Here is a 72,089-nt window from a genome sequence, read left to right on the forward strand (position 1 = left end):
CAACACATTTTAACTCGAAAAGATTTGTTGTGGCGTGGATGTCTAAGTGTGTAGCCTCAAAGGAGAATGCACAGGAGAGTTTTCTTTCGAAAGAATATGTAAGAATACCATGTTACAAGGAAATACAGTGTTGTAAAGACAAATAAGTACGTATTAGAAACACTTAAACATTAAGAGAAGAAATAAAGCATCGTACAAAATTATCTTGTATTTCCTAAACAACACGTTGTAACTCGAAAAGATTTGGTGTTGCGTGTATGTCTAAGCATGTAGCCTCAAAAGAGAACGCACAGAAGAGATTTCTCTTGAAAAAATATGTCAGAATACCACGATTTAAGGAAATCCCGCATAGTGCGAAATTATCTTGTTTTTCTTAAACAACACATTGTAACTCAAAAAGCTTTGGTGTTGCGTGTATGTCTAAGAGTGTAGCCTCAAAAGAGAATGCACAGGAGAGTTTTCTCTCGAAAGAATATATAAGAATACCATGTTATAAGGAAATACATTGTTGCAGAGTAAAGACAAATACATATGTAAAGGATATACTTAAACTTTAGGAGAAGAAATAATGCATCATACAAAATTATATTTTATTTCCTAAACAAAATGTTGTAACTCGAAAAGATTTTGGTGTTGCATCTATGTCTAAGCATGTAGCCTCAAAAGAAATGCACTGGAGAGTTTTCTCTCGAAAAAATATGTCAGAATACCACCTTTTAAGGAAATCCCGCATCTTGCGAAATTATCTTGTTTTTCCTAAACAACAAGTTGAAACTTGAAAAGCTTTGGTGTTGCGTGTATGTCTAAGCATCTAGCCTAAAAAGCAAATGCACAGGAGTGTTTTCTCTCTAAAGAATATGTAAGAATCTCAGGGTTGTTTTGATTTGCATTTCCCTAATGACTAATGAAGTTGAGCATTTTTTAAGATGCTTCTCCGCCATCCGAAGTTCTTCAGGTGAGAATTCTTTGTTTAACTCTGTACCCCATTTTTTAATAGGGTTGTATGGTTTTCTGGAGTCTAACTTCTTGATTTCTTTATATATATTGGATATTAGCCCTCTATCTGATGTAGGATTGGTGAAGATCTTTTCCCAATGTGTTGGTTGCCGATTTGTCCTCTTGATGGTGTCCTTTGCCTTACAGAAACATTGTAATTTTATGAGGTCCCATTTGTCAATTCTTGCTCTTAGAGCATACGCTATTGGTGTTCTGTTCAGAAACTTTCTCCCTGTACTGATGTCCTCAAGGGTCTTCCCCAGTTTCTTTTCTATTAGCTTCAGAGTGTCTGGCTTTATGTGGAGGTCCTTGATCCATTAGGATTTGAGATTAGTACAAGGAGACAAGGATGGATCAATTCGCATTCTTCTGCATGCTGACCTCCAGTTGAACCAGCGCCATTTGTTGAAAAGGCTATTTTTTTTCCATTGGATGTTTTCAGCCTCTTTGTCGAGGATCAAGTGGCCATAGGTGTGTGGGTTCATTTCTGGATCTTCAATCCTGTTCCATTGATCCTCCTGCCTGTCACTCTACCAATACTATGCAGTTTTTAACACTATTGTTCTGTAGTATTGCTTGAGGTCAGTGATACTGATTCCCCCAGATTTTCTTTTGTTGCTGAGAATAGTTTTAGCTATCCTGGGTTTTTGTTGTTCCAGATAAATTTGATAATTGCTCTTTCTAACTCTGTGAAGAATTGAGTTGGGATTTTGATGGGTATTGCAATGAATCTGTATATTGCTTTTGGCAAAATGGCCATTTTAACTATATTGATTCTACCAATCCTTACACCAGTCAGAATGGCTAAGATTAAAAATTCAGGAGACAGCAGGTGTTGGAGAGTGTGTGGAGAAAGAGGAACACTCCTCCACTGCTGTTGGGGTTGCAAATTGGTACAACCACTCTGGAAAGCAATCTGGCGGTTCTTCCGAAAACTGGGCACCTCACTTCCAGAAGATCCTGCTATACCACTCCTGGGCATATACCCAGAGGATTCCCCACCATGTAATAAGGATACATGCTCTACTATGTTCATAGCAGCCCTATTTATAATTGCCAGATGCTGGAAAGAACCCAGGTATCCCTCAAGAGCAGAGTGGATGCAAAAAATGTGGTATATCTACACAATGGAGTACTATTCAGCCATTACAAACAATGAATTCATGAATTTCTTAGGCAAATGGATGGAGCTAGAGAACATCATACTAAGTGAGGTAACCCAGACTCAAAAGGTGAATCATGGTATGCACTCACTAATAAGTGGATATTAACCTAGAAAACTGGAATACCCAAAACATAATCCACTCATCAAATGAGATACAAGAAGAAAGGAGGAGTGGCCCCTGGTTCTGGAAAGACTCAGTGAAGCAGTATTCGACAAAACCAGAACTGGGAAGTGGGAAGGGGTGGGTGGGAGGACAGGGGAAGAGAAGGGGGCTTACGGGAATTTCGGGGAGTGGGGGGCTAGAAAAGGGGAAATAATTTGAAATGTAAATAAATTATATCGAAAAAAATTAAAAAAATAAATAAATAAAATTAATTACCAAAAAAAAAAGAATATGTAATAATACCACGTTATAAGGAAATACAGTGTTGCAGAGTAAAGACAAATACGAATGTATTAGAAATACTTAAACTTTAGGAGAAGAAATAACGCATCGTAAAAAATGATCTTGTATTTCCTAAACTACACGTTGTAACTAGAAAAGATTTGGTGTTTTGTGTATGTCTAAATGTGTAGCCTCAAAAGAGGACAAACAGGAGAATTTTCTCTCGAAAAAATATGTCAGAATACCACGTTTTAAGGAAATCCTGCATCATGTGAAATTATCTTGATTTTCCTAAACAACACGTTGTAACTCCAAAAGCTTTGGTGTAGCCTGTATGTCTCAGCGTTTAGCCTCACAAGAGAACACACAGGAGAGTTTTCCCTCAAAAAATATGTCTGAATACCACGTTTTAAGGAAATACTGCATCGTGCGAAATTATCTTTTTTTTCCTAAACAACTTGTTGTAACTCGAAAAGCTTTGGTGTTGCGTTTTTGTCTAAGCGTGCAGCCTCAAAAGAGCATGCACAGAATAGTTTTCTCTCAAAAGAATATGTAAGAATACCACGTTATAAGGAAATACAGTGTTGCAGATTAAAGACAAATATGGACAAATTGGAAATACTTAAAATTTACGAGAAGAAATACGCATTACGCAAAATTATCTTGTTTTCCTAAACAACACGTTGTAACTCAAAAAGATTTGGTGTTGCATGTATGTCTAAGCATGTAGCCTCAAAGGGAACGCCCAGGAGAGTTTTCTCTCGAAAAAATATGTCAGAATACCACCTTTTAAGAAAATCCAGTATCGTGCAAAAGTATCTTGTTTTTCCTCAACAACTTGTTGTAACTCGAAAAGCTTTGGTTTTGCGTTTTTGTCTAAGCGTGCAGCCTCAAAAGAGAACGCACAGGACAGTTTTCTCTCAAAACAATATGTAAGACTACCACGTTATATGGAAATACAGTGTTGCAGATTAAAGACAAATACATACATATTGGAAATACTTAAACTTTACAAGAAGAAATAACACATCGAGCAATATTATCCTGTTTTTCCTAAATAACATGTTGTAACTCGAAAAGATTTTGTGATGCGTGTATGTCTAAGCTTGTAGCCTCAAAAGAGAACGCCCAGGAGAGTTTTCTCTCCAAAAATATGTCAGAATACCACGTTTTAAGGAAATCCCGCATCTTGCCAAATTATGTTGTTTTTCCTAAACAACATGTTGTAACTAGAAAAGCTTTGGTGTTGCTTGTATGTCTCAGCGTGTAGCCTCAAAAGAGAATGCACAGGAGAGTTTTCTCTCGAAAAAAATATCTCAGAATACCACGTATTAAGGAAATCCTGCATCGTGCGAAATTATCTAGTTTTTCCTAAACAACATGTTTTAACTCGAATAGCTTTGGTGGTGCGTGTATGACTAAGTGTGTAGCCTCAAAAGAGAATGCACAGGAGAGCTTTCTCTCGCAAGAATATGTAAGAATACCATGTTGCAAGGAGATACAGTTTTTCAGCGTAAAGACAAATATGTACAAATTAGAAATACTTAAACTTTACGAGAAGAAATAACGCATCGTACAGAATTATCTAGTATTTCCTAAACAACACATTGTAACTCGAAAAGGTTTGGTGTGGCGTGTATATCTAAACGTGTAGCCTCAAAAGAGAACGCACAGGAGAGTTTTCTCTCGAAAGAATATGTAAGAATACTACGTTACAAGGAAATAGAGTGTTGTAGAGTAAAGACAAATAAGTATGTATTAGAAACACTTAAACATTAAGAGAAGAAATAAAGCGTTGTACAAAATTATCTTGTATTTCCTAAACAACACGTTGTAACTCGAAAAGCTTTGGTGTTGCGTGTATGTCTAAGCATGTAGCCTCAAAAGAGAACGCACAGGAGAGTTTTCTCTCTAAAGAATATGTAAGAATACCACGTTATAAGGAAAGAAAATGTGGCAGAGTAAAGACAAGTACGTACATATTAGAAATACTTAAACTTTATGAGAAGAAATAACGCATCGTATAAAATTATCTGGTATTTCCTAAACAACACGTTGTAACTCGAAAAGATTTGGTATTGTGTGTATGTCTAAATGTGTAGCCTCAAAAGAGAACACACAGGAGAATTTTCTCTCGAAAAAATATGTCTGGATACCACGTTGTAAGGAAACCCTGCATCGTGCGAAATTATCTTTTTTTTCCTAAACAACTTTTTGTAACTCCAAAATCTTTGGTGTTGCGTTTTTGTATAAGCGTGCAGCCCCAAAAGAGAATGCACAGGACAGTTTTCTCTAAAAAGAATATGTAAGAATACCACGTTATAAGGAAATACAGTATTTCAGATTAAAGACAAATACGTACAAATTGGAAATACTTAAACTTTACGAGAAGAAATAACCCATCGTGCAAAATTATCGTGTTTTTCTTAAACAACACATTGTAACTCGAAAAGATTTTGTGCTGCGTGTATGTCTAAGCGTGTAGCCTCAAAAGAGAACGCACAGGAGAGTTTTCTCTCGAAAAAATATGTCAGAATACCACGTTTTAAGAAAATCCAGTATCGTGCGAAAGCATCTTGTTTTTCCTAAACAACTTGTACCTCGAAAAGCTTTGGGGTTGCGTTTTTGTCTAAGCGTGCAGCCTCAGAAGAGAACGCACAGAAGAGCTTTCTCTCGAAAAAAATATGTCAGAATACCACGATTTAAGGAAATCACGCATCGTGCGAAATTATCTTGTTTTTCTTAAACAACACGTTGTAACTCGAAAAGCTTTGGTGTTGCGTGTATGTCTAAGTGTGTAGCCTCAAAAGTGTACGCACAGGAGAGTTTTCTCACGAAAGATATGTATGAATACCATGTTATAAGGAAATAGAGTATTGCAGAGTAAAGACAAGTACGTACGTATTGGAAATACTTAAACTTTACGAGAAGAAATACGCATCATGCAAAATTATCTTGTTTTCCTAAACAACACGTTGTAACTCGAAAAGATTTGGTGTTGCGTGTATGTCTAAGCATGTAGCCTCAAAGAGAACAACCAGGAGAGTTTTCTCTCCATAAAATATGTCACAATACCACGTTTTAAGGAAATCCTGTATCGTGCAAATTTATCTTGTTTTTCCTAAACAACACGATGAAACTCGAAAAGCTTTGGTGTTGTGTTTATGTCTAAGAATGTAGATTCAAAACAGAACACAAAGGAGAGTTTTCTCTCGAAAAAAATATGTCAGAATACCACCTTTTAAGAAAATCCAGTATCGTGCGAAAGTATCTTGTTTTTCCTAAACAACTTGTTGTAACTCGAAAAGCTTTGGTGTTGCGTTTTTGTCTAAGCGTGCAGCCTCTAAAGAGAACGCACAGGACAGTTTTCTCTCAAAACAATATGTAAGAATACCACGTTATAAGGAAATGCAGTGCTGCAGATTAAAGACAAATACATACATATTGGAAATACTTAAATTTTACAAGAAGAAATAACGCATCGTGCAATATTATCTTGTTTTTCCTAAATAACATGTCGTAACTCGAAAAGATTTTGTGATGCGTGTATGTCTAAGCTTGTAGCCTCAAACGAGAACGCCCAGAAGAGTTTTCTCTCCAAAAATATGTCAGAATACCACGTTTTAAGGAAATCCCGCATCTTGCAAAATTATGTTGTTTTTCCTAAACAACATGTTGTAACTAGAAAAGCTTTGGTGTTGCTTGTATGTCTCAGCGTGTAGCCTCAAAAAAGAATGCACAGGAGAGTTTTCTCTCGAAAAAATATCTCAGAATACCACGTTTTAAGGAAATCCTGCATCGTGCGAAATTATCTTGTTTTTCCTAAACAACATGTTTTAACTCGAAAAGCTTTGGTGTTGCATGCATGTCTAAGTGTGTAGCCTCAAAAGAGAATGCACAGGAGAGTTTTCTCTCCCAATAATATGTAAGAATACCACGTTACAAGGAAATACAGTTTTGCAGAGTAAAGACAAATACCTACATATTAGAAATAATTAAACTTTACGAGAAGAAATAACGCATCGTACAATATTATCTTGTATTTCCTAAACTACACGTTGTAACTAGAAATGATTTTTTGTGGCGTGTATACCTAAGAATTTTGCCTCAAAAGAGATCACACAGGAGAGTTTTCTGTCGAAAAAATATGTCAGAATCCCACGTTTTATGTAAATCCTACATCGTGCGAAATTACCTTGTTATTCCTAAACAACACATTGTAACTCGAAAAGGTTTGGTGTTGCTTGTATGTCTCAGCATGTAGCCTCAAAAGACCATGCACAGGAGAGTTTTCTCACGAAAAAATATGTCAGAATACCATGATTTAAGGAAATCCCTCATTGTGCGAAATTATCTTGTTTTTCTGAAACAACACGATCTAACGCGAAAAGCTTTGGTGTTGCATGTATGTCTAAGCGTGTAGCCTCAAAAGAGTACGCACAGGAGATTTTTCTCTCGAAAGAATATATAAGAATACCATGTTATATGGAAATACAGTGTTGCAGAATAAAGACAAATACGTATGTAAAGGAAATACTTAAACTTTACGAGAAGAAATAAACCATCATACAAAATTATCTTGTATTTCCTAAACAAGATGTTGTAACTCGAAAAGATTTTGTGTTGCATGTATGTCTAAGCATGTAGCCGCAAAAGAGAACGCACAAGAGAGTTTTCTTTCGAAAAAAATATGTCAGAATACCACATTTTAAGGAAATCCTGCATCGTGGGAAATTATCTTGTTTTTCATAAACAACACATTGTAACTCGCAAAGCTTTGGTGTAGCTTGTATGTCTCAGCGTGTAGCCTCAAAAGAGAACGCACAGGAGAGTTTTGTCTCGAAAGAATATGTAAGAATACCACGTTACAAGGAAAAACAGTTTTTCAAAGTAAAGACAAATACGTACATATTAGAAATACTTAAACTTACGAGAAGAAACATCACATCATAAAAAATTATCTAGTATTTCTTAAACAACACGTTGTAACTCGAAAAGATTTGGTGTGGCGTGTATGTCTAAGCGTGTAGCCTCAAAAGAGAATGCACAGGAGAGATTTCTCTCGAAAGAATATGTAAGAATACCACGTTACAAGGAAATACAGTGTTATAGAGTAAAGACAAATAAGTACGTATTAGATATACGTAAACATTAAGAGAAGAAATAAAGCATCGTACAAAATTATCTTGTATTTCCTAAACAACACGTTGTAACTCGAAAAGATTTGGTGTTGCGTGTATGTCTAAGCATGTAGCCTCAAAAGAGAACGCACAGGAGAGTTTTCTCTTGAAAAAATATGTCACAATATGACGATTTAAGGAAATACCGCATCGTGCGAAATCATCTTGTTTTTCTTAAACAACACGTTGCAACTCGAAAAGCTTTGGTGTTGCGTGTATGTCTAAGTGTGTAGCCTCAAAATAGAACACACAGGACAGTTTTATCTCGAAAGAATATTTAAGAATACCACATTATACGGAAATATAGTGTTGCAGAGTAAAGACAAATGCATACGTATTAGAAATACTGAAACTTACGAGAAGAAATAACGCATCCTGCAAAATTATCTTATTTTTCCTAAACAACACGTAACTCGAAAGGATTTGGTGTTTCGTGTATGTCTATGCATGTAGCCTCAAAAGAGAATGCACAGGAGAGTTTCCTCTCGAAAAAATGTCAGGATACCACGTTTTAAGAAATCCTGAATCATGCGAAATTATCTTGTTTTTCTTAATCAACATGTTTATCTCGAAAAGCTTTGGTGTTGCGTGTATGTCTAAGTGTGTAGCCTCAAAAGAGAATGCACAGGAGAGTTTTCTCTCGCAAGAATATGTAAGAATAACACGTTATAAGGAAATACAGTTTTGCAGAGTAAAGACAAATACATACATATTAGAAATACTTAAACTTTATGAGAAGAAATAACGCACCGTACAAAATTATCTTGTATTTCCTAAACTACAGGTTTTAACTCGAATAGGTTTGTTTTGGCTTGTATGTCTAAGCGTTTAGCCTCAAAAGAGAACCCACAGGAGAGTTTTCTGTAAATAAAATTTGTCAGAATACCACGTTTTAAGGATATCGCGCATCATGTGAAATTATCTTGTTTTTCTTAAACAACACATTGTAACTCGAAATGCTTTGATCTTCCGTGTATGTCTAAGCATGTAGCCTCAAAAGAGAATGCACAGGAGAGTTTGCTCTGGAAAGAATATGTAAGAATACCACGTTATAAGGAAATATAGTGTTGCAGAGTAAAGACATATACGTAGGTATTAGAAATACTTAAACTTTACGAGAAGAAATAACGCATCTAAAAATTATCTTGTATTTCCTAAACAACACGTTGTAACTCGAAAAGATTTGGTGTTGTGTGTATGTCTAAACATGTAACCGCAAAAGAGAACCCACAGGAGAATTTTCTCTCGAAAAAATATGTCAGAATACCACGTTTTAAGGAAATCCTGCATCGTGCGAAATTATCTTGTTTTTCCTAAACAACACGTTGTAACTCGAAAAGCTTTGGTGTTGCGTGTATGTCTAAGCGTGTAGCCTAAAATGAGAACGCACAGGAGAGTTTTCTCTCGAAAGAATGTGTAAAAATACCACGTTATAAAGAAATACAGTGTTGCAGAGTAAAAACAAATACGTAAGTATTGGAAATACTTAAACTTTACAAGAAGAAATAACGCATCGTGCAAAATTATCTTGTATTTCCTAAACAACAAGTGGTAACTCGAAAAGATTTGGTGTTGCGTGTATGTCTAATTGTGTAGCCTCAAAATAGACCGCACAGGAGAGTTTTCTCTCAAAAAAATATGTCAGAATACCACATTTTAAGGAAATCCAGCATCACGCGAAATTATCTTGTTTTTCCTAAACAACATGTTTTAACTCGAAAAGCTTTGGTGTTGCATGCATGTCTAAGTGTGAAGCCTCAAAAGAGAATGCACAGGAGAGTTTTCTCTGGCAAGAATTTGTAAGAATACCACATTACAAGTAAATACAGTTTTGCAGAGTAAAGACAAATACCTACATATTAGAAATACTTAAACTTTACGAGAAGAAATAACACATCGTACAATATTATCTTGTATTTCCTAAACTACACGTTGTAACTCGAAAAGATATTTTGTGGAGTGTATACCTAAGCATTTAGCCTCAAAAGAGATCACACAGGAGAGTTTTCTGTCGAAAAAATATGCCAGAATACCACATTTTATGTAAATCCTACATTGTGCGAAATTATCTTGTTATTCCTAAACAACACATTTTAACTTGAAAAGGTTTGGTGTTGCTTGTATGTCTCAGCATGTAGCCTCAAAAGACCATGCACAGGAGAGTTTTCTCACGAAAAAATATGTCAGAATACAACGTTTGAAGAAAATAAAGTGTTGCAGAGTAAATACAAATACGTATATATTGGAAATACTTAAACTTTACGAAAAAAAAATAACTCATCGTGCAAAATTATCTTGTTTTTTCTAAACAACATGTTTTTACTCGAAAAGCTTTGGTGTTGCATGTGTGTCTAAGCATGTAACATCTAAAGAGAATGCACCAGAGAGTATTATCTCGAAAGAAAATGTAAGAATACCACGTTATAAGGAAATACAGTGTTGCAGAGTAAAGGCACATATGTACTTATTAGAAATACTTAAACTTTATGAGAAGAAATAACGCATCATACAAATTTATCTTGTTTTTCCTAAAGAACACAATGTAACTTGAAAAGATTTGGTGTTGCGTGTATGTCTAAACGTGTAGCCTCAAAAGAGAACCCACAGGAGAATTTTCTCTCAAAAAAACATGTCTGAATACCACGTTTTAAGGAAATCCTGCATCGTGTGAAATTATCATGTTATTCCCAAACAACACGTTGTAACTCGAAAAGCTTTGGTTTTGCTTGTATGTCTCAGCGTGTAGCCTCATAAGAGAACGCACAGGAGAGTTATCTCTCAAAAAATATGGCAGAATACCACGTTTTAAGAAAATCCAGTATCTTGGAAAATTATCTTGTTTTTCCTAAACAACATGTTGTAACTCGAAAAGCTTTGGTGTTGCTTGTATGTCTCAGCGTGTAGCCTCAAAAGAGAACGCACAGGAGAATTTTCTCTCGAAAAAATATGTCAGAATACCACGTTTTAAGAAAATCCTGCATCGTGGGAAATTATCTTGTTTTTCCTAAACCATATGTTTTAACTCGAAAAGCTTTGGTGTTGCGTGTATGTCTATGTGTGTAGCCTCAAAAGAGAATGCACAAGAGAGTTTTATCTCGCAAGAATATGTAAGAATACCACGGTACAAGGAAATACAATTTTGCAGAGTAAAGACAAATAAGTACATATTAGAAATACTCAAACTTACGAGAAGAAATATAGCATCATACAATATTATCTAGTATTCCCTAAACAACACGTTTTAACTCGAAAAGATTTGGTGTGGCGTGAATGTCTAAGCGTGTAGCCTCAAAAGAGAACACGCAGAAGAGTTTTCTCTCAAAAGAACATGTAAGAATACCGCGTTACAAGGAAATACAGTGTTGTAGAGTAAAGACAAATAAGTAAGTATTAGAAACACTTAAACATTAAGAGAAGAAATAAAGCATCGTACAAAATTATCTTGTATTTCCTAAAGAACACGTTGTAACACGTAGTGATTTTTTGTTGCGTGTATGTCTAAGCATGTAGCCTCAAAAGAGAACCCACAGGAGAAATTTCTCTCGAAAAAACATGTCAGAACCACGTTTTAAGGAAATCCTGCATCGTGCGAAATTATCTTGTTTTTCCTAAACAACATGTTGAAATTCGAAAAGCTTTGGTGTTGCGTGTATGTATAAGCATGTAGCCTCAAAAGAGAACGCACAGGAGAGTTTTCTCTCAAAAAAATATATCAAAATACCACATTTTAAGAAAATCCTGCATCGTGGGAAATTACCTTGTTTTTTTCTAAACAACATGTTTTAACTCGAAAAGCTTTGGTGTTGCGTGTACATCTAAGCATGTAGCCTCAAAAGAGAACGCACAGGAGAGTTTTCTCTCGAAAAAATATTTCAGAATACCACGTTTGAAGAAAATCCCGCATCATGAGAATTTATCTTGATTTTCCTAAACAACACGATGTAACTCGAAAGGCTTTGGAGGTGCGTGTATGTCTAAGCATGTAGACTCAAAAGAGAATGCATAGGAGAGTTTTCTCTCGAAAAAATATGTCAGAATACCACGTTTTAAGAAAATCCAGTATCTTGCGAAATTATCTTGTTTTTTCTAAACAACGTGTTGTAACTCGAAAAGCATTGATGTTGCTTGTATGTCTCAGCGTGTAGCCTCAAAAGAGAAAACACAGGAGAGTTTTCTCTCGAAAAAATATGTCAGAATACCACGTTTTAAGGAAATCCTGCATCGTGGGAAATTATCTTGTTTTTCCTAAACAACATGTTTTAACTCAAAAAGCTTTGGTGTTGCGTTTTTGTCTAAGCATGCAGCCTCAAAAGAGAAAGCAAAGGACAGTTTTCTCTCAAAAAAATGTGTAAGAACACCACGTTATAAGGAAATACAGTGTTGCAGATGAAAGACAAATTCGTACATATTGGAAATAATTAAACTTTACGAGAAGAAATAACACATCGTGCAAAATTATCTTGTTTTTTGCTAAATAACATGATGTAACTCTAAAAGATTTAGTGTTGCTTGTATGTCTAAGCTTGTAGCCTCAAAAGGGAACGCCCAGGACAGTTTTATCTTCAAAAAATATGTCAGAATACCACGTTTTAAGGAAATCCCACATCGTGCGAAATTATCTTGTTTTTCCTAATCAACACGATGTAACTCGAAAATATGTGGTGTTGCGTGTATGTCTAAGCATGTAGCCTCAAAAGAGAACGCACAGGAGTGTTTTCTCTCAAAAGAATATGTAAGAAAACCACGTTACAAGGAAATACAGTGTTGTTGATTAAAGATAAATAAGTACGTATTAGAAACACTTAAACATTAAGAGAAGAAATAAAGCATCGTACAAAATTATCTTGTATTTCCTAAACAACACGTTGTAACTCGAAAAGATTTGGTGTGGTGTGTATGTCTAATCATGTAGCCTCAAAAGAGAACCCACAGAAGAGTTTTCTCTCGAAAAATTATTTCAGAATACCACGATTTAAGGAAATCCCGCATCGTGCGAAATTATCTTGTTTTTCTTAAACAACACATTGTAACACGAAAAGCTTTGGATTGCATGCATGTCTAAGCGTGTAGGCTCAAAAGATAACGCACAGGAGAGTTTTCTCTCTAAAGAATATATAAGATTACCATGTTAAAGTAAATACAGTGTTGTAGAATAAAGACAAATACATACGTAAAGGAAATACTTAAACTTTACGAGAAGAAATAACGCATCATACAAAATTATCTTGTATTTCCTAAACAACATGTTGTAACTCGAAAAGATTTTGTGTTGCGTGTATGTCTAAGCTTGTAGCCTCAAAAGAGAACGCCAAGGAGATTTTTCACTCCAAAAAATATGTCAGAATACCACGATTTAAGGAAATCCCGCATCGTGAGAAGTTTTCTTGTTTTTCTTAAACAAGATGTTGTAACTCGAAAAGCTTTGGTGTTGAGTGTATGTTTAAGCATGTAGCCTCAAAAGAGAACACACAGGAGAGTTTTCTCTCTAAAGAATATGTAAGAATACCATGTTATAAGGAAATACAGTATTGCAGAGTAAAGACAAATACGTACATATTGGAAAAACTTGAACTTTACAAGAAGAAATAACGCATCGTGCAAAATTATCTTTTTTTTCTAAACAACACGTGGTAACTCGAAAATATGTGGTGTTGCGTGTATGTCTAAGCATGTAGCCTCAAAAGAGAACGCACAGGAGAGTTTTCTCTCTAAAGAATATGTAAGAATACCAAGTTACAAGGAAATACAGTGTTGTAGAGTAAAGACAAATACTTAAATAATAGAAATACTTAAACATTACGAGAAGAAATAAAGCATCGTAAAAAATTATCTTGTTTTTCCTAAACAACACACTGTAATTCGAAAAGATTTGGTGTTGCATGTATGTCTAAGCTTGTAGCCTCAAAAGAGAACGCACAGGAGATTTTTCCCTCGAAAATATATGTCAGATTACCACGTTTTAAGGAAATCCTGCATCGTGCGATATTATCTTGTTTTTTCTAAACAACACGTTGTAACTCGAAAAGCTTTGGTGTAGCTTGTATGTCTCCGCGTGTAGCCTCAAAAGAGAACGCACAGGAGAGTTTTCTCTCGAAAGATTATATAATATTACCATGTTATAAGGAAATACAGTGTTGCAGAATAAAGACAAATACATACGTAAAGGTAATACTTAAACTTTACGAGAATAAATAAAGCATCATACAAAATTACCTTGTATTTCCGAAACAACATGTTGTAACTCGAAAAGCTTTGGTATTGCTTGTAGGTCTCAGCGTGTAGCGTCAAAAGAGAACGCACAGGAGAGTTTTCTCTCGAAAATATATGTCAGAATACCACGTTTTAAGGAAATCCTGCATCGTGGGAAATTATCTTGTTTTTCCTAAACAATATGTTTTAACTTGAAAAGCTTTGGTGTTGCTTGGATGTATAAGTGAGTAGCCTCAAAAAAGAATGCACAGGAGAGTTTTCTCTCGCAAGAAAATGTAAGAATACCACGTTACAAGGAAATAGAGTTTTGCAGAGTAAAGACAAATACGTTCAAATTAGAAATACTTAAACTTTATGAGAAGAAATAACGCATCGTAAAAAATTATCTAGTATTTCCTAAACAACACGTTGTAACTCGAAAAGATTTGGTGTGGCGTGTATGTCTAAGCGTGTAGCCTCAAAACAGAACGCACAGGAGTGTTTTCTTTCGAAAGAATATGTAAGAATACCACGTTACAAGGAAATACAGTGTTGTTGATTAAAGACAAATAAGTACGTATTACAAACTCTTAAACATTAAGAGAAGAAATAAAGCATTGTACAAAATTATCTTGTATTTCCTAAACAACACGTTGTAACTCGAAAAGATTTGGTGTTGCGTGTATGTATAAGAATGCAGCCTCAAAAGAGAACCCACAGAAGAGTTTTCTCTCGAAAAAATATGTCAGAATACCACGATTTAAGGAAATCCCGCATCGTGCAAAATTATCTTGTTTTTCTTAAACAACACATTGTAACACGAAAAGCTTTGGAGTTGCATGTATGTCTAAGCGTGTAGCCTCAAAAGAGAGCGCACAGGTGAGTTTTCTCTCTACAGAATATATAAGATTACCATGTTATAAGGAAATACAATGTTGTAGAATAAAGACACATACGTACGTAAAGGAAATACTTAAACTTTACAAGAAGAAATAACGCATCATACAAAATTATCTTGTATTCCCTAAACAACACGTTGTAACTAGAAAAGACTTGGTGTTGCATGTATGTCTAAGCATGCAGCCTCAAAAGAGAATGCACAGGTGAGTTTTCTCTCGAAAAAATATGTCAGAATACCACGTTTTAAGGAAATCCAGTATCGTGCGAAAGAATCTTGTTTTTCCTAAACGACTTATTGTAATTCGAAAAGCTTTGGTGTTGCGTTTTTGTCTAAGCGTGCAGCCTCAAAAGAGAATACACAGGACAGTTTTCTCTCAAAAGAATATGTAAGAATACCGCGTTATAAGGAAAAACAGTGTTGCAGATTAAAGAAAAATATGTACATATTGGAAATACTTAAACTTTACAAGAAGAAAAAACACATCGTGCAAAATTATCTTGTTTTTCCTAAACAACACGTTGTAACTCGAAAAGATTTTGTGTTGCGTGTATGTCTAAGCTTGTAGCCTCAAACGCCCAGGAGATTTTTCTCTCCAAAAAATATGTCAGAATACCACGATTTAAGGAAATCCCGCATCGTGAGAAGTTTTCTCGTTTTTCTTAAAAAGACGTTGTAACTCGAAAAGCTTTGGTGTTGCGTGTATGTCTAAGCATGTAGCCTCAAAAGAGAAAGTACAGGAGAGTTTTCTCTCTAAAGAATATGTAAGTATACCACGTTATAAGGAAATACAGTATTGCAGAGTAAAGACAAATACGTACATACTGGAAAAACTTGAACTTTACAAGAAGAAATAACTCATTGTGCAAAATTATCTTGTTTTTCCTAAACAACACGTGGTAACTCGAAATGATGTGGTGTTGCGTGTATGTCTTATCATGTAGCCTCAAAAGAGAATGCACAGGAGAGTTTTCTCTCGAAAGAATATGTAAGAATACCAAGTTACAAGGAAATACAGTGTTGCAGAGTAAAGACAAATACTTACATAATAGAAATACTTAAACATTCAGAGAAGAAATAAAGCATCCTAAAAAATTATCTTCTTTTTCCTAAACAGCACATTATATTTCAAAAAGAATTGGTGTTGCGTGTATGTCTAAGCTTGTAGCCTCAAAAGAGAACGCACAGGAGAGTTTTCCCTCGAAAACATATGTCAGATTACCACGTTTTAAGGAAATCCTGCATCGTGCGATATTATCTTGTTTTTTCTAAACAAAATGTTGTAACCCGAGAACCTTTGGTGTAGCTTGTATGTCTCCACGTGTAGCCTCAAAAGAGAACACACAGGAGAGTTTTCTCTCGAAAAAATATGTCAGAATACCACCTTTTAAGGAAATCCTGTATCGTGCAAAATTATCTTTTTTTTTCCTAAACAACATGTTTTAACTCAAAAAGCTTTGGTGTTGCGTCTATGTCTAAGTGTATAGCCTCAAAAGAGAATGCACAGGAGAGATTTCTCTCGCAAGAATAAGTAAGAATACCATGTTACAAGGAAATACAGTTTTGCAGAGTAAAAACAAATACGTACATATTAGAAATACTTAAACTTTACAAGAAGAAATAACACATCGTACAATATTATCTAGTATTTCCTAATCAACAAGTTGTAACTCGAAAAGATTTGGTGTGGCGTGTATGTCTAATCGTGTAGCCTCAAAAGAGAACCCATAGGAGAATTTTATCTCGAAAAAATATGTCAGAATACCACGTTTTAAGGAAATCCTGCATTGTGCGAAATTATCTTGTTTTTCCTAAACAACACGTTGTAATTCAAAAAACTTTGGTGTTGCGTGTATGTCTAAGCGGGTAGCCTCAAAAGAAAACGCACAGGAGTGTTTTCTCTTGAAAAATATGTCAGAATACCACGTTTTAAGAAAATCCAGTATTTTGCGAAAGTATCTAGTTTTTCCTAAACAACATGTTGTAACTCGAAAAGCTTTGATGTTGCTTGTATGTCTCAGCGTGTAGCCTCAAAAGAGAATGCACAGGAGAGTTTTCTCTCGAAAAAATATGTCAGAATACCACGTATTAAGGAAATCCTGCATCGTGGGAAATTATCTTGTTTTTCCTAAACAACATGTTTTAACTCGAAAAGCTTTGGTGTTGCTTGTAAGTATAAGTGAGTAGCCTCAAAAAAGAATGCACAGGAGAGTTTTCTCTCGCAAGAATATGTAAGAATACCACGTTACAAGGAAATACAGTTTTGCAGAGTAAAGACAAATACGTACCAATTAGAAATACTTAAACTTTACGAGAAGAAATAACGCATTGTAAAAAATTATCTAGTATTTCCTAAACAATACGTTGTAACTCGAAAAGATTTGGTGTGGCGTGCATGTCTAAGCATGTAGCCTCAAAAGAGAACGCACAGGAGAGTTTTCTCTTGAAAGAATATGTAAGAATACCACGTTACAAGGAAATACAGTGTTGATGATTAAAGACAAATAAGTACGTATTACAAACTCTTAAACATTAAGAGAAGAAATAAAGCATCGTACAAAATTATCTTGTTTTTCCTAAACAACACGTTGTAACTCGAAAAGCTTTGGTGTTGCGTGTATGTCTAAGCATGTAGCCTCAAAAGAGAAAGTACAGGAGAGTTTTCTCTCTAAAGAATATGTAAGTATACCACGTTATAAGGAAATACAGTATTGCAGAGTAAAGACAAATACGTACATACTGGAAAAACTTGAACTTTACAAGAAGAAATAACTCATTGTGCAAAATTATCTTGTTTTTCCTAAACAACACGTGGTAACTCGAAATGATGTGGTGTTGCGTGTATGTCTTATCATGTAGCCTCAAAAGAGAATGCACAGGAGAGTTTTCTCTCGAAAGAATATGTAAGAATACCAAGTTACAAGGAAATACAGTGTTGCAGAGTAAAGACAAATACTTACATAATAGAAATACTTAAACATTCAGAGAAGAAATAAAGCATCCTAAAAAATTATCTTCTTTTTCCTAAACAGCACATTATAATTCAAAAAGAATTGGTGTTGCGTGTATGTCTAAGCTTGTAGCCTCAAAAGAGAACGCACAGGAGAGTTTTCCCTCGAAAACATATGTCAGATTACCACGTTTTAAGGAAATCCTGCATCGTGCGATATTATCTTGTTTTTTCTAAACAAAATGTTGTAACCCGAGAACCTTTGGTGTAGCTTGTATGTCTCCACGTGTAGCCTCAAAAGAGAACACACAGCAGAGTTTTCTCTCGAAAAAATATGTCAGAATACCACCTTTTAAGGAAATCCTGTATCGTGCAAAATTATCTTTTTTTTTCCTAAACAACATGTTTTAACTCAAAAAGCTTTGGTGTTGCGTCTATGTCTAAGTGTATAGCCTCAAAAGAGAATGCACAGGAGAGATTTCTCTCGCAAGAATAAGTAAGAATACCATGTTACAAGGAAATACAGTTTTGCAGAGTAAAAACAAATACGTACATATTAGAAATACTTAAACTTTACAAGAAGAAATAACACATCGTACAATATTATCTAGTATTTCCTAATCAACAAGTTGTAACTCGAAAAGATATGGTGTGGCGTGTATGTCTAATCGTGTAGCCTCAAAAGAGAACCCATAGGAGAATTTTATCTCGAAAAAATATGTCAGAATACCACGTTTTAAGGAAATCCTGCATTGTGCGAAATTATCTTGTTTTTCCTAAACAACACGTTGTAATTCAAAAAACTTTGGTGTTGCGTGTATGTCTAAGCGGGTAGCCTCAAAAGAAAACGCACAGGAGTGTTTTCTCTTGAAAAATATGTCAGAATACCACGTTTTAAGAAAATCCAGTATTTTGCGAAAGTATCTAGTTTTTCCTAAACAACATGTTGTAACTCGAAAAGCTTTGATGTTGCTTGTATGTCTCAGCGTGTAGCCTCAAAAGAGAATGCACAGGAGAGTTTTCTCTCGAAAAAATATGTCAGAATACCACGTATTAAGGAAATCCTGCATCGTGGGAAATTATCTTGTTTTTCCTAAACAACATGTTTTAACTCGAAAAGCTTTGGTGTTGCTTGTAAGTATAAGTGAGTAGCCTCAAAAAAGAATGCACAGGAGAGTTTTCTCTCGCAAGAATATGTAAGAATACCACGTTACAAGGAAATACAGTTTTGCAGAGTAAAGACAAATACGTACCAATTAGAAATACTTAAACTTTACGAGAAGAAATAACGCATTGTAAAAAATTATCTAGTATTTCCTAAACAATACGTTGTAACTCGAAAAGATTTGGTGTGGCGTGCATGTCTAAGCATGTAGCCTCAAAAGAGAACGCACAGGAGAGTTTTCTCTTGAAAGAATATGTAAGAATACCACGTTACAAGGAAATACAGTGTTGATGATTAAAGACAAATAAGTACGTATTACAAACTCTTAAACATTAAGAGAAGAAATAAAGCATCGTACAAAATTATCTTGTTTTTCCTAAACAACACGTTGTAACTCGAAAAGATTTGGTGTTGCGTGTATGTCTAAGCATGTAGCCTCAAAAGAGAACCCACAGAAGAGTTTTCTCTCGAAAAAATATGTCAGAATACCACGTTTTAAGGAAATCCCGCATCGTGCGAAATTATCTTGTTTTTCTTAAACAACACATTGTAACACGAAAAGCTTTGGAGTTGCATGTATGTCTAAGCGTGTTGCCTCAAAAGAGAATGCACAGGAGAGTTTTCTCTCTAAAGAATATATAAGATTACCAAGTTATAAGGAAATACAGTGTTGGAGAATAAAGACAAATACATACGTAAAGGAAATACTTAAACTTTACGAGAAGAAATAACGCATCATACAAAATTATCTTGTATTTCCTAAACAACATGTTGTAACTCGAAAAGACTTGGTGTTGCATGTATGTCTAAGCATGTAGCCTCAAAAGAGAATGCACAGAAGAGTTTTCTCTCGAAAAAATATGTCAGAATACCACGTTTTAAGGAAATCCAGTATCGTGGAAAGTATCTTCTTTTTCCTAAACGACTTATTGTAACTCGAAAAGCTTTGGTGTTGCATTGTTGTCTAAGCGTGCAGCCTCAAAAGAGAACACACAGGAAAGTTTTCTCTCAAAAGAATATGTAAGAATACCGCGTTATAAGGAATAACAGAGTTGCAGATTAAAGAAAAATATGTACATATTGGAAATACTTAAACTTTACAAGAAGAAAAAACACATCGTGCAAAATTATCTTGTTTTTCCTAAGCAACACGTTGTAACTCGAAAAGATTTTGTGTTGTGTGTATGTCTAAGCTTGTAGCCTCAAACGCCCAGGAGATTTTTCTCTCCAAAAAATATGTCAGAATACCACGATTTAAGGAAATCCCGCATCGTGAGAAATTTTCTTGTTTTTCTTAAACAAGACGTTGTAACTCGAAAAGCTTTGGTGTTGCGTGTAAGTCTAAGCATGTAGCCTCAAAAGAGAACGTACAAGAGAGTTTTCTCTCTAAAGAATATGTAAGTATACCACGTTATAAGGAGATACAGTATTGCAGAGTAAAGACAAATACATACATATTGGAAAAACCTTAACTTTACAAGAAGAAATAACTCATTGTGCAAAATTATCTTGTTTTTCCTAAACAACACGTGGTAATTCGAAAAGATGTGGTGTTGCGTTTATGTCTAAGCATGTAGCCTCAAAAGAGAACGCACAGGAGAGGTTTCTCTCAAAAGAATATGTAAGAATACTAAGTTACAAGGAAATACAGTGTTGCAGAGTAAAGACAAATACGTACATAATAGAAATACCTAAACATTAAGAGAAGAAATAAAGCATCCTAAAAAATTATCTTCTTTTTCCTAAACAGCACATTGTAAATCGAAAAGAATTGGTGTTGCGAGTATGTCTAAGCTTGTAGCCTCAAAAGAGAACGCACAGGAGAGTTTTCCCTCGAAAACTTATGTCAGATTACCACGTTTTAAGGAAATCCTGCATGGTGCGATATTATCTTGTTTTTTCTAAACAAAACGTTGTAACCCGAGAAGCTTTGGTGTAGCTTGTATGTCTCCGAGTGTAGCCTCAAAAGAGAACACACAGGAGAGTTTTCTCTCGAAAAAATATGTCAGAATACCACCTTTTAAGGAAATCCTGTATCGTGCAAAATTATCTTTTTTTTCCTAAACAACATGTTTTAAATCAAAAAGCTTTGGTGTTGCGTGTATGTCTAAGTGTGTAGCCTCAAAAGAGAATGCACAGGAGAGATTTCTCTCGCAAGAATATGTAAGAATACCACTTTACAAGGAAATACAGTTTTGCAGAGTAAAAACAAATACGTACATATTAGAAATACTTAAACTTTACCAGAAGAAATAACACATCGTACAATATTATCTAGTATTTCCTAAACAACACGTTGTAACTCGAAAAGATTTGGTGTGGTGTGTATGTCTAATCATGTAGCCTCAAAAGAGAACCCACAGAAGAGTTTTCTCTCGAAAAATTATGTCAGAATACCACGATTTAAGGAAATCCCGCATCGTGCGAAATTATCTTGTTTTTCTTAAACAACACATTGTAACACGAAAAGCTTTGGAGTTGCATGCATGTCTAAGCGTGTAGGCTCAAAAGATAACGCACAGGAGAGTTTTCTCTCTAAAGAATATATAAGATTACCATGTTAAAGTAAATACAGTGTTGTAGAATAAAGACAAATACATACGTAAAGGAAATACTTAAACTTTACGAGAAGAAATAACGCATCATACAAAATTATCTTGTATTTCCTAAACAACATGTTGTAACTCGAAAAGATTTTGTGTTGCGTGTATGTCTAAGCTTGTAGCCTCAAAAGAGAACGCCAAGGAGATTTTTCACTCCAAAAAATATGTCAGAATACCACGATTTAAGGAAATCCCGCATCGTGAGACGTTTTCTTGTTTTTCTTAAACAAGATGTTGTAACTCGAAAAGCTTTGGTGTTGAGTGTATGTTTAAGCATGTAGCCTCAAAAGAGAACACACAGGAGAGTTTTCTCTCTAAAGAATATGTAAGAATACCATGTTATAAGGAAATACAGTATTGCAGAGTAAAGACAAATACGTACATATTGGAAAAACTTGAACTTTACAAGAAGAAATAACGCATCGTGCAAAATTATCTTTTTTTTTCTAAACAACACGTGGTAACTCGAAAATATGTGGTGTTGCGTGTATGTCTAAGCATGTAGCCTCAAAAGAGAACGCACAGGAGAGTTTTCTCTCTAAAGAATATGTAAGAATACCAAGTTACAAGGAAATACAGTGTTGTAGAGTAAAGACAAATACTTAAATAATAGAAATACTTAAACATTACGAGAAGAAATAAAGCATCGTAAAAAATTATCTTGTTTTTCCTAAACAACACACTGTAATTCGAAAAGATTTGGTGTTGCATGTATGTCTAAGCTTGTAGCCTCAAAAGAGAACGCACAGGAGATTTTTCCCTCGAAAATATATGTCAGATTACCACGTTTTAAGGAAATCCTGCATCGTGTGTTATTATCTTGTTTTTTCTAAACAACACGTTGTAACTCGAAAAGCTTTGGTGTAGCTTGTATGTCTCCGCGTGTAGCCTCAAAAGAGAACGCACAGGAGAGTTTTCTCTCGAAAGATTATATAATATTACCATGTTATAAGGAAATACAGTGTTGCAGAATAAAGACAAATACGTACGTAAAGGTAATACTTAAACTTTACGAGAATAAATAAAGCATCATACAAAATTACCTTGTATTTCCGAAACAACATGTTGTAACTCGAAAAGCTTTGGTATTGCTTGTAGGTCTCAGCGTGTAGCGTCAAAAGAGAACGCACAGGAGAGTTTTCTCTCGAAAATATATGTCAGAATACCACGTTTTAAGGAAATCCTGCATCGTGGGAAATTATCTTGTTTTTCCTAAACAATATGTTTTAACTTGAAAAGCTTTGGTGTTGCTTGGATGTATAAGTGAGTAGCCTCAAAAAAGAATGCACAGGAGAGTTTTCTCTCACAAGAAAATGTAAGAATACCACGTTACAAGGAAATAGAGTTTTGCAGAGTAAAGACAAATACGTTCAAATTAGAAATACTTAAACTTTATGAGAAGAAATAACGCATCGTAAAAAATTATCTAGTATTTCCTAAACAACACGTTGTAACTCGAAAAGATTTGGTGTGGCGTGTATGTCTAAGCGTGTAGCCTCAAAACAGAACGCACAGGAGTGTTTTCTTTCGAAAGAATATGTAAGAATACCACGTTACAAGGAAATACAGTGTTGTTGATTAAAGACAAATAAGTACGTATTACAAACTCTTAAACATTAAGAGAAGAAATAAAGCATTGTACAAAATTATCTTGTATTTCCTAAACAACACGTTGTAACTCGAAAAGATTTGGTGTTGCGTGTATGTATAAGAATGCAGCCTCAAAAGAGAACCCACAGAAGAGTTTTCTCTCAAAAAAATATGTCAGAATACCACGATTTAAGGAAATCCCGCATCGTGCGAAATTATCTTGTTTTTCTTAAACAACACATTGTAACACGAAAAGCTTTGGAGTTGCATGTATGTCTAAGCGTGTAGCCTCAAAAGAGAGCGCACAGGTGAGTTTTCTCTCTACAGAATATATAAGATTACCATGTTGTAAGGAAATACAATGTTGTAGAATAAAGATACATACGTACGTAAAGGAAATACTTAAACTTTACAAGAAGAAATAACGCATCATACAAAATTATCTTGTATTCCCTAAACAACACGTTGTAACTAGAAAAGACATGGTGTTGCATGTATGTCTAAGCATGCAGCCTCAAAAGAGAATGCACAGGTGAGTTTTCTCTCGAAAAAATATGTCAGAATACCACGTTTTAAGGAAATCCAGTATCGTGCGAAAGAATCTTGTTTTTCCTAAACGACTTATTGTAATTCGAAAAGCTTTGGTGTTGCGTTTTTGTCTAAGCGTGCAGCCTCAAAAGAGAATACACAGGACAGTTTTCTCTCAAAAGAATATGTAAGAATACCGCGTTATAAGGAAAAACAGTGTTGCAGATTAAAGAAAAATATGTACATATTGGAAATACTTAAACTTTACAAGAAGAAAAAACACATCGTGCAAAATTATCTTGTTTTTCCTAAACAACACGTTGTAACTCGAAAAGATTTTGTGTTGCGTGTATGTCTAAGCTTGTAGCCTCAAACGCCCAGGAGATTTTTCTCTCCAAAAAATATGTCAGAATACCACGATTTAAGGAAATCCCGCATCGTGAGAAATTTTCTCGTTTTTCTTAAAAAGACGTTGTAACTCGAAAAGCTTTGGTGTTGCGTGTATGTCTAAGCATGTAGCCTCAAAAGAGAAAGTACAGGAGAGTTTTCTCTCTAAAGAATATGTAAGTATACCACGTTATAAGGAAATACAGTATTGCAGAGTAAAGACAAATACGTACATACTGGAAAAACTTGAACTTTACAAGAAGAAATAACTCATTGTGCAAAATTATCTTGTTTTTCCTAAACAACACGTGGTAACTCGAAATGATGTGGTGTTGCGTGTATGTCTTATCATGTAGCCTCAAAAGAGAATGCACAGGAGAGTTTTCTCTCGAAAGAATATGTAAGAATACCAAGTTACAAGGAAATACAGTGTTGCAGACTAAAGACAAATACTTACATAATAGAAATACTTAAACATTCAGAGAAGAAATAAAGCATCCTATAAAATTATCTTCTTTTTCCTAAACAGCACATTATAATTCAAAAAGAATTGGTGTTGCGTGTATGTCTAAGCTTGTAACCTCAAAAGAGAACGCACAGGAGAGTTTTCCCTCGAAAACATATGTCAGATTACCACGTTTTAAGGAAATCCTGCATCGTGCGATATTATCTTGTTTTTTCTAAACAAAATGTTGTAACCCGAGAACCTTTGGTGTAGCTTGTATGTCTCCACGTGTAGCCTCAAAAGAGAACACACAGGAGAGTTTTCTCTCGAAAAAATATGTCAGAATACCACCTTTTAAGGAAATCCTGTATCGTGCAAAATTATCTTTTTTTTCCTAAACAACATGTTTTAACTCAAAAAGCTTTGGTGTTGCGTCTATGTCTAAGTGTATAGCCTCAAAAGAGAATGCACAGGATAGATTTCTCTCGCAAGAATAAGTAAGAATACCATGTTACAAGGAAATACAGTTTTGCAGAGTAAAAACAAATACGTACATATTACAAATACTTAAACTTTACAAGAAGAAATAACACATCGTACAATATTATCTAGTATTTCCTAATCAACAAGTTGTAACTCGAAAAGATTTGGTGTGGCGTGTATGTCTAATCGTGTAGCCTCAAAAGAGAACCCATAGGAGAATTTTATCTCGAAAAAATATGTCAGAATACCACGTTTTAAGGAAATCCTGCATTGTGCGAAATTATCTTGTTTTTCCTAAACAACACGTTGTAATTCAAAAAACTTTGGTGTTGCGTGTATGTCTAAGCGGGTAGCCTCAAAAGAAAACGCACAGGAGTGTTTTCTCTTGAAAAATATGTCAGAATACCACGTTTTAAGAAAATCCAGTATTTTGCGAAAGTATCTAGTTTTTCCTAAACAACATGTTGTAACTCGAAAAGCTTTGATGTTGCTTGTATGTCTCAGCGTGTAGCCTCAAAAGAGAATGCACAGGAGAGTTTTCTCTCGAAAAAATATGTCAGAATACCACGTATTAAGGAAATCCTGCATCGTGGGAAATTATCTTGTTTTTCCTAAACAACATGTTTTAACTCGAAAAGCTTTGGTGTTGCTTGTAAGTATAAGTGAATAGCCTCAAAAAAGAATGCACAGGAGAGTTTTCTCTCGCAAGAATATGTAAGAATACCATGTTACAAGGAAATACAGTTTTGCAGAGTAAAGACAAATACGTACCAATTAGAAATACTTAAACTTTACGAGAAGAAATAACGCATTGTAAAAAATTATCTAGTATTTCCTAAACAATACGTTGTAACTCGAAAAGATTTGGTGTGGCGTGCATGTCTTAGCATGTAGCCTCAAAAGAGAACGCACAGGAGAGTTTTCTCTTGAAAGAATATGTAAGAATACCACGTTACAAGGAAATACAGTGTTGATGATTAAAGACAAATAAGTACGTATTACAAACTCTTAAACATTAAGAGAAGAAATAAAGCATCGTACAAAATTATCTTGTTTTTCCTAAACAACACGTTGTAACTCGAAAAGATTTGGTGTTGCGTGTATGTCTAAGCATGTAGCCTCAAAAGAGAAACCACAGAAGAGTTTTCTCTCGAAAAAATATGTCAGAATACCACGTTTTAAGGAAATCCCGCATCGTGCGAAATTATCTTGTTTTTCTTAAACAACACATTGTAACACGAAAAGCTTTGGAGTTGCATGTATGTCTAAGCGTGTTGCCTCAAAAGAGAATGCACAGGAGAGTTTTCTCTCTAAAGAATATATAAGATTACCAAGTTATAAGGAAATACAGTGTTGGAGAATAAAGACAAATACATACGTAAAGGAAATACTTAAACTTTACGAGAAGAAATAACGCATCATACAAAATTATCTTGTATTTCCTAAACAACATGTTGTAACTCGAAAAGACTTGGTGTTGCATGTATGTCTAAGCATGTAGCCTCAAAAGAGAATGCACAGAAGAGTTTTCTCTCGAAAAAATATGTCAGAATACCACGTTTTAAGGAAATCCAGTATCGTGGAAAGTATCTTCTTTTTCCTAAACGACTTATTGTAACTCGAAAAGCTTTGGTGTTGCATTGTTGTCTAAGCGTGCAGCCTCAAAAGAGAACACACAGGAAAGTTTTCTCTCAAAAGAATATGTAAGAATACCGCGTTATAAGGAATAACAGAGTTGCAGATTAAAGAAAAATATGTACATATTGGAAATACTTAAACTTTACAAGAAGAAAAAACACATCGTGCAAAATTATCTTGTTTTTCCTAAGCAACACGTTGTAACTCGAAAAGATTTTGTGTTGTGTGTATGTCTAAGCTTGTAGCCTCAAACGCCCAGGAGATTTTTCTCTCCAAAAAATATGTCAGAATACCACGATTTAAGGAAATCCCGCATCGTGAGAAATTTTCTTGTTTTTCTTAAACAAGACGTTGTAACTCGAAAAGCTTTGGTGTTGCGTGTAAGTCTAAGCATGTAGCCTCAAAAGAGAACGTACAAGAGAGTTTTCTCTCTAAAGAATATGTAAGTATACCACGTTATAAGGAGATACAGTATTGCAGAGTAAAGACAAATACATACATATTGGAAAAACCTTAACTTTACAAGAAGAAATAACTCATTGTGCAAAATTATCTTGTTTTTCCTAAACAACACGTGGTAATTCGAAAAGATGTGGTGTTGCGTTTATGTCTAAGCATGTAGCCTCAAAAGAGAACGCACAGGAGAGGTTTCTCTCAAAAGAATATGTAAGAATACTAAGTTACAAGGAAATACAGTGTTGCAGAGTAAAGACAAATACGTACATAATAGAAATACTTAAACATTTAGAGAAGAAATAAAGCATCCTAAAAAATTATCTTCTTTTTCCTAAACAGCACATTGTAATTCGAAAAGAATTGGTGTTGTGTGTATGTCTAAGCTTGTAGCCTCAAAAGAGAACGCACAGGAGAGTTTTCCCTCGAAAACTTATGTCAGATTACCACGTTTTAAGGAAATCCTGCATGGTGCGATATTATCTTGTTTTTTCTAAACAAAACGTTGTAACCCGAGAAGCTTTGGTGTAGCTTGTATGTCTCCGCGTGTAGCCTCAAAAGAGAACACACAGGAGAGTTTTCTCTCGAAAAAATATGTCAGAATACCACCTTTTAAGGAAGTCCTGTATCGTGCAAAATTATCTTTTTTTTTCCTAAACAACATATTTTAACTCAAAAAGCTTTGGTGTTGCGTGTATGTCTAAGTGTGTAGCCTCAAAAGAGAATGCACAGGAGAGATTTCTCTCGCAAGAATATGTAAGAATACCACTTTACAAGGAAATACAGTTTTGCAGAGTAAAAACAAATACGTACATATTAGAAATACTTAAACTTTACAAGAAGAAATAACACATCGTACAATATAATCTAGTATTTCCTAAACAACACGTTGTAACTCGAAAAGATTTGGTGTGGTGTGTATGTCTAATCGTGTAGCCTTAAAATAGAACCCATAGGAGAATTTTCTCTCGAAAAAATATTTCAGAATACCACGTTTTAAGGAAATCCTTCTTCGTGCGAAATTATCTTGTTTTTCCTAAACAACACGTTGTAATTCAAAAAGCTTTGGTGCTGTGTGTATATCTAAGCGTGTAGCCTCTAAAGGGAACGCACAGGAGTGTTTTCTCTCAAAAAATATGTCAGAATAACACGTTATAAGGAAATCCCGCATCGTGCGAAATTATCTTGTTTTTCCTAAACAACATGTTGTAACTCGAAAAGCCTTGGTGTTACGTGTATGTCTAAGTGTGTAGCCTCAAAAGAGAATGCACAGGAGAGTTTTCTCTCCAAGGAATATGTAAGAATACCACGTTACAAGCAAATACAGTGTTGCAGGTAAAGACAAATACATACATATTAGAAATACTTAAACTTTACCAGAAGAAATAACGCAACATACAATATTATCTTGTTTTTCCTAAACAACACGTTGTAACTCGAAAGGATTTGGTGTTGTGTGTATGTCTAAGCCTGTAGCCTCAAAGGAGAACGCACAGGAGAGTTTTCTCTCGAAAAAATATGTCAGAATACCCGTTTTCAGGAAATCCCGCATTGTGCGGAATGATCTTGCTTTTCCTAAACGTTGTAACTCGAAAAGATTTAGTGTTGTGTGTATGTCTAAGCTTTTAGCCTCAAAAGAGAATGCACAGGAGGGTTTTCCCTCCAAAGAATATGTAAAAATACCATGTTACAAGGAAATACAGTGATGCAGGTAAAGACAAATATGTACGTATTAGAAATACTTAAACTTTACCCAAAGAAATAAAGCATCATACAATATTATCTTGTATTTCCTAAACAACACGTTGTAACTCGAAAAGATTTGATGTTGTGTGTATGTCTAAGCCTGTAGCCTCAAAAGAGATCGCACAGGAGAGTTTTCTCTCGAAAAAATATGTCAGAATACCACGTTTTTAGGAAATCCCACATCGTGCGAAATTATCTTGTTTTTCCTAAACAACATGGTATAACTTGAAAAGCTTTGGTGTTGCATGTATGTCTATGTGTGTAGCCTCAGAAGAGAATGCACATGAGAGTTTTCTCTCGAAAGAATATGTAAGAATACCCCGTTACAAGGAAATACAGTGTTGCATATTAAAGACATATATGTACATATTGGAAATACTCAAACTTTATGAGAAGAAATAACGCATCGTGCAAAATTATCTTGTTTTTCCTAAATAACACGTTGTAACTCAAAAGGATTTTGTGTTGCGTGTATGTCTAAGCTTCTAGCCTCAAAAGAGAACGCACAGGAGAGTTTTCTCTCGGAAAAACATGTCAGAATATCCCGTTTTAAGGAAATCGCTCATCGTGCGAAATTATCTTGTTTTTTCCTAAACAACAAGTTTAAACTCGAAAAGCTTTGGTGTTGCGTGTATGTCTAAGCATTTAGCCTCAAAGGAGAACACACAGGAGCGTTTTCTCTCGAAAGAATATGGAAGAATACCACGTTTAAAGGAAATCCAGCATTTTGCGAAATTATCTTGTTTTTCCTAAACAACACGTTTTAACTCAAAAAGTTTGTGTTGAGTGTATGTCTAAGTGGGTAGCCTCAGAAGACAATGCACAGGAGAGTTTTCTCTCGAAACAATATGTCAGAATATCATGTTACAAAGAAATACAGTGTTGCAGAGTAAAGACAAATAAGTACGTATTAGACATAGTTAAACTTTACGAGAATAAATAATGCTTCTTACAAAATTATCTTGTATTTCCTAAACAACAAGTTGAAATTCGAAAAGATTTGGAGTTGCGTGTATGTCTAAGCTTGTAGCCGCAAAAGAGAAGGCACAGGAGAGTTTTCTCTCGAAAAAATAAGTCAGAATACCACGTTATAAGGAAATACAGTGTTGCAGAGTAAAGACAAATACGTACGTATTGGAAATACTAAAACTTTACTGGAAGAAATAACGCATTGTGCAAAATTATCTTGTTTTTCCTAAACAACACGTTGTAATTCTAAAGGATTTGGTGTTATGTGTATGTCTAAGACGGTAGCCTCAAAAGAGAACGCACAGGAGTGTTTTCTCTCGATAAAATATGTCAGAATACCACGTTATAAGGAAATCCTGCATCGTGAGAAATTATCTTGTTTTTCCTAAACAACATGTTGTAACTCGAAAAGCATTGTTGATGCGTGTATGTCTAAGTGTTTAGCCTCAAAAGAGAACGCACAGGAGAGTTTTCTCTCCAAAGAATATGTAAGAATACCACGTTACAAGGAAATACAGTGTTGCATGTAAAGACAAATAAGTACATATTAGAAATACTTAAACTTTACCCGAAGAAATAACGCATCATACAATATTATCTTGTTTTTCCTAAACAACACGTTGTAACTCGAAAGGATTTGATGTTGCATGTATGTCTAAGCCTGTCGCTTCAAAAGGGAACGCACAGGAGTGTTTTCTCTCGAAAAACTATGTCAGAATACCCGTTTTTAGGAAATCCCGCATCGTGCGGAATTATCTTGTTTTTCCTAAACGTTGTAACTCGAAAAGATTTGGTGTTGCGTGTATGTCTAAGCTTTTAGCCTCAAAAGAGAACGCACAGGAAGGTTTTCCCTCCAAAGAATATGTAAGAATTCCATGTTACAAGGAAATACAGTGATGCAGGTAAAGATAAATACGTACGTATTAGAAATACTTAAACTTTACCCGAAGAAATAAAGCACCATAAAATATTATCTTGTATTTCCTAAACAACACGTTGTAACTCGAAAAGATTTGATGTTGTGGGTGTATCTAAGCCTGTAGCCTCAAAAGAGATCACACAGGAGAGTTTTCTCTTGAAAAAATATGTCAGAATACCACGTTTTTAGGAAATCCCGCATCGTGCGGAATTATCTTGCTTTTCCTAAACGTTGTAACCCAAAAAGATTTGGTGTTGCTTGTAGGTCTAAGCTTCTAGCCTCAAAAGAGAACGCACAGGAGAGTTTTCTCTCGAAAAAAAAAACATGTCAGAATACCCCGTTTTAAGGAAATCGCTCATCGTGCGAAATTATCTGGTTTTTCCTAAACAACATGGTGTAACTTGAAAATCTTTGGTGTTGCGTGTATGTCTAATTGTGTAGCCTCATGTGAGAACGCACAGGATAGTTTTCTCTCGAAAGAATATGTAAAAATACCCCGTTACATGGAAATAGAGTGTTGCATATTAAAGACATAAACGTACATATTGGAAATACTTAAACTTTATGAGAAGAAATAACGTATCGTGCAAAATTATCTTGTTTTTACTAAATAACACGTTGTAACTCGAAAAGCTTTGGTGTTGCGTGTATGTCTAAACTTCTAGCCTCAAAAGAGAATGCACAGGAGTGTTTTCTCTCAAAAAAATATGTCAGAATACCACGTTTTAAGGAAATCACTCATCGTGCGAAATTACCTTGTTTTCCCTAAACAACAAGTTTTAACTGGAAAATCTTTGGTGTTGCATGTATGTCTAAGCGTGTAGCCTCAAAAGAGAACGCACAGGAGCATTTTCTCTCGAAAGAATAAGTAAGAATACCACATTACATGCAAATACAGTGTTGCAGAGTAAAGACAAATACGTACGTATTAGAAATACTTGAACTTTATGAGTAGAAATAACGCATCATACAAAATTATCTTGTATATCCTAAACAACACATTGTAACATGAAAAGATTTGGTGTTGCTTGTAAGTATAAATGTGTAGCCTCAAAGGAGAACCCACAGGAGAATTTTCTCTCTCAAAAATATGTCAGAATACCACGTTTTTTGGAAATCCCGCATGGTGCGAAATTATCTTGTTTTTCCTAAACAACACGTTGTTACTCGAAAAGCTTTGGTGTTGCGTGTATGTCTAAGCGTGTAGCTTCAAAAGAGAACGAAGAGGAGAGTTTTCTCTCGAAAGAATATGTAAAAATACCACGTTATAAGGAAAAACATTGTTGCAGAGTAAAGACAAATAAGTACGTATTAGAAATACTTAAAATTTATGAGAAGAAATAATGCATCCTGCAAAATTATCTTGTTTTTCCTAAACAACACCTTGTAACTAGAAAAGATTAGGTGTTGCGTGTATGTCTAAATGTGTAGCCCCAAAAGAGAATCCACAGCAGAATTTTCTCTCAAAAAATATGTCAGAATACCACGTTTTAAGGAAATACTGCATCATGCGAAATTATCTTGTTTTTCCTTAACAACACGTTGTAATTCAAAAATCTTTATTGTTGCGTTTATGTCTAAGCATGTAGCCTCAAAAGGGAATGAACAGGAGAGTTTTCTCTCGAAAGAATATGTAAGAATTCCACGTCATAACGAAATACAGTGTTGCAGAGTAAAAACAAATAAGTACGTATTAGAAATACTTAAACTTTACGAGAAGAAATAACGCATCATGCAAAATTATCTTGTTTTTCCTAAACAACACGTTGTAACTTGAAAAGCTTTGGTGTTGCGTGTATGTCTAAGTGTGTAGCCTCAAAAGAGAACGCACAGGAGAGTTTTTCTCAAAAAATATGTCAGAATACTACGTTTTAAGGAAATCCAGCATTGTGCCATATTATCTTGTTTTTCCTAAACAACACGTTTTAACTCGAAAAGCTTTGTGTTGCATGTATGTCTAAGTGTGTAGCCTCAGAAGAGAATGCACAGGAGAGTTTTCCTCGAAACAATATGTCAGAATACCATGTTACAAGGAAATATAGTGTGGCAGAGTAAAGACAAATACGTACGTATTAGAAATAGTTAAACTTTACAAGAAGAAATAATGCTCCTTACAAAATTATCTTGTATTTCCTAAACAAGTTGAAATTCGAAAAGATTTGGAGTTGTTTGTATGTCTAAGCTTGTAGCCGCAAAAGAGAAGGCAAGGAAGAGTTTTCTCTCGAAAAAATATGTCAGAATACCACGTTATAAGGAAATACAGTGTTGCAGAATAAAGACAAATACGTACGTTTTGGAAATACTTAAATTTTTCAAGAAGAAATAACGCATCGTGCAAAATTATCTTGTTTTCCTATACAACACGTTGTAACTTGAAAAGATTTTGTGTTACATGGTTGTCTAAGCTTGCAGCCTCAAAAGAGAATGCACAGGAGAGTTTTCTCTCGAAAAATATGTCAGAATACCAAGTTTTAAGGAAATCTTGCATCGTGAGAAATTATCTTGTTTTTCCTAAACAACATGTTTTAATTCGAAAAGCTTAGGTGTTGCGTGTATGTCTAAGTGTGTAGCCTCAATAGAGAAGGCTCATGAGAGTTTTCTCTCGCAAGAATATGTAAGAATACCACGTTACAAGGAAATACAATTTTGCAGAGTGACGACAAATACGTACATATTAGAAATACTTAAACTTTATGAGAAGAAATAATGCATCATACAAAATTATCGTATATTTTTTAAACAACACGTTGTAACTCGAAAAGATTTGTTGTTGCGTGTATGACTAAGCATTTAGCCTCAAAAGAGAATGCACAGGAGAGTTTTCTCTCGAAAGAATATTTTAGAATACCATGTAATAAGGGAATACAGTGTTGCAGAGGAAAGACACATATATACGTATTAGAATTCTTAAACTTTATGAGAAGAAATAACGCATCGTAAAAAATTATGTTTTATTTCCTAAACAACACGTGGTAACTCGAAAAGATTCGGTGTTGTGTGTATGCCTAAATGTGTCCCCTCAAAAGAAAATGAACAGGAGAGTTTTTCTCGAAAAAATATGTCAGAATACCACGTTTCAAGGAAATCCTGCATCGTGCGAAATTATCTTGTTTTTCATAACGAACACGTTGTAACTCGAAAAGCTTTGGTGTAGCTTGTATATCTCAGTGTGTAGCCTCCAAGGAGAACACACAGGAGAGTTTTCTCTCGAAAAATATGTCAGAATACCACGTTTTAAGGAAATCCTGCATCGTGCGAAATTATCATTTTTTCTAAACAACTTGTATTAACTCGAAAAGCTTTGGTGTTGGGTTTTTGTCTAAGCGTGCAGCCTCTAAAGAAAACACACAGGACAGTTTTCTCTCAAAAGAATATGTAAGAATACCATGTTATAAGGAAATACAGTGTTGCAGATTAAAGACAAATACGTATATATTGGAAATACTTAAACTTACGAGAAGAAATAACACATCGTTCAAAATTAAATTTTTTTTCCTAATTAACACGTTGTAACTTGAAAGATTTTATGTTACGTGTATGTCTAAGCTGTAGCCTCAAAAGAGAACGCACAGGAGAGTTTTCTCTCGAAAAAATATGTCAGAATACCATGTTTTAAGGAAATCCCGCATCGTGCGAAATTATGTTGTTTTTCCTAAACAACACTTTGTAACTCGAAAAGCTTTAGTGTAGCTTGTATGTCTCAGCGTGTCGCCTCAGAAGAGAACGTACAGGAGAGTTTTCTATCGAAAGAATATGTAAGAATACCACATTATAAGGAAATACAGTGTTGCAGAATAAAGACAATTATGTACGTATTAGAAATACTTAAACTTTACTAGAAGAAATAATTCATCGTAAAAAATTATCTTGTATTTCCTAAACAACATGTTGTAACTCGAAAGGATTTGGTGTTGTGTGTATATCTAAATGTGCAGCCTCAAAAGAGAACCCACAGGAGAGTTTTCTCTCGAAAGAACATGTAGAATATAACGGTATAAGGAAATACAGTGTTGCAGAGAAAAGACAAATAGGTACGTATTGGAAACACTTTACGAGAAGAAATAATGCATCATACAAAATTAGCTTGTATCTCCTTAACAACACGTGGTAACTCGAAAGGATTTGGTGTGGCGTGTAAGTCTAAACGTGTAGCCTCAAAAGAGAACCCACAGGAGAATTTTCTTTCGTCAAAATATGTCAGAAAACCACGTTTTGAGGAAATCCCGCATCGTACGAAATTATCTTGTTTTTCATAAACAACACGTTGTAACTTGAAAAGCATTGGTGTTGCCTGTATGACTAAGTGTGTAGCCTCAAAAGGGAACGCACAGGATAGTTTTCTCTCGAAACAATATGTAAGAATACCCCGTTATAAGGAAATACAATGTTGCAGAGTAAAGACAAACACGTGCTTACAGGAAACACTTTACGAGAAAAATTAAGGCATTGTACAAAATTAGCTTGTATCTCCTAAACAACACGTTGTAACTCGAAAAGATTTGGTGTGGCGTGTAAGTCTAAACGTTTAGCCTCAAAAGAGAACCCATAGGAGAATTTTCTTTCATCAAAATTTTTCAGAAAACCACATTATAAGGAAATCCCGCATCGTGCGAAATCATCTTCTTTTTCCTAAACAACATGTTGTAACTCGAAAAGCTTTGGTGTTGCGTGTATGTGCACGCGTGGAGCCTCAAAAGTGAAGGCACAGGCGAGTTTTCTCTTGACAGAATATGTAAGAATGCCACGTTATAAGGAAGTACAATTTTGCAGAGTAAAGACAAATAAGTACATATTGGAAACACTTTACGAGGAGAAATAACGCATCGTACAAAATTAGCTTGTATCTCCTAAACAACACGTTGTAACTTGAGAAAATTTGGTGTGACGTGTACGTCTAAACGTGTAGCCTCAAAAGAGAACCCACAGGAGAATTTTCTTTCATCAAAATTTGTCAGAAACCACATTTTAAGGAAATCTTGCATCATGCAAAATTATCTTGTTTTTCCTAAACTACACGTTGTAACTCGAAAAGCTTTGGTGCTGCGTGTATGTCTAAGTTTGTAGCCTCAAAAGAGAACGCACTGGAGAGTTTTCTCTCGACAGAATATGTAAGAATACCACGTTATAAGGAAATACAGTGTTGCAGAGTAAAGACAAATACATGCATACTTGAAACACTTTAAGAGAAGAAATAAAGCATCGTACAAAATTAGCTCGTATCTCCTAAACAACACGTGGTAACTCGAAAGGATTTGGTGTGGCGTTTACGTCTTAACGTGTAGCCTCAAAAGAGAACCCATAGGAGAATTTATTTTCTTCAAAATTTGTCAGAAATCCACGTTTTAACGAAATCCCGCATCCTGCGAAATTATCTTGTTTTTCCTAAAGAACAAGTTGTAACTCTAAAAGCTTTGGTGTTGCGTGTAGGTGTAAGCATGGAGCCTCAAAAGAGAAGGCACAGGATAGTTTTCTCTCGAAAGAATATGTAATAATACCACGTTATAAGGAAATACAATTTTCACAGTAAAGACAAATAAATACATATTGGAAACACTGTACGAGAAGTAATAACACATCGTACAAAATTAACTTGTATCTCCTAAACAACACGTTGTAACTCGAAAAGATTTGGTGTGATGTGTATGTCTAAACGTGTAGCCTCAAAAGAGAACCCACAGGAGAATTTTCTCTCATCAAAATTTGTCAGAAACCACGTTTTAAGGAAATCTCGCATCGTGCAAAATTATCTTGTTTTTCCTAAACAACACGTTGTAACTCGAAAAGCTTTGGTGTTGCATGTATGTCTAAGCATGAAGCCTCAAAAGAGAATGCACAGGAGAGTTTGTTCTCGAAAGAATATGTAAGAATACCACGTTATAAGGAAATACTTTGTTGCAGAATAAAGACAAACACGTATGTATTGGAAACACTTTACGAGAAGAATTAACGCATAGTACAAAATTAGCTTGTATCTCCTAAACAACACCTTGTAACTCGAAAAGATTTGGTGTGGCTCATACCTCTACACGTGTAGCCTAAAAAGAGAACCCACAGGAGAACTTTATTTCTTCAAAATTTTTCAGAAAACCACCTTTTATGGAAATCTCGCATCGTGCGAAATTATCTTGCTTTTCCTAAACAACACGTTGTAACTCGAAAAGCTTTGGCGTTGCGTGTTTGTCTAAACGTGTAGCTTCAACAGAGAACACACAGGAGAGTTTTCCCTCGAAAGAATATGGAAGAATACCATGTTATAAGGAAATACAGTGTTGTAGATTAAAGACAAATAAGTACGAATTGGAAACACTTTACGAGCAAAAATAACGCAGAGAACAAAATTTGCTTCTATCTCCTAAACAACACGTTGTAACTTGAAAAGATTTGGTGTGGCTCGTACTTATGCACGTGTAACCTCAAAAGAGAACCCACAGGTGAACTTTCTTTCGTCAAAATTTTTCAGAAAACCACGTTTTAAGGAAATCCCGCATCGTGCAAAATTATCTTGTTTTTCCTAAACAACATGTTGTAACTCAAAAAGCTTTGGTGCTGCATGTATGTCTAAGCATGTAGCCTCTGAAGAGAAGGCACAGGAGAGTTTTCTCTCGAAAGAACATGTAAGAATACAACGTAATAAGGAAATACAGTGTTGCAGAGTAAAGACAAATAGGTACGTATTGGAAACACTTTAAAGAAGAAATAACTTATCGTACAAAATTAGCTTGTATCTCCTAAACAACACGTGGTAACTCGAAAGGATTTGGTGTGGCGTGTACGTCTAAACATGTAGCCTCAAAAGAGAACGCACAGGAGAATTTTCTTTCGTCAAAATATTTCAGAAAACCACGTTTTAAGGAAATCCCGCATCGTGCAAAATCATCTTCTTTTTCCTAAACAACATGTTGTAACTGAAAAGCTTTGGTGTTGCGTGTATGTGTAAGCGTGGAGCCTCAAAAGGGAAGGCACAGGAGAGTTTTCTCTCGAAAGAATATGTACGAATACCACGTAATAAGGAAATACAATTCTGCAGAGTAAAGACAAATAAGTACATATTGGAAACACTTTACGAGAAGAAATAACGCATTGTACAAAATTAGCTTGTATCTCCTAAACAACACGTTGTAACTCGAAAAGACTTGATGTGACATGTACATCTAAACGTGTAGCCTCAAAAGAGAACCCACAGGAGAATTTTCTTTCATCAAAATTTGTCAGAAACCACGTTCTAAGGAAATCTCGCATCGTGCGAAATTATCTAGTTTTACCTAAACTACACGTTGTAACTCGAAAAGCTTTGGTGCTGCATCTATGTCTAAGCTTGTAGCCTCAAAAGAGAATGCACAGGAGAGTTTTCTCTCGAATGAATATTTAATAATACCACGTTATAAGGAAATACAGTGTTGCAGAGTAAAGACAAATACGTACTTATAGGAAACACTTTAAGAGAAGAAATAACGCATCGTACAAAATTAGCTTGTGTCTCCTAAACAACACGTGGTAACTCGAAAGGATTTGGTGTGGCGTGTACGTCTAAACATATATCCTCAAAAGAGAACCAACAGGAGAATTTTCTTTCGTAAAAATTTGTCAGAAAACCACGTTTTAAGGAAATCCCGCATCGTGCGAAAATATCTTGTTTTTCATAAACAACACGTTGTAACTCGAAAAGCTTTGGTGTTGCCTGTATGTCTAAGTGTGTAGCCTCAAAGGGGAACGCACAGGATAGCTTTATCTTGAAAGAATATGTAAGAATACCACGTTATAAGGAAATACAGTGTTGCAGAGTAAAGACAAATAAGTACATATTGGAAACACTTTACAAGAAGAAATTACGCATCGTACAAAATTTGCTTGTATCTCCTAAACAACACATTGTAACTCGAAAAGATTTGGTGTGGCTCGTACGTCTACACGTGTAGCCTCAAAAGACAACCGACTGGAGAACTTTCTTTCGTCAAAATTTGTCAGGAAACCACGTTTCAAGGAAATCCCGCATCGTGCAAAATTATCATGTTTTTCCTAAACAACATGTTGTAACTCGAAAAGCTTTGGTCTTGCGTGTATGTCTGAGCATGTAGCCTCTAAAGAGAATGTACAGGAGAGTTTTCTCTCGAAAGAACATGCAAGAATACAACGTTATAAGGAAATACAGTGTTGCAGAGTAAAGACAAATACGTACTTATTGGAAACACTTTAGGAGAAGAAATAACGAATCATACAAAATCAGCTTGTATCTCCTAAACAACACGTGGTAACTCGAAAGGATTTGGTGTGGCGTGTACGTCTAAACGTGTAGCCTCAAAAGAGAACCCACAGGAGAATTTTCTTTCGTCAAAATATGTCAGAAAACCACGTTTTAAGGAAATCCCGCATCGTGCGAAATTATCTTGTTTTTCATAAACAACACGTTGTAACCCGAAAAGCTTTGGTGTTGCCTGTATGTCTAAGTTTGTAGCCTCAAAAGGGAACGCACAGGATAGTTTTCTCTTGAAACAATATGTAAGAATACCCCGTTATAAGGAAATACAATGTTGCAGAGTAAAGACAAACACGGACTTATTGGAAACACTTTACGAGAATAATTAACGCATCGTACAAAATTAGCTTGTATCTCCTAAACAACATGTTGTAACTCGAAAAGATTTGGTGTGGCGTGTACGTCTAAAAGTGTAGCCTCAAAAGAGAACTCATAGGAGAATTTTCTTTCGTCAAAATTTTTCAGAAAACCACGTTATAAGGAAACCCCGCATTGTGTGAAATCATCTTCTTTTTCCTAAACAACATGTTGTAACTCTAAAAGCTTTGGTGTTGCGTGTATGTGCAAGCGTGGAGTCTCAAAAGTGAAGGCACAGGAGAGTTTTCTCTCGACAGAATATGTAAGAATGCCACGTTATAAGGAAGTACAATTTTGCAGAGTAAAGACAAATAAGTACATATTGGAAACACTGTACGAGAAGAAATAACGCATCGTACAAAATTAGCTTGTATCTCCTAAACAACACGTTGTAACTCACGAAAATTTGGTGTGACGTGTACGTCTAAACGTGTAGCCTCAAAAGAGAACCCACAGGAGAATTTTCTTTCATCAAAATTTGTCAGAAACCACGTTTTAAGGAAATCTCGCATTGTGCAAAATTATCTTGTTTTTCCTAAACTACACGTTTTAACTCGAAAAGCTTTGGTGCTGCGTGTATGTCTAAGCTTGTAGCCTCAAAAGAGAATGCACTGGAGAGATTTCTCTCGAAAGAATATGTAAGAATACCACGTTATAAGGAAATACAGTGTTGCAGAGTAAAGACAAATACGTACGTACTGGAAACACTTTAAGAGAAGAAATAACGCATCGTACAAAATTAGCTTGTATCTTCTAAACAACACGTGGTAACTCGAAAGGATTTGGTGTGGCATGTACGTCTTAACGTGTAGCCTCAAAGAGAACCCAAGGGAGAATTTTCTTTCTTCAAAATTTGTCAGAAATCCACGTTTTAACGAAATCCCGCATCCTGCGAAATTATCTTGTTTTTCCTAAAGAACAAGTTGTAACTCTAAAAGCTTTGGTGTTGCGGGTATGTCTAAGTGTGTAGCCACAAAAGGGAATGCACAGGAGAGTTTTCTCTCGAAAGAATATGTAAGAATACCACGTTATAAGGAAATACAGTTTTGCAGAGTGAAGACTAATACGTACATATTGGAAACACTTTAAGAGAAGAAATAACACATCGTAAAAAATTAGCTTGTATCTCCTAAACAACACGTTGTAACTCGAAATGATTTGGTGTGATTTGTACGTCTAAACGTGTAGCCTCAAAAGAGAACCGACAGGAGAATTTTCTTTCATCAAAATTTGTCAGAAACCACGTTTTAAGTAAATCTCGCATCATGCAAAATTATCTTGTTTTTCCTAAACAACACGTTGTAACTCGAAAAGATTTGGTGTTGCGTCTATGTCTAAGCGTGTAGCCTCAAAAGAGAATGCACAGGAGAGTTTTCTCTAAAGAATATGTAAGAATACCACGTTATAAGAAAATACAGCGTTGCAGAGAAAGAAAAATACTTATGCATTGGAAACACTTTATGAGAAGAAATAACGCATCATACAAAATTAGCTTGTATCTCCTAAACAACAGGTTGTAACTTGAAAGGATTTGGTGTGGCGTGTACGTCTAAACGTGTAGCCCCAAAAGAGAACTGATAGGAGAATTTTCTATTGTCAAAATATGTGAGAAAAACACGTTTTAAGGAAATCCCTCATCGTGCAAAATTATCTTGTTTTTCTTAAACAACAAGTTGTAACTCGAAAAGCTTAGGTTTTGCGTGTATGTCTAAGCGAGTAGCCTCAAAAGAGAACGCAAAGGAGAGTTTTTTCTCGAAAGAATATGTAAGAATACCACGTTATAAGGAAATACAGTGTTGCAGAGTAAAGACAAATACGTACCTATTTGAAACACTTTACGAAATGAATTAACGCATTGTACAAAATTAGCTTGTTTCTCCTAACCAACACGTTGTAACTCGAAAAGATTCGGTGTGGCATGTATTTCTAAACGTTTACCCTCAAAAGAGAACCCACAGGGGAATTTTCTTTCGTTAAAAATTTTCAGAAAACCACGTTTTAAGGAAATCCCGCATCGTGCGGAATCATCTTCTTTTTCCTAAACAACATATTGTAACATGAAAAGCTTTAGTGTTGCGTGTATGTCTGAGCATGGAGCCTCAAAAGAGAAGGCACAGGAGTGTTTTCTCTCGAAAGAATATGTAAGAATACCACGTTATAAGGAAATACAATTTTGCAGATTAAAGACAAATAAGTACATATTGGAAACACTTTACAAGAAGAAATAACGCATCGTACAAAATTAGCTTGTATCTCCTAAACAACACGTTGGAACTCGAAAAGATTTGGTGTGATGTGTACTTCTAAACGTGTAGCCTCAAAAGAGAACCCACAGGAGAATTTTCTTTCATCAAAATTTGTCAGAAACCACGTTTTAAGGAAATCTGGCATCGTGCAAATTATCTTGTTTTTCCTAAACAACACGTTGTAACTTGAAAAGCTTTGGTATTGCATGTATGTCTATGCATGAAGCCTCAAAAGAGAATGCACAGGAGAGTTTTCTCTCGAAAGAATATGTAAGAATACCACATTATAAGGAAATACTGTGTTGCAGAGTAAAGACAAACACATATGTATTGGAAACACTTTATGAGAAGAATTATTGCATAGTACAAAATTAGCTTGTATCTCCTAAACAACACGTTGTAACTCGAAAAAATTTGATGTGGCTCGTACCTCTACACGTGTAGCCTAAAAAGAGAACCCACAGGAGAACTTTCTTTCTTCAAAATTTTTCAGAAAACCACGTTTTATGGAAATATCGCATCGTGCGAAATTATCTTATTTTTCCTAAACAACACGTTGTAACTCGAAAAGCTTTGGTGTTGCGTGTTTGTCTAAGTGTGTAGCCTCAAAAGAGAACAAGCAGGAGAGTTTTCCCTCGAAAGAATATGTAAGAATACCACGTTATAAGGAAATACAGTGTTGTAGAGTAAAGACAAATTAGTACGTATTGCAACACTTTACGAGAAGAAATAACGCAGAGTACAAAATTTGCTTCTATTTCCTAAACAACACGTCGTAACTTGAAAAGATTTGGTGTGACTCGTACCTATGCACGTGAAACCTCAAAAGAGAACCCACAGGAGAACTTTCCTTCGTCAAAATTTGTCAGAAAACCACGTTTTAAGGAAATCCCCCATCGTGCAAAATTATCTTGTTTTTCCTAAACAACAAGTTGTAACTCAAAACGCTTTGGTGTTGCGTGTATGTCTAAGCGTGTAGCCTCTAAAGAGAAGGCACAGGAGAGTTTTCTCACAAAAGAACATGTAAGAAGACAACGTTATAAGGAAATACAGTGTTGCAGAGTAAAAACAAATAGGTACGTATTGGAAACACTTTACAAGTAGAAATAACTCATCTTACAAAATTAGCTTGTATCTCCAAAACAACACGTGTTAACTCGAAAGGATTTGGTGTGGCGTGTACGTCTAAACGTGTAGCCTTCAATAGAGAACCCAAAGGAGAATTTTATTTCGTTAAAATTTTTCAGAAAACCACGTTTTAAGGAAATACCGCATCGTGCGAAATCATCTTCTTTTTCCTTAACAACATATTGTAACTCAAAAAGCTTTAGTGTTGCGTGTATGTCTGAGAATGGAGCCTCAAAAGGGAAGGCACAGGAGAGTTTTCTCTCGAAAGAATATGTAAGAATACCACGTAATAAGGAAGTACAATTTTGCAGAGTGAAGACAAATAAGTACATATTGGAAACATGTGTACTTCTAAACGTATAGCCTCAAAAGAGAACCCACAGGAGAATTTTCTTTCATCAAAATTTGTCAGAAACCTCATTTTAAGGAAATGTCGAATTGTGCGAAATTATCTTGTTTTTCCTAAACTACACGTTGTAACTCGAAAAGCTTTGTTGCTGCGTGTATGTCTAAGCTTGTAGCCTCAAAAGAGAACGCACAGGAGAGTTTTCTCTCGAAAGAATATGTAAGAATACCACGTTATAAGGAAATACAGTGTTGCAGAGTAAAGACAAATACGTACTTATTGGAAACACTTTAAGAGAAGAAATAACGCATCGTACAAAATTAGCTTGTATCTCCCAAACAACACGTGGTAACTCGAAAGGATTTGGTGTGGCGTGTACGTCTAAACATGTAGCCTCAAAAGAGAACCAACAGGAGAATTTTCTTGCGTCAAATTTTTTCAGAAAACCACGTTTTAAGGAAATCCCGCATCTTGCGAAAAAATCTTGTTTTTCATAAACAACACGTTGTAACTCGAAAAGCTTTGGTGTTGCCTGTATGTCTAAGTGTGTAGCCTCAAAAGGGAACGCACAGGATAGTTTTCTCTCGAAACAATATGTAAGAATACCACGTTATAAGGAAATACAGTGTTGCAGAGTAAAGACAAATAAGTACATATTGGAAACACTTTACGAGAAGAAATAAAGCATCGTACAAAATTTGCTTGTATCTCCTAAACAACACATTGTAACTCGAAAAGATTTGGTGTGGCTCATACGTCTGCACGTGTAGCCTCAAAAAAGAACCGACGGGAGAACTTTCTTTCGTCAAAATTTGTCAGGAAACCACGTTTTAAGGAAATCCCGCATTTTGCAAAATTATCTTGTTTTTCCTAAACAACATGTTGTAACTCGAAAAGCTTTGGGGTTGCGTGTATGTCTGAGCATGTTGCCTCTAAAGAGAATGCACAGGAGAGTTTTCTCTCGAAAGAACATGCAAAAATACAACGTTATAAGGAAATACAGTGTTGCAGAGTAAAGACAAATACGTACGTATTGGAAACACTTTATGAGAAGAAATAATGCATCATACAAAATTAGCTTGTATCTCCTAAACAACACGTGGTAACTCGAAAGGAGTTGGTTTGGCGTGTACGTCTAAAAGAGTAGCCTCAAAAGAGAACTCACAGGAGAATTTTCTTTCGTAAAAATATGTCAGAAAACCACGTTTTAAGGAAATCCTGCGTCGTGCGAAATTATCTTGTTTTTCATAAACAACACGTTGTAACTCGAAAAGCTTTGGTGTTGCCTGTATGTCTAAGTGTGTAGCCTCAAAAGGGAACGCACAGGATAGTTTTCTCTCGAAACAATATGTAAGAATACCCCATTATAAGTAAATGCAATGTTGCAGAGTAAAGACAAACACTTACTTATTGGAAACACTTTACGGGAAGAATTAACGCATCGTACAAAATTAGCTTGTATCTCCTAAACAACACGTTGTAACTCGAAAAGATTTGGTGTGGCGTGTATGTCTAAGCGTGTAGCCTCAAAAGAGAACCCATAGGTGAATTTTCTTTCGTCAAAATTTTTCAGAAAACCACGTTATAAGGAAATCCCGCATGGTGCGAAATCATCTTCTTTTTCCTAAACAACATGTTGTAACTCGAAAAGCTTTGGTGTTGCGTGTATGTGCAAGCGTAGAGCCTCAAAAGTGAAGGCACAGGAGAGTTTTCTCTCGACAGAATACGTAAGAATGCCACGTTATATGGAAGTACAATTTTGCAGAGTAAAGACAAATAAGTACATATTGGAAACACTTTACTAGAAGAAATAACGCATCGTACAAAATTAGCTTGTATCTCCTAAACAACACGTTGTAACTCGCGACAATTTGGTGTGACGTGTACGTCTAAACGTGTAGCCTCAGAAGAGAACCCACAGGAGAATTTTCTTTGATCAAAATTTGTCAGAAACCACGTTTTAAAGAAATCTCGCATCGTGCAAAATTATCTTGTTTTTCCTAAACTACACGTTGTAACTCGAAAAGCTTTGGTGCTGCGTGTATGTCTAAGCTTGTAGCCTCAAAAGAGAATGCACAGGAGAGTTTTCTCTCCAAAGAATATCTAAGAATACCACGTTATAAGGAAATACAGTGTTGCAGAATAAAGACAAATACGTACTTACTGTAAACACTTTAATAGAAGAAATAATGCATCGTACAAAATTAGCTTGTATCTCCTAAACAACACGTGGTAACTCGAAAAGATTTAGTGTGACGTGTACGTCTAAACGTGTAGCCTCAAAACAGAACCCACAGGAGAATTTTCTTTCATCAAAATTTGTCAGAAACCATGTTTTAAGGAAATCTCGCATCGTGCGAAATTATCTTGTTTGTCCTAAACAACACGTTGTAACTCGAAAAGCTTTGGTGTTGCGTCTATGTCTAAGCTTGTAGCCTCAAAAGAGAACGCACAGGAGAGTTTTCTCTCGAAAGAATATGTAAGAATACCACGTTATAAGACAATACAGTGTTGCAGAGTAAAGACAACTTCGTACGTATTGGAAACACTTTATGAGAAGAAATAACGCATCATACAAAATTAGCTTGTATCTCCTAAACAACACGTTGTAACTCAAAAAGATTTGGTGTGGCTCATACCTCTACACGTGTAGCCTCAAAAGAGAACCCACAGGAGAACTTTCTTTCGTCAAAATTTTTCAGAAAACCACGTTTTATGGAAATCTCGCATCGTGTGAAATTATCTTGTTTTTCCTAAACAACACAATGTAACTCGAAAAGCTTTGGCGTTGCGTGTTTGTCTAAGCGTGTAGCCTCAAAAGAAAACGCACAGGAGAGGTTTCCCTCAAAAGGATATGTAAGAATACCACGTTATAAGGAAATACAGTGTTGCAGAGTAAAGACAAATAAGTACGTATTGAAAACACTTTACGAGAAGAAATAACGCATCATACAAAATTTGCTTGTATCTCCTAAAGAACACGTTGTAACTCGAAAAGATTTGGTGTGGCTCATACGTCTACACGTGTTGCCTCAAAAGAGAACCCACAGGAGAACTTTCTTTCGTCAAAATTTCTCAGGAAACCACGTTTTAAGGAAATCCCGCATCGTGCAAAATTATCTTGTTTTTTCTAAACAACACGATGTAACTCGAAATGCTTTGGTTTTGCATGTATGTCTAAGTATGTAACCTCTAAAGAGAACGCACAGGAGAATTTTCTCTCGAAAGAATATGTAAGAATACAATGTTATAAGGAAATACAGTGTTGCAGAGTAAAGACAAATACGTACGTATTGGAAACACTTTACGAAAAGAAATAACGAATCGTACAAAATTAGCTTGTATCTCCTAAACAACACGTGGTAACTCGAAAGGATTTGGTGTGGCGTGTACTTCTAAACGTGTAGCCTCAAAAGAGAACCCACAGGAGAATTTTCATTCGTCAAACTTTTTCAGAAAACCACGTTTTAAGGAAATCCCGCATCCTGCGAAATTATCTTGTTTTTCATAAACAACACGTTGTAACTCGAAAAGCTTTGGTGTTGCCTGTATGTCTAAGTGTGTAGCCTCAAAAGTGAATGAACAGGATTGTTTTCTCTCGAAAGAATATGTAAGAATACCATGTTATAAGGAAATACAGTGTTGAAGAGTAAAGACAAATATGTAAGTATTGGAAAAACTTTACGAGAAGAAGTAACGCATCATACAAAATTAGCTTGTATCTCCTAAACACCACGTTGTAACTCGAAAAGATTTGGTGTGGCGTGTACGTGTAAACGTGTAGCCTCAAAAGAGAACCCACAGGAGAATTTTCTTTTGTCAATTTTTTTCAGAAAACCACGTTTTAAGGAAATCCCGCATCGTGTGAAATCATCTTCTTTTTCCTAAACAACATGTTGTAACTGAAAAGCTTTGGTGTTGCTTGTAAGGGTAAGCTTGGAGCCTCAAAAGAGAACGCACAGGAGAGTTTTCTCTCGAAAGAATATGTAAGAATACCACGTTATAAGGAAATACAATGTTGCAGAGTAAAGACAATTACGTACGTATTGGAAACACTTTACAAGAAGAATTAACGCATTGTAAAAAATTAGCTTCTATCTCCTAAACAACACATTGTCACTCGAAAAGATTTGGTATGGCATGTATGTCTCAACGTGTAGCCTCAAAAGAGAACCCACAGGAGAATTTCCTTTCTCCAAAATTTTTCAGAAAACCACATTTTAAGGAAATCCCTCATCGTGAGAAATCATCTTTTTCCTAAACAACATGTTGTAACACGTAAAGCTTTGGTGTTGCGTGTATGTGTAAGCGTGGAGCCTCAAAAGAGAAGGCACAGGAGAGTTTTCTCTCGAAAGAATATGTAAGAATACCACGTTATTAGGAAATACAATTTTGCAGAGTAAAGACAACTACCTACATATTGGAAACACTTTAAGAGTAGAAATAACGCATCGTACAAAATTAGCTTGTATCTCCTAAACAACATGTTGTAACTCGAAAAGATTTGTTGTGGCTCGTACCTCTACACGTGTAGCCTCAAAAGAGAACCTGCCGGAGAACTTTCTTCCGTCAAAATTTTTCAGAAAACCACGTTTTATGGAAATCTCGCATCGTGCGAAATTATCTTGTTTTTCCTAAACAACACCTTGTAACTCGAAAAGCTTTGGCGTTGCGTGTTTGTCTAAGCGTGTAGCCTCAGAAGAGAATGCACAGGAGAGTTTTCTCTCGAAATAATATGTAAGAAAACCACGTTATAAGGAAATACAGTGTTGCAGATTTAAGACAAATAAGTACATATTGGAAACACTTTACGAGAAGAAATAACGCATCGTACAATACTTGCTTGTATCTCCTAAATAACACGTTGTAACTCGAAGATATTTGGTGTGGCTCGTACGTCTACACGTGTAGCCTCAAAAGAGAACCCACAGGAGAACTTTCTTTCGTCAAAATTTGTCAAAAAAAAAACACGTTTTAAGGAAATAACTCATCGTGCAAAATTATCTTGTTTTTCCTAAACAACACGTTGTAACTCAAAAACTTTGGTGTTGCTTGTATGTCTGAGCATGTAGCCTCTAAAGAGAATGCACAAGAGAGTTTTCTCTCGAAAGAACATGTAAGAATACAACGTTATAAGGAAAAACAGTGTTGCAGAGTAAAGACAAATACGTACGTATTAGAAACACTTTACAAGAAGAAATAACACATCGTACAAAATTGGCTAGTATCTCCTAAACAACACGTGGTAACTCAAAAGGATATGGTGTGGCATGTACGTCTAAACGTGTAGCCTCAAAAGAGAACCCACAGGAGAATTTTCTTTCGTCAAAATTTGTCAGAAAACCTCGTTTTCAGGAAATCCCGCATCGTTCGAAATTATCTTGTTTTTCAAAGACAACACGTTGTAACTAGAAAAGCTTTGGTATTGCCTGTATGTCTAAGTGTGTAGCCTCAAAAGGGAACGCACAGGAGAGTTTTTTCTCGAAAGAATATGTAAGAATACCACGTTATAAGGAAATACAGTGTTGCAGAGTAAAGACAAATACATACGTATTGGAAACACTTTATGAGAAGAAGTAATGTATCGTACAAAATTAGCTTGTATCTCCTAAACAAAACGTTGTAACTCGAAAAGATTTGGTGCGGCGTGTATGTCTAAACGTGTAGCCTCAAAAGAGAACCCACAGGAGAATTTTCTTTCGTCAAAATTTTTCAGAAAACCACGTTTTAAGGAAATCCCGCATCGTGCGAAATCATCTTCGTTTTCCTAAACAACATGTTGTAACACGAAAAGCTTTGGTGTTGCGTGTATGTGTAAGCGTTGAGACTCAAAATCGAAGGCACAGGAGAGTTTTCTCACGAAAGAATATGTAAGAATACCACGTTATAAGGAAATACAATTTTGCAGAGTAAAGACAAATAAGTACATATTGGAAACACTTTAAGAGAAGAAATAACGCATCATACAAAATTAGCTTGTATCTCCTAAACAACACGTTGTAACTGGAAAAGATTTGGTGTGACGTGTACGTCTAATGGTGTAGCCTCAAAAGAGAACCGACAGGAGAATTTTCATTCATCAAAATTTGTCAGAAACCACGTTTTAAGTTAATCCTGCAACGTGCGAAATTAACTTGTTTTTCCTAAACAACACGTTGTAACTCGAAAAGCTTTGTTGTTGCGTGTATGTCTAAGTGTGTAACCTCAAAAGAGAACACACAGGAGAGTTTTCTCTCTAAATAATATGTAAGAGTACCAAGTTATAAGAAAATACAATTTTGAAGAGTGAAGACAGATAAGTACATATTGGAAACACTTTATGAGAAGAAATAACGCATCATACAAAATTAGCTTGTATCTCCTACACAACACGTTGTAACTCGAAAGAATTTGGTGTGACGTGTACGTCTAAAAGTGTAGCCTCAAACGAGAACCCACAGGAGAATTTTCTTGCATCAAAATTTGTCAGAAACCACGTTTTAAGGAAATCTCGCATCGTGCGAAATTATCTTGTTTTTCCTAAACAACACGTTGTAACTTGAAAAGCTTTCGTGTTGCATGTATGTCTAAGCGTGTAACCTCAAAAGAGTACGCACAGGAGAGTATTCTCTCAAAAGAATATGTAAGAATACCACGTTATAAGGAAATACAGTGTTGCAGAGTAAAGACAAATACATACATATTGGAAACACTTTAAGAGAAGTAACGCATCGTACAAAATTAGCTTGTATCTCCTAAACAACACGTTGTAACTCGAAACGATTTGGTGTGGCTCATACCTCTACACGTGTAGCCTCAAAAGAGAACCCACATGAGAATTTTCTTTCTTCAAAATTTGTCAGAAAACCACGTTATAAGGCAATCCCGCATAGTGCGAAATTATCTTGTTTTTCCTAAACAACACGTTGTAACTCGAAAAGCTATGGTGTTGCGTATTTCTCTAGGCGTGTAGCCTCAAAAGAGAATGCACAGGAGAGTTTTCCCTCGAAACAATATGTAAGAATACCTCGTTATAAGGAAATACAGTGTTGCAGAGTAAAGACAAATAAGTAAGTATTGGAAACACTAGACGAGAAGAAATAATGCATCGTACAATATTTGCTTGTATCTCCTAAACAGCACGTTGTAACTCGAAAATATTTGGTGTGGCTCATATGCCTACACGTGTAGCCTCAAAAGAGAACCCACAGGAGAACTTACTTTCGTCAAAATTTGGCAGAAAACCACGTTTTAAGGAAATCCCGCATCGTGCAAAATTATCTTGTTTTTCCTAAACAACATGTTGTAACTCGAAAAGATTTGGTTTGGCATGTACGTCTAAAAGTGTAGCCTCAAAAGACAACCAACAGGAGAATTTTCTTTCGTCAAAATTTGTCAGATAACCACCTTTTAAGGAAATCCCGCATCTTGCAAAATTATCTTGTTTTTCCTAAACAACACGTTGTAACTCGAAAAGCTTTGGTGTTACGTGTATGTCTAATCGTGTAGCCTCAAAAGAGAATGCACAGGAGAGTTTTCTCTCGAAAGAACATGTAAGAATACAACGTTATAAGGAAATACAGTGTTGCAGAGTAAAGACAAAAACGTATATTTTGGAAACACTTTAATAGAAGAAATAACGCATCATAAAATATTAGCTTGTATCTCCTAAACAACAAGTGGTAACTCGAAAAGATTTAGTTTGGCGTGTACGTCTAAAAGTGTAGCCTCAAAAGGGAACCCACAGGAGAATTTTCTTTCTTTAAAATTTGTCAGAAAACCTCCTTATAAGGCAATTCCGCATCATGAGAAATTACCTTGTTTTTCCTAAACAACACGTTGTAACTCGAAAAGCTTTGGTGTTGCATGTATGTCTCAGTGTGTAGCCTAAACGGAAATGCACAGGAGAGTTTTCTCTCGAACGAATATGTAAGAATACCACGTTATAATTAAGTACAGTGTTGCAGAGTAAAGACAAATATGAACATATTGGAAACACTTTACTAGAAGAAATAACGCATCGTTCAAAATTAGCTTGTATCTCCTAAACAGCACGTTTAAACTCGAAAAGATTTGGTGTGACATGTACGTCTAAACGTGTAGCCTCAAAAGAGAACCCACAGGAGAATTTTCTTTCATCAAAATTTGTCAGAAACCACGTTTTAAGGAAATCTCGCATCGTGCGAAATTATCTAGTTTTTCCTAATCAATACGTTGTAACTCGAAAAGCTCTGGTGTTGCGTGTATGTCTAAGCGTGTAGCCTCAAAAGAGAATGCACAGGAGAGATTTCTCTCAAAAGAATATGTAAGAATACCACGTTATAAGGAAATACAGTGTTGCAGAGTAAAGACAAACACATACATATTGGAAACAGTTTACGAGAAGAATTAACGCATCATACAAAATTAGCTTGTATCTCCTAAACAACAAGTTGTAACACGAAAAGATTTGGTGTGGCCTGTACGTCTAAACGTGTAGCCCCAAAAGAGAACCCACAGGAGAATTTTTTATCGTCAAAATTTTTCAGAAAACCACGTTTTAAGGAAATCCCGCATCGTGCAAAATCATCTTGTTTTTCCTAAACAACATGTTGTAACTCGAAAAGCTTTGGTGTTGCATGTATGTCTAAGCGTGTAGCCTCAAAAGAGAATGCACAGGAGAGTTTTCACTCAAAAGAACATGTAAGAATACAACGTTATAAGGAAATACAGTGTTGCAGAGTAAAGACAAATACGTATGTATTGGAAACACTTTACGAGAAGAAATAAAGCATCGTAGAAAATTAGCTTGTATCTCCTAAACAAAACGTTGTAACTTGAAAAGATTTGGTGTGACGTGTACGTCTAAACGTGTAGCCTCAAAAGAGAACCCACAAGAGAACTTTCATTCCTCAAAATTTGTCAGAAACCACGTTTTAAGGAACTCTCGCATCGTGCGGAATTATCTTGTTTTTCCTAAACAACACGTTGTAACTCGAAAAGCTTTGGTGTTGCGTGCATGTCTAAGCATGTAACCTCAAAAGAGAACGCACAGGAGACGTTTCTCTCGATAGAATATGTAAGAATACCACATTATAAGCAAATACAGTGTTGCAGAGTAATGACAAATACTTAATTATTGGAAACACTTTAAGAGAACAAATAACGCATCGTTAAAAATTAGCTTGTATCTCCTAAACAACACGTTGTAACTCGAAAAGATTTGGTGTGGCTCGTACCTCTACACATGTAGCCTCAAAAGAGAACCCACAGGAGAACTTTCTTTCGTCAAAATATGTCAGAAAACCACGTTTTATGGAAAACTCGCATCGTTTGAAATTATCTTGTTTTTCCTAAACAACATGTTGTAGCTCGAAAAGCTTTGGTGTTACGTGTATTTCTAAGCCTGTAGCCTCAAAAGAGAATGCAGAGGAGAGTTTTCTCTTGAAAGAACATGTAAGAATACAACGTTATAAGGAAATACAGTGTTGCAGAGTAAAGACAAATTCATACATATTGGAAACACTTTACGAGAAGAAATAACGCATCGTACAAAATTAGCTTGTATCTCCTAAACAACACGTTGTAACTCGACAAGATTTTGTGTGGCATGTACGTCTAAACGTGTAGCCTCAAAAGAGAACCCACAGGAGAATTTTCTTTCGTCAAAATTTTTCAGAATACCACGTTTTAAGGAAATCCCGCATCGTGCGAAATCATCTTCTTTTTCCTAAACAACATGTTGTAACTCGAAAAGCTTTGGTGTTGCATATATGTCTAAGCCTGTAGCCTCTAAAGAGAACGCACAGGAGTGTTTTCTCTCGAAAGAACCTCTAAGAATACAACGTTATAAGGAAATACAGTGTTGCAGAGTAAAGACAAATGCGTACTTATTGGAAAAACTTTACGAGAAGAAATAACGCATCATACAAAATTAACTTGTATCTCCTAAACAACATGTGGTAACTCGAAAGGATTTGGTGTGGTGTATACGTCTAAAGGTGTAGACTCAAAAGAGAACCCACAGGAGAATTTTCTTTCTTCAAAATTTGTCAGAAAACCACGTTTTAAGGAAATCCTGCATCGTGCGAAATTATCTTGTTTTTCATAAACAACATGTTGTACCTCAAAAAGCTTTGGTGTTGCCTGTATGTCTAAGTGTGTAGCCTCAAAAGGGAACGCACAGGATAGTTTTCTCTCGAAAGAATATGTAAGAATACCACGTTATAAGTAAATACAGTGTTGCAGAGTAAAGACAAATACTTTCATATTGGAAACACTTTACAAGAAGAATTAACGCATCGTACAAAATTAGCTTGAATCTCCTAAACAATACGTTGTTACTCGAAAAGATTTGGTGTGGCGTGTACTTCTAAACATGTAGCCTCAAAAGAGAACCCACAGAAGAATTTTCTTTCTTCAAAATTTTTCAGAAAACCACGTTTTAAAGAAATCCCGCATCATGCGAAATCATCTTCTATTTCCTAAACAACATGTTGTAACTCGAAAAGCTTTGGTGTTGCGTGTATGTCTAAGCGTGGAGCCTCAAAAGAAAAGGCACAGGAGAGTTATCTCTCAAAAGAATATGTAAGAATACCACATTATAAGGAAATACAATTTTGCAGAGTAAAGACAAATAAGTACATATTGGAAACATTTACAAGAAGAAATAACACATCATACAAAATTAGCTTGTGTCTCCTAAACAACACGTTGTAACTCGAAAAGACTTGGTCTGACGTGTACGTCTAAACGTGGAGCCTCAAAAGAGAACCCACAGGAGGATTTTCTTTCATCAAAATTTGTCAGAAACCACGTTTTAAGGAAATCTCTCATCGTGCGAAATTATCTAGTTTTTCCTAAACAACACGTTGTAACTCGAAAAGCTCTGGTGTTGCATGTATGTCTAAGCATGTAGCCTCAAAAGAGAACACACAGGAGAGTTTTCTCTTGAAAGAATATTTAAGAATACCACGTTATAAGGAAATACAATGTTGCAGAGTAAAGACAACTATGTACGTATTGGAAACACTTTAAGAGAAGAAATAACGCATCTTACAAAATTAGCTTGTATCTCCTAAACAACACGTTGTAACTCGAAAAGATTTGGTGTGGCTCATACCTCTACATGTGTAGCCTCAAAAGAGAAACCACAGGAGAACTTTCTTTCGTCAAATTTTTCAGAAAACCATGTTTTATGGAAATCTCGCATCGTGCGAAATTATCTTTTTTTTCCTAAACAACACGTTGTAACTCGAAAAGCTTTGGCGTTGCGCAATTGTCTTAGCGTGTAGCCTCAAAAGAGAATGCACAGGAGAGTTTTCCCTTGAAAGAATATGTAAGAATACCTCGTTATAAGGAATAGAGTGTTGCAGAGTAAAGATAAATAAGTACTTATTGGAAACACTATATGAGAAGAAATAACGCATCTTACAATATTTGCTTGTATCTCCTAAACAACACGTTGTAACTCGAAAATATTTGGTGTGGCTCGTATGTCTACACGTGTAGCCTCAAAAGAGAACCCACAGGAGAACTTTCTTTCGTCAAAATTTGTCAGAAAACCCCCTTCTAAGGAAGTCCTGTATCCTGCGAAATTATCTTGGTTTTCATAAACAACATGTTGTAACTCGAAAAGATTTGGTTTGGCATGTATGTCTAAGTGTGTAGCCTCAAAAGGGAATGCACAGGATAGTTTTCTCTCGAAAGAATATGTAGGAATACGACGTTATAAGGAAATACAGTGTTGCAGAGTAAAGACAAATACATACATATTTGAAACACTTTACTAGAAGAATTAACGCATCGTAAAAAATTAGCTTGTATCTCCTAAACAACACGTTGTAACTCAAACATATTTGGTGTGGCGTGTACGTATAAACGTGTAGCCTCAAAAGAGAACCCACAGGAGAATTTTCTTTCGTCAAAATTTTTCAGAAAACCACTTTTAAGGAAATCACGCATCGTGCGAAATCATCTTCTTTTTCTAAACAACATGTTGTAACTCGAAAAGCTTTGATGTTGCATATATGTCTAAGCCTGTAGCCTCTAAAGAGAACGCACAGGAGAGTTTTCTCTCGAAAGAACCTGTAAGAATACAACGTTATAAGGAAGTACAGTGTTGCAGAGTAAAGACAAATGCGTACATATTAGAAAAACTTTACGAGAAGAAATAACGCATCGTAAAAAATTAGCTTGTATCTCCTAAACAACACGTGGTAACTCGAAAGGATTTGGTGTGGTGTGTACGTCTAAACGTGTAGACTCAAAAGAGAACCCACAGGAGAATTTTCTTTCTTCAAAATTTGTCAGAAAACCACGTTTTAAGGAAATCCCGCATCGTGCGAAATTATCTTGTTTTTCATAAACAACACGTTGTACCTCGAAAAGCTTTGGTGTTGCCTGTATGTCTAAGTGTGTAGCCTCAAAAGGGAACACACAGGATAGTTTTCTCTCGAAAGAATATGTAAGAATACCACGTTATAAGTCAATACAGTGTTGCAGAGTAAAGACAAATACTTTCATATTGGAAACACTTCACAAGAAGAAATAACGCATCGTACAAAATTAGCTTGAATCTCCTAAACAACACGTTGTTACTCGAAAAGATTTGGTGTGGCGTGTACGTCTAAACGTGTAGCCTCAAAAGATAACCCACAGAAGAATTTTTTTTCGTCAAAATTTTTCAGAAAACCACGTTTTAAGGAAATCCCGCATCGTGCGAAATCATCTTCTATTTCCTAAACAACATGTTGTAACTCGAAAAGCTTTGGCGTTGCGTGTATTTCTAATCGTGGAGCCTCAAAAGAGAAGGCACAGGAGAGTTTTCTCTCAAAAGAATATGAAAGAATACCACATTATAAGGAAATACAATTTTGCAGAGTAAAGACAAATAAGTACATATTGGAAACATTTACAAGAAGAAATAAAGCATCATACAAAATTAGCTTGTGTCTCCTAAACAACACGTTGTAACTCGAAAAGATTTGGTCTGACGTGTACGTCTAAATGTGTAGCCTCAAAAGAGAACCCACAAGAGAATTTTCTTTCATCAAAATTTGTCAGAATCCACGTTTTAAGGAAATCTCGCATCCTGCGAAATTATCTAGTTTTTCCTAAACAACATGTTGTAACTCGAAAAGCTCTGGTGTTGTGTGTATGTCTAATCGTGTAGCCTCAAAAGAGAACGCATAGGAGAGTTTTCTCTCGAAAGAATATGTAAGAATACCACGTTATAAGGAAATACAGTGTTGCAGAGTAAAGACAAATAGGTACGTATTGGAAACACTTTACGAGAAGAATTAACGCATAGTACAATATTAGCTTGTATCTCCTAAACAACAAGTTGTAACTCGAAAAGATTTGATGTGGCCTGTACGTCTAATCGGGTAGCCCCAAAAGAGAACCCACAGGAGAATTTTCTTTCCTCAAAATTTTTCAGAAAACCACGTTTTAAAGAAATCCAGCATCGTGCGAAATCATCTTCTTTTTCCTAAACAACATGTTGTAACTCGAAAAGCTTTGGTGTTGCGTGTATGTCTAAGTGTGTAACCTCAAAAGAGAATGCACAGGAGAGTTTTCTCTCGAAAGAACATGTAAGAATACAACGTTAAAAGGAAATACAGTGTTGCAGAGTAAAGACAAAAACATATATATTGGAAACACTTTAATAGAAGAAATATTGCATCATAAAATATTAGCTTGTATCTCCTAAACAACAAGTGGTAACTCGAAAAGATTTAGTTTGGCGTGTAGGTCTAAAAGTGTAGCCTCAAAAGAGAAACCACATGAGAATTTTCTTTCTTCAAAATTTGTCAGAAAACCACGTTATAAGGCAATCCCGCATAGTGCGAAATTATCTTGTTTTTCCTAAACAACACGTTGTAACTCGAAAAGCTTTGGTGTTGCGTGTATGTCTAAGCATGTAGCCTCAAAAGAGAACACAAAGGAGAGTTTTCTCTCGAAAGAATATGTAAGAACACCACGTTAGAAGGAAATACAGTGTTGCAGAGTTAAGACAAATACGTACATATTGGAAACAGTTTACGAGAAGAAATAATGCATCGTTCAAAATTACTTTGTATCTCCTAAACAACACGTTGTAACTCGAAAAGATTTGGTGTGGCTCGTATGACTACACGTGTAGCCTCAAAAGAGAATGCACAGGAGAACTTTCTTTCGTCAAAATTTGTCAGAAAACCACGTTTTAAGGAAATCCCGCATCCTGCAAAATTATCATGTTTTTCCTAAACAACACGTTGTAACTCGAAAAGCTTTGGTGTTGCGTGTATATCTAAGCGTGTAGCCTGTAAAGCGTACACACAGGAGATTTTTCTCTCGAAAGAACATGTAAGAATACAACGTTATAAGGAAATACAGTGTTGCAATGTAAAGACAAATACGTCCTTATTGGAAACACTTTATGAGAAGAAATAACGCATCGTACAAAATTAGCTTGTATCTGCTAAACAACACGTGGTAACTCGAAAGGATTTGGTGTGGCGTGTACATCTAAACGTGTAGCCTCAAAAGAGAACCCATTGGAGAATTTTCTTTCTTCAAAATTTGTCAGAAATCCACGGTTTAACGAAATCCCGCATCCTGTGAAATTATCGTGTTTTTCCTAAACAACAAGTTGTAACTCGAAAAGCTTTGGTGTTGCCTGTATGTCTAAGTGTGTAGCCACAAAAGGGAATTCACAGGAGAGCTTTCTCTCGAAAGAATATGTAAGAATACCACGTTATATTGAAATAGAGTGTTGCAGAGTAAAGACAAATACATACATATTGGAAACACGTTAAGAGAAGAAATAACGCATCGTACAAAATTAGTTTGTATTTCCTAAACAACACGTTGTAACTCGAAATTATTTGTTGTGACGTGTACGTCTAAATGTGTAGCCTCAAAAGAGAACCAACAGGAGAATTTTCTTTTATCAAAATTTGTCAGAAAACCACGTTTTAAGGAAATCTCGCATCATGCGAAATTATCGTGTTTTTCCTAAACAACACGTTGTAACTCGAAAAGTTTTGGTGTTGCGTGTATGTCTAAGCGTGTAGCTTCAAAAGAGAACGCACAGGAGAGTTTCCTCTCGAAAGAATATGTAAGAACACCACGTTATAAGGAAATACAGTGTTGCAGACCAAAGACAAATATGTATGTATTCGAAACACTTTACGAGAAGAAATAACGCATCATACAAAATTAGCTTGTATCTCCTAAACACAAGGTTGTAACTCGAAAGGATTTGGTGTGGCGTGTACATCTAAACGTGTAGCCTCAAAAGAGAACTGATAGGAGAACTTTCTTTCGTCAAAATTTGTCAGAAAACCACGTTTTAAGGAAATCCCGCATCGTGCAAAATTATCTTGTTTTTCCTAAACAACACGTTGTAACTCGAAAAGCTTTGGTGTTGCGTGTATATCTAAGCGTGTAGCCTCTAAAGGGTATGCACAGGAGATTTTTCTCTCGAAAGAACATGTAAGAATACAACGTTATAAGGAAATACAGTGTTGCAATGTAAAGACAAATACGTCCTTATTGGAAGCACTTTACGAGAAGAAATAACGCATCGTACAAAATTAGCTTGTATCTCCAAACAACACGTGGTAACTCGAAAGGATTTGATGTGGCGTATACGTCTAAATGTGTAGCCTCAAAGAGAACCCATTGGAGAATTTTCTTTCTTCAAAATTTGTCAGAAATCCACGGTTTAATGAAATACAGCATCCTGCGAAATTATCTTGTTTTTCCTAAACAACAAGTTGTAACTCGAAAAGCTTTGTTGTTGCCTGTATCTAAGAGTGTAGCCACAAAAGGGAATTCACAGGAGAGCTTTCTCTCGAAAGAATATGTAAGAATACCACGTTATATGGAAATAGAGTGTTGCAGAGTAAAGACAAATACGTACATATTGGAGACACTTTAAGAGAAGAAATAACGCATCGTACAAAATTAGTTTGTATGTCCTAAACAACACGTGGTAACTCGAAAAGATTTGGTTTGGTGTGTACGTCTAAACGTGTAGCCTCAAAAGAGAACCGACAGGAGAATTTTCATTCGTAAAAATTTGTCAGAAAACCACGTATTAAGGAAATCCCGCATCATGCGAAATTATCTTGTTTTTCCTAAACAACACGTTGTAACTCGAAAAGCTTTGGTGTTGCGTGTATGTCTAAGCGTGTAGCCTCAAAAGAGAATGCCCAGGAGAGTTTTCTCTCCAACGAACATGCAAGAATACGTTATAAGGAAATACAGTGTTGCAGAGTAAAGACAAATACGTATGTATTGGAAATACTTTAGGAAAAGAAATAACGCATCATACAAAATTAGCATGTATCTCCTAAACAACAGGTTGTAACTCGAAAGGATTTGGTGTGGCATGTACGTCTAAACGTGTAGCCTCAAAAGAGAACCGACAGGAGAATTTTCTATTGTCAAAATATGTGAGAAAACCACGTTTTAAGGAAATCCCTCATCGTGCAAAATTATCTTGTTTTTCTTAAATAACAAGTTGTAACTCGAAAAGCTTTGGTGTTGTGTGTATGTCTAAGCGTGTAGCCTCAAAAGAGCATGCAAAGGAGAGTTTTTCTCGAAAGAATATGTAAGAATACCACGTTATAAGGAAATACAGTGATGCAAAGTAAAGACAAATACATACCTATTGGAAACTCTTTACGAGAAGAATTAACACATCGTGCAAAATTAGCTTGTATCTCCTAACAACACGTTGTAACTCGAAAAGATTTGGTGTGGCGCGTACGTCTAAACGTGTAGCCCAAATGAGAACCCACAGGAGAATTTTCTTTCGTTAAAATTTTTCAGAAAACCACGTTTTAAGGAAATCCCGCATCGTGCGAAATCATCTTCTTTTTCCTAAACAATATGTATTAACTCGAAAAGCTTTGGTGTTGTGTGTATGTCTAAGTGTGGAGCTTCAAAAGAGAATGCACATCAGAGTTTTCTCTCGAAAGAATATGTAAGAATACCAAGTAATAAAGAAATACAAATTTGCAGAAGAAAGCCAAATAAGTACATATTGGAAACACTTTACGAGAAGAAATAACGCATCATACAAAATTAGCTTGTATCACCTAAACCACACGTTGTAACTCGAAAAGATTTGGTGTGACGTGTACATCTAAACGTGTAGCCTCAAAAGAGAACCCACAGGAGAATTTACTTTTGTCAAAATTTGTCAGAAAACCACGTTTGAAGGAAATCCCGCATCGTGCGAAATTATCTTGTTATTCATAAGCAACACGTTGTAACTCGAAAAACTTTGGTGTTGCCTGTATGTCTAAGTGTGTAGTCTCAAAAGGGAACGCACAGGATAGTTTTCTCTCGAAAGAATATGAAAGAATACCACGTTATAAGGAAATACAGTGTTGCAGAGTAAAGACAATTACTTACCTATTGGAAACACTTTAGGAGAAGTATTAACGCATCGAACAAAATTAGCTTGTATCTCCTAACCAACACGTTGTAACTCGAAAAGATTGGGTGTGGCGTGTATGTATAAACATGTAGCCTCAAAAGAGAACTGACAGGAGAATTTTCTTTCGTTAAAATTTTCTGAAAACCACGTTGTAAGGAAATCCTGCATCGTGCGAAATCATCTTCTTTTTCCTAAACAACATATTGTAACTCGAAAAGCTTTAGTGTTGCGTGTATGTCTAAGCGTGGAGCCTCAAAAGAGAAGGCACAGGAGAGTTTTCTCTCGAAAGACTATGTAAGAATACCACGTTATAAGGAAATACAATTTTGCAGAGTAAAGACAAATAAGTACATATTGGAAACACTTTACGAGAAGAAATAACGCATCGTACAAAATTAGCTTGTATCTCCTAAACAACACGTTGTAACTCGAAAAGATTTGGTCTGACGTGTACGTCTAAACTTGTAGCCTCAAAAGAGAACCCACAGGAGAAATTTCTTTCATCAAAATTTGTCAGAAACCACGTTTTAAGGAAATCTCGCATCGTGCGAAACTATCTAGTTTTTCCTAAATAACACGTTGTAACTCGAAAAGCTCTGGTGTTGCGTGTATGTCTAAGCATGTAGCCTCAAAAGAGAATGCACAGGAGAGTTTTCTCTCGATAGAATATGTAAGAATACCACGTTATAAGGAAATACAGTGTTGCAGAGTAAAGACAAACACATATGTATTGGAAACACTTTACGAGAAGAATTAACGCATAGTACAAAATTAGCTTGTATCTCCTAAACAACACGTTGTAACTCGAAAAGATTTGGTGTGGCGTGTACGTCTAAACGTGTAGCCTCAAAAGAGAACCCACAGGAGAATTTTCTTTCGTTAAAATTTTTCAGAAAACCACGTTTTAAGGAAATCCCGCATCGTGCGAAATCATCTTCTTTTTCCTAAACAATATGTATTAACTCGAAAAGCTTTGGTGTTGCGGGTATGTCTAAGCGTGGAGCTTCAAAATAGAATGCACAGGAGAGTTTTCTCTCGAAAGTATATGTAAGAATACCACGTTATAAAGAAATACAATTTTGCAGAGGAAAGCCAAATAAGTACATATTGGAAACACTTTACGAGAAGAAATAACGCATCATACAAAATTAGCTTGTATCACCTAAACAACACGTTGTAACTCGAAAAGATTTGGTGTGATGTGTACATCTAAACATGTAGCCTCAAATGAGAATCCACAGGAGAATTTTCTTTTGTCAAAATTTGTCAGAAAACCACGTTTTAAGGAAATCCCGCATTGTGCGAAATTATCTTGTTATTCATAAACAACACGTTGTAACTCGAAAAACTTTGGTGTTGCCTGTATGTCTAAGTGTGTAGTCTCAAAAGGGAACACACAGGATAGTTTTCTCTCGAAAGAATATGTAAGAATACCACGTTATAAGGAAATACAGTGTTGCAGAGTAAAGACAAATACTTACCTATTGGAAACACTTTACGAGAAGAATTAATGCATCGTACAAAATTAGCTTGTATCTCCTAAACAACACGTTGTAACTCGAAAAGATTTGGTGTGGCGTGTACGTCTAAACATGTAGCCTCAAAAGAGAACCCACAGGATTATTTTCTTTCGTCAAAATTTTTCAGAAAACCAAGTTTTAAGGAAAACCCGCATCCTGCGAATTCATCTTCTTTTTCCTAAACAACATGTTGTAACTCGAAAAGCTTTGGTGTTGCGTGTATGTGTAAGCATGGAACCTCAAAAGAGAAGGCACAGGAGAGTTTTCTCTCAAAAGAATATGTAAGAATACCACGTTATTAGGAAATACAATTTTGCAGGGTAAAGACAAATAAGTACATATTGGGAACACTTTACGAGAAGAAATAAGACACCGAAAAAAATTAGCTTGTATCTCCTAAACAACACATGGTAACTCGAAAAGATTTGGTTTGGCGTGTACGTCTAAACGTGTAGCCTCAAAAGAGAACACAAAGGAGAATTTTCATTCGTAAAAATTTGTCAGAAAAGCACGTATTAAGGAAATCCCGCATCTTGCGAAATTATCTTGTTTTTCCTAAACAACACGTTGTAACTCGAAAAGCTTTGGTGTTGCGTGTATGTCTAAGAATGCAGCCTCAAAAGAGAATGCACAGGAGAGTTTTCTCTCCAACGAACATGTAAGAATACGTTATAAGGAAATACAGTGTTGTAGAGTAAAGACAAATACGTACATATAGGAAACACTTTACGAGAAGAAATTACGCATCATACAATATTAGCTTGTATCTCCTAAACAACAAGTGGAAACTCGAAAACATTTGGTTTGGTGTGTACTTCTAAAAGTGTAGCCTCAAAAGAGAACCCACAGGAGAATTTTCGTTCTTCCAAATTTTTCAGAAAACCACGTTTTAAGGAAATCCCGCTTCGTGCGAAATTATCTTGTTTTACATAAACAACACGTTGTACCTCGAAAACCTTTGGTGTTGCCTGTATGTCTAAGTGTGTAGCCTCAAAAGGGAATGGAGAGGATAGTTTTCTCTCAAAAGAATATGTATGAATACCACATTATAAGGAAATACGGTGTTGCAGAGTAAAGACAAATACGTACATATTGGAAACACTTTACGAGAATAATTAATGCATCGTGCAAAATTAGCTTGTATCTCCTAAACAACACGTTGTAACTCGAAAATATTTGGTGTGGCATGTACGTATAAACGTGTAGCCTCAAAAGAGAACCCACAGGAGAATTTTCTTTCCTCAAAATTTTTCAGAAAACCACGTTTTAAGGAAATCCTGCATCATGCAAAATCATCTTCTTTTTCCTAAACAATATGTATTAACTCGAAAAGCTTTGGTGTTGCGGGTATGTCTAAGCCTGTAGCCTCTAAAGAGAACGCACAGGAGAGTTTTCTCTCGAAAGAACATTTAAGAATACAACGTTATAAGGAAATATATTGTTACAGAGTAAAGACAAATACGTACATATTGGAAAAACTTTACGAGAACATATAACGCATCTTGCAAAATTAGCTTGTATCTCCTAAACAACACGTGGTAACTCGAAAGGATTTGGTGTGACGTGTACGTCTAAACGTGTAGCCTCAAAAGAAAACCCACAGGAGAATTTTCTTTCATCAAAATTTGTCAGAAACCACGTTTTAAGGAAATCTCGCATCGTGCGAAATTTTCTAGTTTTTCCTTAACAACACATTGTAACTCGAAAAGCTTTGGTGTTGCGTGTAAGTCTAAGCGTGTAGCCACAAAAGAGAACGCACAGGAGAGTTTTCTCTTGAAAGAATATTTAAGAATACCACGTTATAAGGAAGTACAGTTTGCAGAGTAAAGACAAATACGTAGTTATTGGAAACACTTTAAGAGAAGAAATAAAGCATTGTACAAAATTAGCTTGTATCTCCATAAAACACGTTGTAACTCGAAAATATTTGGTATGGCTCATACGACTACATGTGTAGCCTCAAAAGAGAACGCACAGGAGAACTTTCTTTCGTCAAAATTTGTCAGAATACCACGTTTTAAGGAAATCCTGCATCGTGCAAAATTATCTTGTTTTTCCTAAACAACACATTGTAACTCGAAAAGCTTTGGTGTTGCATGTATGTCTAAGCGTGTAGCCTCTAAAGGGTACGCACAGGAGATTTTCCTCTCGTAAGAACATGTAACAATACAACGTTATAAGGAAATACAGTGATGCAATGTAAAGACAAATACGTCCATATTGGAAACACTTTACAAGAAGAAATAATGCATCGTACAAAATTAGCTTGTACCTCCTAAACAACACGTGGTAACTCGAAAGGATTTGGTGTGGCGTGTACGTCTAAAGGTGTAGTCTCAAAAGAGAACCCATTGGAGAATTTTCTTTCTTCAAAATTTGTCAGAAATCCACGTTTTAACGAAATCCCGCATCCTGCAATATTATCTCGTTTTTCCTAAACAACAAGTTGTAACTCGAAGAGCTTTGGTGTTCCCTGTATGTCTAAGTGTGTAGCCAAAGAAGCGAATTCACAGGAGAGCTTTCTCTTGAAAGAATATGTAAGAATACCACGTTATATGGAAATAGAGTGTTGCAGAGTAAAGACAAATACTTACATATTGGAAACACTTTAAGAGAAGAAATAATGCATCGTACAAAATTAGCTTGTATCTCCTAAACAACACGTTGTAACTCGAAATGATTTGGTGGGACGTGTACGTCGAAACGTGTAGCTTCAATAGAGAACCGACAGGAGAATTTTCTTTCATCAAAATTTGTCAGAAAACCACGTTTTAAGGAAATCTCGCATCATGCGAAATTATCTTGTTTTTCCTAAACAACAAATTGTAACTCGAAAAGCTTTGGTGTTGCGTGTATGTCTAAGCGTGTAGCCTCAAAAGAGAACGCACAGGAGAGTTTTCTCTCGAAACAATATGTAAGAATACCACGTTATAAGGAAATACAGTGTTGCAGAGTAAAGACAAATACGTATGTATTGGAAACACTTTACGAGAAGAAATAACACATCATACAAAATTAGCATGTATCTCCTAAACAACAGGTTGTAACTCGAAAGGATTTGGTGTGGCGTGTACGTCTAAATGTGTAGCCTCAAAGGAGAACCGACAGGAGAATTTTCTAGTGTCAAAATATGTGAGAAAACCATGTTTTAAGGAAATCCCTCATCGTGCAAAATTATCTTGTTTTTCTTAAACAACTAGTTGTAACTCGAAAAGCTTTGGTGTTGGGTGTATGTCTAAGCGTGCAGCCTCAAAAGAGAACGCACAGGAGAGTTTTCTCTCGAAAGAATATGTAAGAATACCACGTTATAAAGAAATACAAATTTGCAGAGAAAAGGCAAATAAGTACATTTTGGATACACTTTACTAGAAGAAATAACGCATCGTACACAATTAGCTTGTATCTCCTAAACAACACGTTGTAACTCGAAAAGATTAGGTGTGACATGTACATCTAAACGTGTAGCCTCAAAAGAGAACCCACAGGAGAATTTTCTTTTGTCAAAATTTGTCAGAAAACCACGTTTTAAGGTAATCCCGCATCGTGCGAAATTATCTTGTTATTCATAAACAACACGTTGTAACTCGAAAAACTTTGGTGTTGCCTGTATGTCTAAGTGTGTAGTCTCAAAAGGGAAGGCACAGGATAGTTTTCTCTCAAAAGAATATGTAAGAATACCACGTTATAAGGAAATACAGTGTTGCAGAGTAAAGACAAATACGTACATATTGGAAACACTTTATGTGAAGAAATAACGCATCGTTCAAAATTAGCTTGTATGTCCTAAACAACACGTTGTAACTAGAAAAGATTTGGTGTGACGTGTACGTCTAAACGTGTAGCCTCAAAAGAGAACGCACAGGAGAATTTTCTTTCATCAAAATTTGTCAGAAACCACGTTTTAAGAAAATATCGCATCGTGCAAAATTATCTAGTTTTTCCTGAACAACACGTTGTAACTCGAAAGCTCTGGTGTTGCGTGTATGTGTAAGCGTGTAGCCTCAAAGGAGAACGCACAGGAGAGATTTCTCTCGAAAGAATATGTAAGAATACCACGTTATAAGGAAATACAGTGTTGCAGAGTAAAGACAAATACGTACATATTGGAAACACTTTATGGGAAGAAATAACGCATCGTTCAAAATTAGCTTGTATCTCCTAAACAACACGTTGTAACTAGAAAAGATTTGGTGTGACGTGTACGTCTAAACGTGTAGCCTCAAAAGAGAACCCAGAGGAGAATTTTCTTTCATCAAAATTTGTCAGAAACCACGTTTTAAGGAAATCTCGCATCGTGCGAAATTTTCTAGTTTTTCCTTAACAACACATTGTAACTCTTAAAGCTCTGGTGGTGCATGTATGTCTAAGCGTGTAGCCTCAAAAGAGAACGCACAAGAGAGATTTCTCTCGAAAGAATATGTAAGAATACCACGTTATAAGGAAATACAGTGTGGCAGAGTAAAGACAAACACGTACGTATTGGAAACACTTTACGAGAAGAATTAACGCATCATACAAAATTAGCTTGTATCTCCTAAACAACAAGTTGTAATTCGAAAAGATTTGGTGTGGCCTGTACGTCTAAACGTGTAGCCCCAAAAGAGAACCCACAGGAAAATTTTCTTTAGTCAAAATTTTTCAGAAAACCACGTTTTAAGGAAATCCCGCATCGTGCAAAATCATCTTGTTTTTCGTAAACAACATGTTGTAACTCGAAAAGCTTTGGTGTTGCGTGTATGTCTAAGCGTGTAGCCTCAAATGAGAATGCACAGGAGAGTTTTCTCTGGAAAGAACATGTAAGAATACAATGTTATAAGGAAATACAGTGTTGCAGAGTAAAGAAAAAAACGTATATATTAGAAACACTTTAATAGAAGAAATAACGCATCATAAAATATTAGCTTGTATCTCCTAAACAACATGTGGTAACTCGAAAAGATTTAGTTTGACGTGTACGTCTAAAAGTGTAGCCTCAAAGGAGATCGCACAGGAGAATTTTCTTTCTTCAAAATTTTTCAGAAAACCACGTTATAAGGCAATCCCGCATCGTGCGAAATTATCTTGTTTTTCCTAAACAACACGTTGTAACTCAAAAAGCTTTGGTGTTGCGTGTATGTCTCAGTGTGTAGCCTCAAAAAGAAATGCACAGGAGAGTTTTCTCTTGAAAGAATATGTAAGAATACCACGTTATAAGGAAATACAGTGTTGCAGAGTAAAGACAAATTCGTACATATTGGAAAAACTTTACGAGAAGAAATAAAACATCGTTCAAAATTAGCTTGTATCTCCTAAACAACACGTTGTAACTCGAAAAGATTTAGTGTGACGTGTACGTCTAAACGTGTAGCCTCAAAAGAAAACCCACAGGAGAATTTTCTTACATCAAAATTTGTCAGAAACCACGTTTTAAGGAAATCTCGCATCGTGCGATATTTTCTAGTTTTTCCTAAACAACACATTGTAACTCGAAAAGCTTTGGTGTTCCGTGTAAGTCTAAGCGTGTAGCCTCAAAAGAGAACGCACAGGAGAGTTTTCTCTTGAAAGAATATTTAAGAATACCACGTTATAAGGAAATACAGTGTTGCAGAGTAAAGACAAATACGTAGTTATTGGAAACACTTTAAGGGAAGAAATAAAGCATTGTACAAAATTAGCTTGTATCTCCTAAACAACACGTTGTAACTCGAAAAGATTTGGTGTGGCTCGTACGACTACACGTTTAGCCTCAAAAGAGAACGCACAGGAGAACTTTCTTTCGTCAAAATTTGTCAGAATACCACGTTTTAAGGAAATCCTGCATCGTGCAAAATTATCTTGTTTTTCCTAAACAACACGTTCTATCTCGAAAAGCTTTGGTGTTGCGTGTATGTCTAAGCGTGTAGCCTCTAAAGGGTATGCACAGGAGATTTTTCTCTCGTAAGAACATGTAACAATACAACGTTATAAGGAAATACAGTGTTGCAATGTAAAGACAAATACGTCCATATTGGAAACACTTTACTAGAAGAAATAATGCATCGTGCAAAATTAGCTTGTATCTCCTAAACAACACGTGGTAACTCGAAAGGATTTGGTGTGGCGTGTACGTCTAAAGGTGTAGTCTCAAAAGAGAACCCATTGGAGAATTTTCTTTCTTCAAAATTTGTCAGAAATCCATGTTTTAACGAAATCCCGCATCCTGCGAAATTATCTTGTTTTTCCTAAACAACAAGTTGTAACTCGAAGAGCTTTGCTGTTGCCTGTATGTCTAAGTGTGTAGCCAAAGAAGCGAATTTACAGGAGAGCTTTCTCTCGAAAGAATATGTAAGAATACCACGTTATATGGAAATAGAATGTTGCAGAGTAAAGACAAATACTTACATATTGGAAACACTTTAAGAGAAGAAATAATGCATCGTACAAAATTAGCTTGTATCTCCTAAACAACACTTTGTAACTCGAAATGATTTGGTGGGATGTGTACATCTAAACGTGTAGCTTCAATAGAGAACTGACAGGAGAATTTTCTTTCATCAAATTTGTCAGAAAACCACGTTTTAAGGAAATCTCGCATCATGCGAAATTATCTTGTTTTTCCTAAACAACAAATTGTAACTCGAAATGCTTTGGTGTTGCGTGTATGTCTAAGCGTGTAGCCTCAAAAGAGAACGCACAGGAGAGTTTTCTCTCGAAAGAATATGTAATGATCCCACGTTATAAGGAAATACAGTGTTGCAGAGTAAAGACAAATACGTATGTATTGGCAACACTTTACGAGAAGAAATAACGCATCATACAAAATTAGCATGTATCTCCTAAACAACAGGTTGTAACTCGAAAGGATTTGGTGTGGCGTGTACTTCTAAATGTGTAGCCTCAAAAACGAACCAACACGAGAATTTTCTATCGTCAAAATATGTGAGAAAACCATGTTTTAAGGAAATCCCTCATCGTGCAAAATTATCTTGTTTTTCTTAAACAACAAGTTGTAACTCGAAAAGCTTTGGTGTTGCGTGTATGTCTAAGCATACAGCCTCAAAAGAGAACGCACAGGAGAGTTTTCTCTCGAAAGAATATGTAAAAATACCACGTTATAAAGAAATACAAATTTGCAGAGAAAAGGCAAACAAGTACATTTTGGATACACTTTACTAGAAGAAATAACGCATCGTACACAATTAGCTTGTATCTCCTAAACAACACGTTGTAACTCGAAAAGATTTGGTGTGACGTGTACATCTAAACGTGTAGCCTCAAAAGAGAACCCACAGGAGAATTTTCTTTTGTCAAAATTTGTCAGAAAACCACGTTTTAAGGTAATCCCGCATCGTGCGAAATTATCTTGTTATTCATAAACAACACGTTGTAACACAAAAAACTTTGGTGTTGCCTGTATGTCTAAGTGTGTAGTCTCAAAAGGGAACGCACAGGATAGTTTTCTCTCAAAAGAATAAGTAAGAATACCACGTTATAAGGAAATACAGTGTTGCAGAGTAAAGACAAATACTTACCTATTGGAAACACTTTAGGAGAAGAATTAACGCATCATACAAAATTAGCTTGTATCTCCTAAACAACACGTTGTAACTAGAAAAGATTTGGTGTGGCCTGTACATCAAAACGTGTAGCCTCAAAAGAGAACCCACAGAATTTTCTTTCGTCAAAATTTTTCAGAAAACCACGTTTTAAGGAAACCCTGCATCTTGCGAAATCATCTTCTTTTTCCTAAACAACATGTTGTAACTCCAAAAGCTTTAGTGTTGCGTGTATGTGTAAGCGTGGAGCCTCAAAAGAGAAGGCACAGGAGAGTTTTCTCTCGAAGGAATATGTAAGAATACCACGTTATTAGGAAATACAATTTTGCAGAGTAAAGACAAATAAGTACATATTGGGAACACTTTAAGAGAAGAAATAACGCATTGAAAAAAAATTAGCTTGTATCTCCTAAACAACACGTGGTAACTCGAAAAGATTTGGTTTGGCGTGTACGTCTAAAAGTGTATCCTCAAAAGAGAACCCACTGGAGAATTTTCTTTCTTCAAAATTTTTCAGAAAACCACGTTTTAAAGAAATCCGGCATCCTGCAAAATTATCTTGTTTTTCCTAAACAACAAGTTGTAACTCGAAAAGCTTTGGTGTTGCGTGTATGTCTAAGTGTGTAGCCTCAAAAGGGAATGCACAGGAGAGTTTTCTCTCGAAAGAATATGTAAGAATACCCCGTTATAAGGAAATACAGCGTTGCAGAGTAAAGACAAATACGTACATATTGGAAACACTTTAAGAGAAGGAATAACTCCTCGTACAAAATTAGCTTGTATCTCCTAAACAACACGTGGTAACTCGAAAGGATTTGGTGTAGTATGTACGGCTAAACGTGTAGCCTCAAAAGAGAACCCACAGGAGAATTTTCTTTCCTCAAAATTTGTCAGAAAACCACGTTTTAAGGAAATCCCGCATCGTGCGAAATTATCTTGTTTTTCATAAACAACACGTTGTACCTCGAAAGCTTTGGTGTTGCCTGTATATCTAAGTGTGTAGCCTCAAAAGGGAATGCACAGGATAGTTTTCTCTCGAAAGAATATGTAAGAATACCATGTTGTAAGGAAATACAGTTCTGGGGAGTAAAGACAAATAGGTACATATTGGAAACACTTTACGAGAAGAATTAAAGCATCGAAAAATTAGCTTGTATCTCCTAAACAACACGTTGTAACTCGAAAATATTTGGTATGGCGTGTACGTATAAACGTGTAGCCTCAAAAGAGAACCCACAGGAGAATTTTCGTTCGTCAAAATTTTTCAGAAAACCACGTTTTAAGGAAATCCCGCATCGTGCGAAATCATCTTCTTTTTCCTAAACAACATGTTGTAACTCGAAAAGCTTTGGTGTTGCGTGTTTGTCTAAGCCTGTAGCCTCTAAAGAGAACGCAGAGGAGAGTTTTCTCTCGAAAGAACATGTAAGAATGCAACGTTATAACGAAATACAGTGTTGCGTAGTAAAGACAAATACTTACATATTGGAAAAACTTTACGAGAAGAAATAACTCATCATGCAAAATTAGCTTGTATCTCCTAAACAACACGTGGTAACTCGAAAGGATTTGGTATGGTGTACGTCTAAACGTGGAGCCTCAAAAGAGAACCCACGGGAGAATTTTCTTTCGTCAAAATTTTTCAGAAAACCACGTTTTAAGGAAATCCCGCGTCGTGTGAAATTATCTTGTTTTTCATAAACAACACATTGTACCTCGAAAAGCTTTGGTGTTGCCTGTATGTCTAAGTGTGTAGCCTCAAAAGGGAATGCACAGGATAGTTTTCTCTCGAAAGAATATGTAAGAATACCACGTTATAAGGAAATACAGTGTTGCAGAGTAAAGACAAATACTTTCATATTGGAAACACTTTACGAGAAGAATTAACGCATCGTAGAAAATTAGCTTGAATCTCCTAAACAACACGTTGTTACTCGGAAAGATTTGGTGTGGCGTGTACGTCTAAACGTGTAGCCTCAAAAGAAAACCCACAGAAGAATTTTTTTCGTCAAAATTTTTCAGAAAACCATGCTTTAAGGAAATCCCGCATTGTGCGATATCATCTTCTTTTTCCTAAACAACATGTTGTACCTCGAAAAGCTTTGGTGTTGCGTGTATGTGTAAGTGTGGAGCCTCAAAATAGAAGGCATAGGAGAGTTTTCTCTCGAAAGAATATGTAAGACTACCACGTTATAAAGAAATACAATTTTGCAGAGTAAAGACAAATAAGTACATATTGGAAACACTTTACGAGAAGAAATAACGCATCGTACAAAATTAACTTGTATCTCCTAAACAACACGTTGTAACTCGAAAAGATTTGGTGTGGCTCGTACCTCTACACATGTAGCCTCAACAGAGAACCCACAGGAGAACTTTCTTTCGTCAATTTTTTTCAGAAAACCACATTTTATGGAAATCTCGCATAGTGCGAAATTATCTTGTTTTTCCAAAACAACACCTTGTAACTCAAAAAGCTTTGGCGTTGCGTGATTGTCTAAGTGTGTAGCCTCAAAAGAGAACGCACAGGAGAGTTTTCCCTCGAAAGAAAATGTAAGAATACCACATTATAAGGAAATACAGTGTTGCAGATTAAAGACAGATACGTACTTATTGGAAACACTTTACGTGAAGAAATAATGC

This window comes from Apodemus sylvaticus, chromosome 20 (genome assembly GCF_947179515.1).
Source record: "Apodemus sylvaticus chromosome 20, mApoSyl1.1, whole genome shotgun sequence".
Classification (NCBI taxonomy): domain Eukaryota; kingdom Metazoa; phylum Chordata; class Mammalia; order Rodentia; family Muridae; genus Apodemus; species Apodemus sylvaticus.